The sequence below is a fragment of the Lepidochelys kempii genome, chromosome 1 (assembly GCF_965140285.1).
Source record: "Lepidochelys kempii isolate rLepKem1 chromosome 1, rLepKem1.hap1, whole genome shotgun sequence".
NCBI classification, from domain to species: Eukaryota; Metazoa; Chordata; order Testudines; family Cheloniidae; genus Lepidochelys; species Lepidochelys kempii.
Window position 1 is genome coordinate 303900998 of NC_136380.1, and position 72089 is coordinate 303973086.

Genomic DNA, 72089 nt, shown 5'->3' on the forward strand with positions numbered 1-72089 from the left:
AATGGGATTGAAACTGTGAAGGAAATATACAAAAAGCTAATAAACACGCATCAGTTAAAACAAAAGGCATTCTAATATTCTTCTACGTAGGCTATTTTTACAGTCTGGGCTCTGGCACAGACATTCCATTTTAAAATGTTGAATTTTAATAAATTCACATAAAAAACCTCTATGCTCAATTTACAAATCCAAAACCAAGGCTGGTTTTTTTCACTGACCACTTCGCCAACCCAGTGAGTTAAGTTTATTCCATTGCAAGTTGTATTCTTTCTGTCTTATACAGAACATTTGCACCAGCATTAATGACTTGGAAATCATCTATCCATATACCTCTACTGGCATTTTTAATGTGGCCGTCACGATAGTATCTAGATAGAGTATCTGATAGTTTTGTTAAAGATTCATGTTGCTGATAAGACACGGCTTGCTGTTCTACAGCTACATTGGTTCTACAGGGCTGACTAATAAAACCTTGTTTTTCTCACTACATTATGAGTCAGAAGGTACATCTTGCAGTAACAAGATGACATTTTTACTGAGTGAGCTTTCTGGACAATACTAAATGCAAAAATAATTTGTGGCCTAAAACTAACAATAAACGGACGTTCAAAATGAAAGCTCATACTCAGCTGCCATCTCCATGCCAACTCAGCTGTGACTTATTATGGATTCTGCAACAATTATGATGTGCAAGATCATAGTCGGTTTGAGGACCATTGTACAAACCATTCGAACCTCTGCCACTGACTGATATATCTTAATTGCTTTTTGCACAAATAAAGCACTTTACAAACCTTAGTTAGGGCTTGATTCTGATTTTTCTTACGCTGCTTTTTTTTACTAGTTACCATCATTGACATCAATAGAGTTACTCGTGATTTGCACTGGTGTGAGGTCCCAGGATCAAGTCTTTTCTGCTCAAGTGTCACTGGTCCATATTCTGGGCTCCCTTATAGCCCACACTAACCCATTTCTTCTTTCACATGGCTTGGGTAAGTATCAACAATGAAAAATTCATATCTAGATTTGATAGCCAGCACATTGCTGCAGCAGTGAGCTGGTGAATGTCCTTCAGGCTGTGAACCACTCATTCCAATGTGGCTGCATTGCATGTAAGCTATCACAACCAATATTTCCAAAAGCAGCTACTGAAAGGTACCTTTGCCTCGTCCTGCATTCACAAATATGAATTTTCAAATAAAACTGGCTATTTATTTTTTTTGTAAACATCTAGATAGTCTCACTAAAATGTCTAAATTTCACATCGTAAATGTCATTGAAATAGGAAAACTTTTTGAATATTTTACACTCCTGCATTTGGTGATTGTGTGGCTCAGTTATCTCTAGCGTCAAAGAAAACTAGAACCCATTTTGCTCAGTCCAGCAATATAAAACTTCAACAGGTATGAAGCATTTCTCATTGTGAATATATTTGAAAATAAGATATTATTCATCATGTCTAGTATGGTAATTCCTTAGGACCAATCTTTGTGCTAAGCACGGTAAATTTTGGTAGACAGTCTCTGTCCCAAAGAACTTACAATCTAAACAGACTAGTGTGACAGAGTCTTACATATTGTCTCTGCCCCATGCTGGAGGCATTGGCACCCTGACACCACTACTGCTTAAGAAAGGGCTACTAACAACACTTAGTCCTCCAGAGGCCTAGAAGGACCAGGAGACACTAACAATTGGGAGCCAGCAGGCCTTTTGAGAAGGCTTGCCTGCTTCCTCTCAGAGGCAATACTGAGTGAGACGGGGACAGCAGAGCTGTCCCGTAGTACTAGCCCAGAACTGGATCAGGCCCTTGGCTTAAAGCACTGTGACCAAGCAGTTGCCTTTTATGTTTGTTTGTTTAAAGGTGAAAACAGCCAAATTCTGAGTTTTATTATTTAACTCTTTAAAGACTAATGCTGAGAGTATGGCACAAGCTGCCACCTCTTGGAAACTTAGGCAGAGAATGCATGCAGTGTCATGTATGACCAGATGGGGGTGTGATGGGGCAGCCATAGCTGGGACAGGAAAATAGACACAGCACAGGGGAAAGAAAGTAAAACACATAACCAGAAAAATCAGTATGATGGTGGCAAGCATCCTGTCGTAGTTGTTTTGGGTGGGGTTTACCTGGCAGGGGATATGCTAAATGGAACGAAAAGGGAAAGGGAAAAGAGAACAGTAAGAGGGACAGGTGTGGTGTGAAGATGAGGTGAAAAGACTCTGAGGAAGGAGGCTGGAGAAGGGTAGAACAAACAGACAATCAGTGCAGCGCAGAGAATACCCAGTCAGAACTGTAGAAAATTCTCTGACCTCATCAGTGTCTTTGGGTCCCTGCTTTGACTGTTTCTGCAGCTGTTCCTGCCAGCTTGAGTCTCTGGCTGGCTCCTTCTCTGAAGTTTCTTTCCCTGACCCCACATGGCTGCAAGGAGCAAGGATACAACCTGGGTCTTAGTGTGCAGAGGGGTAGTCTCCCTGCACAGTTCTGGGTCTGGGGGATTTTGGAGTAGGGGGAAGGATGTCCTTGGTTGGGATCTATTTTATCCCTCCCCTCCCTCAGTGCAGCCGTCTCTGCTTTAGTTGCTTCTGCAGCTGCTCCTACTGGCTTGAGTCTCTGGTTAAGTTGTAACTGTCATTTATCCTTTGTGTGTTCAGATTGTTTATTCATTTTTCAAACAACACTGTAATGGAGTGTACCGGCCCTTTGAAGCCTGCAAAGGGAACTCTGCTGGGCCAGCCTCATCTCATTCTAGGTTATTCTTTAAAAATATGTGGGGCACAGTCACTGATGAGGAAGAAACAGTTTTAGGGTGGCAGACCGGAGTTTTTAAAGAAGCCCATGCTATTGGTCTCACTTTTAGGTTCAGAGTTCCACAAGTAGGATGGACGGTAACTTGCCTCATTGATGAGGGATCAAGAGGGCTCTTTGTGGATCCATTGCCAGTCCAGAAGAGTTTCGCGTTGTAGGGCTTGGATACTTTCCTACACAAATATTTCTTCTCTTCTCTTATGCCTCTCTATTCCATGTGGCACATAGGGCCTTCACCACTGCCTTCCATCTTTTCCAGTCTCCTGCTGCAGTCTTAGCTTCTTCCCATGTCATTTTGACAGCTCTACATTCTGCTTCTCCATGTTATTCTTGGTCTACCTCATCCCCTCTTGCCCTGGGAGTTCCAGTCCAACTCCTGCCTTGTTACATTATTCAGCTCTTTCTTCCGTGTCATGCTATAATTTCCAGTCTTTTCAGTTTTTGTTTCATTTTGCTCCAGAGTTTTTTGTTTGTGATTTCCCCCCCCCCACACCCGGCCATTTGATATTGAGGATTTGTCTAAGGCACCTGTTTATGAAAAATTGGGGTTTAAATAGTAGGGTCTTAAGTCTCCAAGTTTCAGTGCTATATAGTAAGCATGATTAAAAGTGTTAAATATTCACAGTTTTCTTTGAGGGGAAAAATTTCTGTTTCTGGACATCTTGTAGAGAAGAAATATCATTTATCACATTGGAAAACTATGTCAGACTAACAAAAGAAACAAAAAAAACAACAACTTTAGTTCTCCCTTAATGCTGTTTTAACCATAGTAGAATAAGCAATTTCAAGGTCATATTCAGTTTTTCTATGTCACACCCCCATGAAGCAGGAACCCAACAAGGAATTCTGATTCAGTCAGCATCTCTCCTGGCGCTCTGGCACAGGGCAAGCTGTAGCAGCAGCTCTGTTACCCCATGCCTGACTTCATGCCATCTCAGCTCAGCTCTTGTGGCACTGCCCTCAGCCTTCCCCTGCCTCAGCTCAGAGCTGCTGTTGTGTTTGATACAAAAATAAGGAAGAATCTCCTTTTTCCTTCACGCACTCGGCGCAACCTGGCACTCAATGGTCAAATACTCTGCAGTTCTTTCTTCAGTCAATGTGAGGTTTCCCCTGTACTAGACTGCAAGGTTGAGGTCAATATTTTGTTTAATGTTTAATCACTTTGTTCATTGATACAGTGCCAAATTTTCCAAAGTGGACACTTAAGAATTGGGTATTCAGAAGTGCTCCACATTGACCTATCTCTGCTCTCATTGAAGTTATCCACCATGAGAACAGAATTAAGTCGACGCTGGACACTACTGAAAATCTCACCCTTCATGTTGACTCCTTCAGTTTTTGGGTGCCCACCTAGATCCTGTCCTGTCTCAAATCAAGCACCCAAAATCAATGGGCACTTTTGCTGTTATGCCACATGTAATGCCTGTCACGTGCCACTCACACCTGAAGCCCCCCACTTTACTCATTCTCTCAGGCCAGCTTTAATGTCACACAGACTGCTGGACAAGCAGGAGATCTTGGGGTGCAGGTGATCCAGTCTGTCACTGGGGGCTGATTTGTACTTGCTGAGCAGGCAGGCAGGGGGCCTCTCTGCTTCCCATTCTGTCTGCTGTCTGATCCCCCTCCAGCCACAGGAGGAAAGGACCCAGTGGCAGCAGCAGCATCTCACTGGGCATGTGAGGGGTAATGGGAAGGAAAGAGGGACTAAAAGGGCTGCAGGAGCTAATGGAGGAAGGGAAATTAATGGAAGCAGAAGCTCAGGAGTGGAAAGGGGGCAATGGGGAATAATAGGGGAGCAAGAATGGAAGGGCTGTGGGGGTCAGGAGCTAATGGGAAAGCAGAAAGGGGACAAGGATTAACAAGAGAGGGTAATGCCACCCTGTAGCAACCCCCCCTCAAATGTTCACTCCAGTAACCCTCAGGTACCCCTCTGAGTGCCAAGCAGCTACACTTCCCACCCCCACCTCCCAAAAAGCTTTCCCCATCCGTAGGCCTGTTTCTGAGTGGTGCAAAGGGCTCTGTCAGCAAAATCTGTGACTTGTGAGTGCTGGTGTCAGTTAGATGCCATTTTGCCAGCACTACAACCCTACAATATTTTTTTAAAATTAAAGTTTATGGTTTTACGAACATTATTGGGGTTATGCAAATGATCTCATCACACAATTTCCATAAAATGTCACACGACAAGGCATCTATGATGTTTGAAAATGCATCTCTCTCTCTCTCAGGATTTTTCACTAGTGCCCATCACCACAGTATCTGAGTGGCAACAATGTTAATTAGCTTGGGATAGTGAGTTCCCTAGTGGAATTCATGACATATCACGTGCTATATGTGTCACTATCTGTGTTATAGGTATCACAAGCACCCTATTGATTTTCAGTATTTTAAACTACATTAATTACATATTGATGTGAAATGTGATAGACTGGAAATGTGATAGACCTCAGGCCAAAAATGTCCAATATATTCTCTAATTTGAAGAGCCTCAATTTTTAGCCAGAATCTACCCTAATGGATCCCTTCACCTATATGCTTGTTGCCCTATTTATATCTTGTCTCAAAGCATCCCCAAAACTAAGGGTGTCTCTACATAGCAAGTTACTGTGCTTGCAAGCTAGGCTGTGAATCTATAGTGCACCAACTGGCTGCACAATAACATCCCATCTGGACACTGCTGCAGCATGCTGCAAGTCCCCAAATGCGGGTTGGCATAAAGACATAAGAACATAAGAATGTCCATACTGGGTCAGACCAATGGTCTGTCTAGCCTAGTGTCCTGTCTTCCAACAGTGGCCAATGCCAGATGCTTCAAAGGGAATGAACACAACAAGTGGTCCATCCCCCGTCATCCAGTCCCAGCATGTGGCAGTGAGAGGCTTAGGGACACCCAGAGCATGGGGTTGCATCCATGACCATCCTGTTAATAGCCATTGATGGAGCTATCTTTCATGAACTTACCTAATTCCTTTTTTTAACCCAGTTATAGTTTTGGCCTTCACAACATCTCCTGGCATTGAGTTCCACAGTTGACTGTGCGTTGTGTGAAGAAATACTTTCTTAAGTTTATTTTAAACCAGCTGCCTATTAATTTCATCACGTGCCCCCAAGTTCTGGTGTAATGTGAAGGGGTAAATATCACTTCCTTATTCACTGTCTCCATATCATTCATTATTTTATGGACCTCTATCATCTCCCCCCTTAATCATCTCTTTTCAAAGCTGAACAGTCCCAGTCTTTTTAATCTTTCCTCATATGGAAGCTGTTCCATACCCCTAATCATTGCTGTTGCCTTTCTCTCTACCTTTTCCATTTCTAATATATCTTTTTTGAGATGGTGCACCCACAACTGCATATAATATTCAAGGTATGGGCGTACCATGGATTTATATAGTGAAATTATTATATTTACTGTCTTATTATCCATCTCTTTCCTTCTGGTTCCTAACATTCTATTAGCTTGTTTGTCTACTACTTCTGACTGTGAACCACTTCCATTACATTTTCAAGTAGTAGAAGTGGTTCACAGTCAGAAGAGCAACATTATGATTCATTAAAAGCCGGTACAGTCTCTCTTGTACAGTTAAAAGATATTTGGATAATTTTTATTAATCCTCATTAGCTCCATAAGGACAATCACTTAGGAGATCTGGTTCATTTTCCAGTTTTTCAGCTCTGTCACAGACTTGCTATGTAACCTTCATCAAGTCGCTTCATCCACCTGTGCCTCAGCTTCCCATTAATAAAATGGGGATAATAATACTTCCTTTCTCCCATCCTTAATGTGTGGTGTTGATATAGATTGTAAATTCTTAGTGGCAGGCGCAATCTCTTAGTATGTGTTTGTACGACACCTAGCACAATGGGGCCATCAATCTGTTGGGCACTCTAGTTGTTAGTTAATGTAAGACAAATAATAACAATAATTATACATTTGAAGGCCTTTAGCTCTGAACTGAGTCTTTACTGCAGTTATGCCATAAGATTGCTTTTTCTTGGCGTTTGCATTAAAAATACATAAGAAAATCTGGGCCAGATTCTCCCCTGGTGTAAATCAGCATAGTTCCATTAAAGCTCGATGAAGCTAGGCTGAGTTACACCAACTGAAGACCAGGCATCCCCATCCCCAACACTTTTTCCTTTGCATTGCAATTTTGATTCTTAAAAAACATCTAATTGGATAAGGATTGTGGGAATGACTTTTCCATGACAATACGATCATTGTACACATTTGAAAGGTATAATAAAAAATAATCTTCAAAGGATCAGATGAATGCCAACATTTTGATTGCCATCTATTAGTCAAAAGTACAGCCATATTCCCAGGCAATGCAACATGGTTAAACTGTGTTTTATTAAAATTAGAATTAATGACATTATAGTTTTCATTCACTGAATTTATAATTGGCATATACTGAATTTTTAGGATGTTGAGTTTTGTAGGATTAAAAGGAAGCTACAGTCATTACATGACAAGCCACAATACCACTGTATGCAGTATAAACAAGACACATTTGAAAAAATCATTCTGGTTGCTTCTTACATGGTATGTCTGCATTAAAAGTTGATGTACAGCTACAGGTGTAAGTTTGACCAGATCAGCTAGTCTTAAAGGTCATGGCAGCAGTTGCTAGTGTTGAGTTTCTTGCACTTTATGCCTTGTAATGTTTGATCATTTCAAGCTAATGTGCTGATTTATCTAAACATGCCTTTGCACCACAAACTTCCACATTACTGAAAGAATGAAACAGTATTCTACTATACTTGCAGTTTACTTTATATCTTATCATAGGATTTAAGGTAAAGGTCAGTGTTTCAGCACAAAAGTGGTAGACTGGTTAATAGGTGTCACATGAATTGCATATGTGAAGTGTGGAAGTAGTATCCCAATCTAAAGCTTTTAGCACAAAGTCCCATGGACTCTCTTGTGTTTACAGCAGTGCACTTGCCGTAGATGTTCTAGAGCAGAGGTTCTCAAACTGTGGTCCGTGGACCACCAGTGGTCCGCGAGCTCCATTCAGGTGCTCTAAGGTGCGTGCCTGGGCAGCTGCACACAAGAGAATGAAGGACCACCCACCTAATTAGTGGAGCTGTGCAGATATGGCACCACTAATTAGGTGCCTGGACCCTGGAGAAGACGCACATGTAAGGTGAGGCGGTGGCCTTGGGGGGAATAGGGGGTAGGTGGGAGGGGGCAGTGGGGTGAGAACAGGGGTGGGGTCAATTTGGATGTGCAGGGCTGCGGTGGCCTGAGAAAGAGACAATTTTCCCCAGCTCCAGGGCTGCGGCTGCCGGGGAGAGCCGGCCCTCCTTCCCAGCCTCGGCTCTGTGGCTGCTGTGGCGGGGGAGGGACCCCTCTCTTTTCCAGCCCCAGCTCGGGGGCTGTTGCAGTGAAAGAGAGAGACCCCGTTCCTTCCCAGCCCCAGCTCAGGGGCTGCCGCAGTGTGGGAGAGAGGGCACATCCATTGCATTAGAAAGGTAAGACGACTGATATTAAAATATGAGTTGTGTGCTTTTATTTGTAGAACAAAAAATAATAATTATTATTATTTTATATGGTGCTTTTATTCAAAGCACTTTACAATAGCTAGCTAATGGTACAAAGAACATTTGGAAAGATCATTAAGTGGTCCACCGAGACCCTCAGCAATTTTCAAGTGGTCCGCAAAAAAAAAGTTTGAGAACCACTGTTCTAGGGGCTTGTTTACACAGTGCCTTAGTCCACGCTAAAGGGGTGTAAATTCTAGTGCACACTAGCATATTGTGCTCTAGTTGGCCCCTTGTAGATCCTGCTGGCATGGACTAAAAGTTTCTTAGTGCATTTTCATGTAGCATTAATGCATGCCAGGGATCTTTTACACTAGGTAATTCTTCACTACATATTCCTTTCAGCAGCATGTAGAGTACATACATTCCATGCACCCCTAGCACAGGTATAAATAGCAGTGTAGGTGATGAGGCATTGCATAGGTGAGCAGACTAGAACCATGCCTGAACGCTGTGGGCATGTACCCCACACTGCTCTTTATTTGCCCAAGCAGTGCCTCCCCTGTCTACACAGCTATTTGTAATAACGTAGTGTCCCACTGCCTCCGCTTTGCTGTAGTCTTTTCCCACTGCAAGGAAAGGCTCCAGCAGCTCCCTGCTACCAGAGCCTTTCACTGATCATGTAACCACGCATCTCAGTGTAGATGCAGGCTACTTTTCACTGCAGTGTGTAGCTACACATGCCCTAGATGCTGCCAAAAGTGGCGGGCAGTGTAAATGTACCCTTAGTGCACGCCAGTAGGATCCATACAGGCCAGCTGCTGCACAACACACTACTACTGCAAACTAGCATTTACCCCCCCGTAGTGCAGACTAAAGCACATTGTAAACAAGCCCTAAGAGAAAGTGAAACATGTCTTTTACCCCAGAGACTGCAGTCCTTCATCATCTGCTTTCTGCAAATGGTGCTTTCATCGTTCTTAATATCACCCGTGGGGAAAAATATAAGTCTTGGTTGGTGTTGTGCCCTGTTCTGGATTGGGGTGTGTTTTAGAGAGCTGTGATGTGTTGACCACAAGATCAACCTGAATCTGGAGTAAGATAATACCCCCTTTTAGCCACTATTTAAGTTCTAACACACACATATACACACCCATGCTGCTCTTGATCTTCCTCCCTCTCTTTCTCTCTCTGCTTTAAGGGACTGTCTACAAATTCCGCTCAAATTCAACATAAACTCTGCACAATATAAACAGGATTCTGCACTAAAAATGCAGCACATCACTGTGTGATAGAGCATTTTGTATTTTAGAGGCTCCAGTCGTATTCTTTTATTAATCAGGACAGACATATACACTGGATAAAGCTTTATAAAGTGACAGACATATTAAATAACACCCATTAATCAAACTGTATGGTCTCCTAACTGAAACAGCTCATTAAACTCAAAGGGCCAGATCCTGACCCCCGTCCCATGAAACCAAGAGGTGTGTAAGCCACTTACTCCTGTGATTGTTGACTGGCTTCATAGAGGCATAGCAGAGAATGCCAAGCAGCTCCTTAGCCACACAATATAGTAGAGCCTCAGAGGAGGGGTGTGAAACTGAAACTCAGACAAATTAGCTCCCCGCCCTTTTCATTATTCCTCCACAGATCCTGACCCCCTCTGTCTCTCTCACATACAGACCCTGCATGCCTTGGAAAGCAACCTACAAGGGAAGACAGAAGCTCCTGGATGTGAGGGCTTAATTAACTCCCCCCCCAAAAAAAAGAAGTGTTTGTGGGTACCAGAGAATGGCTGTGTCTCTCTGCCTTGCCCTGATTACCCTGGGAGTGGGGCTATGTTTGTCCCTTAGCTGAGAAGTTCTCAGTCCCCCATGGCCAGATATAGCAGTGAGGGCCAGAGTATCTTATCCTGATCTTCCTCTGCATTAGGGTACTTCTAGCAGTGCAAAGTTGATGTAGAACCAGCCACAAAAGGAACTCCCCAGAGGAGAGGGAACCTTCAGGTGATACAGAGCCACCATAGTGTGTGTGCACTTTCTGACGCCATAATGCCCTCCTGCAGCCATTGACAGTTGGCACAAATTGAAGCAGCCCTCAGACTGCTCTAAGTGATTCGGGGGAACCAAATAACCCAGAATGACTTCAGAAAGTGCACACACACTAATCTACACCATGTTCTCCTTGGTTACAGCTGAGAATTATGGCCTGTGGTTTCATCTCCGTAGTCACAGGCCTGGATAGCCAGCCACTGAACCAAACTCATGGTCACTGGAGGATGGGGGCCTCTCAGGAATTTTGTAGTGTTCTGTGAATACTGGCTGGGCCAGAGTTGTTGCCAGGTTCCCTGCCTATAGAACATTAAGGTCAGGATGTCCACTGAGAAGATCTGTACAGTAATTCCACTAGCTGGAAACTGATAAAAGTGTTCAGGTGCATTAGTGTCTCTTTTAATTTCAGCTCTTTTAATCTATATACACAACCTTGTCTGAACCATTAAACTGTCATGTAATTAGATAAAGGTGTTCAGAAGTCTTGCAAATGACTATTTTTTGTGGGAAACATTTTCTTGGTACCAATATGCTCCTGCTATCACTCCTCCAGTCTAGCTCTCACACTGCCGCAACACATCACATACCACCAATTCACACACAACCTTCTTCATCAGTTGATTCCATGTCCCTCTTCACCCAGCCCATTCCATCCCCCTCTCAGCTCAGAACTCTTCCAATCCCCACAACTTCCAACCCAACCCCATTCACCAGACACACACATACTCGCTTGTGTCTTAGGCTGAAAATCCCCCATTTCCTATATAAACATCTTCTTTGCTCTGCACTAACTGCTTCAGCTCTGAAACTTCCCCCATGCAATACTTCAAAGCTCAGAACACCATCCTGACTCCCCTCCTTCCCTATTGCCACCTTTCACTTCTCCAGCCCCAATACTCCAGGCTCAACAAGCCATTGCTAAGCTTAGAACCCTCCCCTGGCCCTGACATACACCACAACCAAACTCAGAACCCTGCTGCCCACCCACCAATGCAGAAGCTCCCCACTTGTTGCTGGGTTTGGAAAAGCAAAGGCAGAGGCAGGAAGGTGCATCTTTAGGCACTCGTAGCTCTACCTCTAGTGATGAACAAAAAGAGCCCCTCAGAAGCCTGTCATCTCCGCTCTGTCCCTCCTTTCTCTGCTGCCTGTGGTCTGTATTCTGCACAGACAGAAGGCCAACAGTGGCAACCAGCAATACATCAGCCACACAGTACATGTTTGTGACATTATTGGTGGTTTTAAGCCTCACTGTCTTCTACTAACCAGCTGCCCAGACACAAACTTCCTTGAGTCTCTTCAGAATTTTAGTTGAAAGTTACATTTAGATAAGAGGAAATGCTGAAATGTGAAAACTCATTTATCCGTTAGACGTATAGTTCAGACAGCCGCCATGAGATATTCCCTAATTTGTACCCTTGATATAGTAAAGAAAGACTTTCTTTCAAATTAAATGTGATTTAGTCTCTGTTAGATCAGTACTGGGCTTCTCATAGTGACAAGCCTGCAAGCTGTATAGAACCATACCATCCATTTTGTTTAGTGTGCAACAGTGGCTATTATTGGCTAACCAGATTCATGCTGTTAGAACTACTAGACAGGTTAAATGTGATTTTTTAAATGCTTAAGCCAATAAACCATTTCTTCATGGAAATAAGTAAAAACACAAAGATGAATATTTTCCCAGTGTTATAAGGGTAGTGTTTTCAGACTACAAAGAAAGGTAAGAGGATTTTTAAAAGGTATATCAAATGTTAAACAAAAAAAAGATAGAATGAATAGCTTTGTTGTTTTAAGCACATAAGTAAAAGTTCAGGCACCTGTGTTCACAGATCAATCTAGAGCTATGTTTTGCAATCATAAGATATGATATGCTAACTAAACATCGTAAATATAGAATACAGAAATCCCATTCCAAATCTGAGAAATGCTAACAGTATTCCACTTGTATTTAGATTAAACTATGCTCACTCTAACATTCAAATATTTACTCTAAATTTCAACTCAGAATATTTGTACATGTTAAAATGGCAAAGTTTGAGATTCCTAACCTACTGGACACAGGGATGAATGGAACTCAGCTATCTGGAGCTAGCTTACCGTGTATATTTACTATATGAAGGGACAGAAAAAAATTATATAATTTAGATGATCTTCAGCTATTTGTTTAAACTACATTATAACACAGAACAGATTAGAAGGACACTGATTCTTTTTCTTTTGAATGCATATTCATAAAAAATGTATCATACCGGTGTAGCTCAAATACGTACATATTTATTCGGCTCATCTGTAGTTTGCATGTACTCTCCCATGGGCTTTCCCTAGTTTTGCCTGGCTATTGCTCAAAGACTGATCTAGATGAAGTGCACTGATGTTCTTCCACACTTAATTCTGGTCCCACCATTTATCCCTCCCTTCCTTTCTGACTGTGACAGGACAGATGAATCAAGACCAAGCGAAGAACACCAAACAAAGTCTGAGTTCAAATAAATGAAAGAAGCCACATGTGACCACTTCATTAAATACAGATGGCTTTCCACACCAAAGTGTCCCTATTCTTCTAGCATGGATCAGCTGCTAGTTCAATCCAACACAGAGCAAGAGAATCCTCCAGGTCTCATGCCTCTTGCAGTCCCTCAAAATTCAGGGATCACCTTACCTGAGCTAGCCACATTTCCTTTCATGACTGGATTCCCTGGCTGTCCTTCTAATAAGGACTGTGTTACTACAAGTTTCCCTGGCAACTGTTTGAAGCCTCTAGGCACCTACTAACATCACCCAGGTCAGGATTGCAGTGAACAGTAGTCCATATATTCAACCACCAGTACATACATCAGCAGTAGGTCATCAACACCGTTCCATACCCCACGGAATGGATCACTTCCATGATGCTCCAAAGGTTCACCCTCCTGGAGAACAGGAAAGTCAAGGTCACTCCTGTAGCAAGGTCTCCTAACATTCTGCTACAAGTAAGTGAGCTTTCAAAAATTTGTTTCAGTGCTTAACTAATGATTGAAACAAGTGATTAACCTGACCGTTATCTAGCTTCAGCCACATTTTGCACTTAAGCCTTTTGCAGCCTCCACAATGGCCCAGGTCTTCAGCTATGCAAAGCCACTTTTGCCCTTCTTCAATCTCTGGGGTCCCAGTAACATTATGCAGCCTCATGGCTACTCCACGGTATGCTTGGTTGCAATGATTCCCCGCAGGCTTTTCTGCAGCTAGAAATTGCTGGCGTGCTGCATGCTCTGGCCACTCCCTTTCCTCTTCTGGCATGCTCCTGGCATGCCTGTACACTGGAAAAGAGTGTCTTAGAAGCAGTGAACCTCCCAGCACGCCCCCTACGTTCGGAGTCCCCCAACTACCTTGTTAGGGGCTATTGTGTACCGCCACAGCAGCACAATGGAGCCTTTTTGGAGGCAAGGCTCATGTCCCATGTTTTCCTTCAGGGTTTATTTTACTGTGCTCTAATGAGACCTAGTTAGCTTATAAAAAAAGGCCACAAACCCAATTCTGAACACGCCACACACAATCAAACCATTCACTCTTTTTTTTTTTTTATTTAATGCTTTGAAGATACGAATGCCTTTCTTAAACAACACTGGTGAAAAACATCATTCAAAAGGTCTATCTGGAATAATTTTGAATTCAATTAAATTCTTCAGCTGTGTTACACAGTCTTCATTTACAAAAAATATATAAATATGATCTGAAGACAACCCATCTATAAATGTTTGTGCAAGTGAATGATAACAGGCTCATAGCTGTATCCTTCAGCTCGGTAGTATGAAAGTAGCTAATATATTCTGCTGAAGTATTACGTATTCAAAGTTACATAATGTCACTGGAGTCTAAGCTTGATATTTTCAGATATGAATATTATTATTGCACTAACTCAAAACAATGAAATAAAAAACGGAAAGAACTATTCAATCTACCAACAAATTTCACCTCTCAAAATGTATTGGTTAATTACAGTAGTAGATCACCATTTGCAAGATCAATATTAAAGTACTGACTTAGCCATAATGCCATTCCCCTGTTATCTACTGTATAAAACCTTAGAAAAACTCAGAAAAAACCATGAAGCTTTACTGCAAGAGAAATTAATGCAAGAAATGGTGTTTTTAAGTACTGCAGAGATATGAAGCATTGCAACCTCCCAGCCTGCTAAGGAGCAACATCTGTACTTAATTTTAACTTGACGTGCTTCAGATCTCATATTCATATAGGTATTTAATGATCCAAACATAATGGTCCTATATAGAATAATTACTTATATGAAGAAGCAAACTTCATATGTATTCCTTTTTGAAAGATGCTTCAAGAGAAAACTCGCTCTGGTTCTAAAAATGAATATTTCCTTTTAACAATTAAAATGCTTTAGGGTGGGGGGAAGTAATCAACCTCAAACCTTAAGTACAGTATGTAGACAATTAAACTTAATGTTATTCCTTTTTGACAGACTCCTTGCTTCTTCCTCCCTCCCAGTATAGCCAATACAAGGAAAATAGATAGAGTGCAAAGCAAACCATTAAATCATAGTGGTAGATTGTTACAACAAATACAACAAACAAGAGGAAATAAAAGATTCTGTAACTGATATGCTTTAAAACTAGAGACTCACTAGGTAAATTATGTGCTTCGCTTTTCTGGTCAGAAATATCTGAAGAATCAGAAATGTGCTGGTTTTCGTGCTCTGAGTCATCAGGCCAGTTTAATATTTTTCCCTCAGTTATTAAACCTTCAGATTCAGAGCTTGTCTCTTCTATTTCTTCAGTAGGCTCACTAATTAAAATCATTGGCCCTAATGACTCCTCTTGTCTGAACTCTGTTTGATGGAAACACTGGCCTGTATTCCTTTCTTTTCCATCACTTGAAGTCAACATGTCTGAAGTCTCAAGAACTTCTTTGTGTTCAACCTCAGCAGAGATGTTTTTATTAATACATGTCATTTCACTTGGTAGGCTGAAAGAACATCCTGACTCAGCAGAAATATTGGCAATGGATTTGAATGCAGGGGCTGTATATGGATGCTCCATATTTTCTACATCCGCAGTAACCACCTCAATAGACTCTTCAGAAGTTGTCGCTGGAGAGCTTTCATAATGACAACTGGGCACAATATTTGTATCAGAGGGTGGTGGTTTTGTTTCAGCTTTGGCACCTGAATGGGAAAGTGTTCCAAAAATGCTTTCTTCCTTATGAAGTTCTTCAGCTTCATCACTGTACAGACACTGCTCAGGATTCGGGGGAGCTTTCGGTGATTCTTCTGAATATAAATCCTGCTCCAAACCTGCTTTTCCTTCTACAGCAGAAGCCCGTAATGTTTCCTCTACAGGTGGATTATTTCGAGTGTCATGTTCTGCTTTGGAAACTTTTTCCTTGGTATTGCATACAGACATCATTTCTCCTTGCAGTGTTTCACGTACATGTGCATTATAAATATCTAAAACTGATTCCTTTTCAAATTCGGTGTCATATAATACACCCACTGTATTGCGTTGACAAAGAGTATAATGTGAACCATCATTTCTCCCTTCATGTGTATCAAACGCTGTTTCCTTTTCCTCTGTGGGCCTGTCACTTACTGCAGTCTCTTGAGGTAGCTTAGCAATTACTGCTTTTTCACTAGCAGACATTTTTTCTGAAGCACTTTCTGATGTTGTTTTAATTATATAAGCTGTACCTGCTTCTGCTTCCTCTATATTACCATGTTCAGCTACAGAAGACTTTTCACACCTCACTGTTTCTTGGCAGGTAAACAATTCTTCTGTGGGAGTAACATTCAAATACCTTGTCTTATCCCTCATTCCCAACGTGACTTCACCATCTGTTTGCTCTTTAATCTCTTCTGTTCTATTTTTCTCACTCTCTCTTTCTACTGGTTGACTTCCTAAAACACTCCACTTTTGATTTTCACACCTTGCCCTACTTTGATCATCTGTAACCACGCTGTCTGATTTCTCAATTTGAAGTTGACAAGGATCTGTCTCCAAAATATTTTTGTTTGTTGGGAAATTATCTTGGCTGTACATTCGATCCTCAAAAAGCTTATGATCATTCTCCTTAGTATCAAGCGTATCCTCTGGGTTCAATGACGCAGTACTTGTAGCTCTTGCTTTGCCAGTTGTCACTGCAAAGTCTGGGTAACCAGCGGGGAAAGTAGTCATTTTACTCTGAGTAGCATCAGGGTATCTACTGTCTGTTTTCCTCAAGTCATCACTTAACTCACTGTATTCCTCTTTCCCTGGTTTGCCTTCAACAGAGCTTGTGATTTCTTTTCCTTGACTTCTGTTGTCAGAGCTTCCCCTATCTTTTAGCCAAGTAAACTCTTTGAATTCATGACTGTCTTCAGCTCTTCTTTCATCAGCTACATGGGAAATCATCCGGTCTTCTGCTTGTGAAGGCTTGACTTCATGTTTATTAACTGAAGCTGATGGCAATGTTTTGGTTTTTGTTTCAGAAATATATTTTCCATGAAAACTGAAAAGTTTCGGAGCTATGGTGTCAACACTCTCCTGCTCTTTAATTAGTCCTAACTCATCTAACTTGATTTCCTCTTCCTCTTTTCCTATATCAGAGTTATAGTCTTTCTTTGATACTTCTGCCACAACTTCTTTTTCTGTATACGGGCTTTTCGAGGAATCTATTGAGATATCAGAATGTGCAAAAGCATCAGCACATGTATCTCCTCTTAAATGTACCTGATCTTTGCTTAAAATCATCTCGCCTTTCTCTTCATGTTTGTCACTGTCTGGCAATACCGAGGTTAGCATTAGGTGAGATGTTTGCAGAATGTGTCGTTCTGGAGCTGGATTAGCATTGTCATCCAGTGCTTTGGTTACGCATGTATTTAATTGCATTGATTCATCATGCTCTGAAGAAATTGTTTCTGGTCTCATTTCACAGGCCTCTTTGTAGATATCAGCATCTTCCCCGCTGATGAATAACCTCTCCATCATTTCGCTTCCTGAGGCACTATCTGTTTCACCTTTTGAAATATCTACATGGTTCATTCCTTGTCTGCTTAAGACAGTATCTTTAATATGGATAGTCACATTTTGCATTGTTCCAGACAAATAATCCTGTGATAAAAGCATTTCACTGGTACCAATGCATTCCAAAGGCTGCTCAGTATTGTTTACAGAGCCTGCAGTAAGTTCCTTTGCTAATGGCTGACTATAATCATATTTTATGGAATACTTTTTGTTATCATGTAATTCTTTTCCTAGCTCTTGTAAAGTATTTTCTGAAGGGGAACTGATAGGCACAGGCTCCCTGAGCAAGTCAGTGCCTGTTTCCATAAGTGTTAGCTTATTCTCCAGTCCTTGGGCTTCATTTGGAAAATTAACTGGCTCTGTTGTGCATAAATTCCTTTCATCTCTGGAAGAAGTACCTCTAGTTCTTGTGAACTGCCGACTTAGCTGAAAAAATAGAATAGAAAAGAATGATCAGAACGAGCTCTATAAAAATATTCAAAATGAATGAGGCAAGCTTTCATTATGGAAAGTTTTGTTTTCTGTTTCAAAGCTTTTATGGAAACATGTTCCGAACAATTTGCAAAATTTTCATTGTATGTATTTTTTAACATATGTAATGAGATTTATAGTGCATCTGAAAGAAAGACATCAATAGTATTCAGAATGCTGTTTCTTTATTCATGAATTCAGTAAGCTGCAAGTGCATTTTATACAAATGAAAACTAAAGAGAATATTCTCTAAATGGGAGGCTAACATTTCAGTTAGCTCGGCACATTCAGTTCTAGGGTTGTGAGTTTTTTGTTGGGTTTTTGTTTGTTTGTTTGTTTGGGTTGGTTTGTTTTGTTTTGTTTTTAGTGAGAGCATTGATACAGTACATCAAAGCCTGGTAACATTCAGTATTGTCCAGTAAAACAAAGACATGTTGCACACTGACAAGTACCGTTAGAATGATCTTTGCTTCATTTCTCTTAGGAACCATTTTGCAGACGTCAAACCAGAATGTTTTTAGACAATCTGGTAAGGCAGACATTGGGAATGAGATTAGTGAAGAAAAAGGCCAGAAACTAATCATTCTCCTTCCCTAGCTCCCAAATATCATATTGTATTATTCAGCTGTGCCTGCTTGTCATTGCACTCTCTCTTCACTTTAGGATACTCACACTGATAGCTCCATGCTGATCAATTAGAGGATAGCTTCTCAGGCACACCTTGTTACATTTACACTTGCTGTAGATATCCCCATTACAATTTCTCTTATTAATATGTTTTCTGCAAAGCCGCTGCAAACTATTAATAGTAAAACGTCACTCAAAGAAAAGTGAGGGAGCTAATGTCTCTGCAAATTCTGTTTTAATGACCCTCTCCCAACTGGTGCTCAAATGTATTTGAGCTCTTCGGTGATGCCAACTGTCAGGATTTAACAGTGAGATGCCTGTGGATTTTTTGCTTCTCATAACTGACATTTGCATGATCTCAATAATTATATGCAAATCTTACGATTTCCCCTTCTTCTCACATAAGGCTCATGTTACTTGTCAACTGCACAGCTGTCTTGTGAGCCAATGCCTGTGGGTTTCAAAGATTTGATTGTATTTCCATCTATTATAGATCTTCATTGTTTAATTCATTAAAGAATGCATAGTACAAATTAACATCTAAATTACAGCTTCCCTCTTCATTTACTGTATGGACAATCTCTGTAATTTATAAACAAACTGTTATATTTGAACCTGCTCATTGTAACAGGGTAAATCAAGAAAAAAGATGTGATTTTTAGGGCCTTTTTAAAAAATATATGTTTTGTTTAAAAAAAAAATGGAGATGTTGATTTTTCAGGCAGTAGGAGCTCCCACAATAGGTGACAACTTTGAACTTTCTTAAAGTTAGAGCTAAGAAAATTTCATACTTAAGTGTGAGGAAATAATTCTCCTCCCTATCAAAAAGACTGAGTGGCACTCCTCTTCCTCTCTGGTCTGATTCAGCATTCACATTTTCACAGACAGTAGCCATTTTAATCGATGATTATGAATCTATGTACCCAAAAGACATAAGCTCAGAACAGACACCGAGAATAATAGATGGCTGTATGTGTCTCATTACTGCCATTTCTTCCTTCATGGTGCAAAATGCAAGCCAAACCATAAAAATCCCCAAATAGATTGAATGTTCACTGAATGTGAAATTTATGATAACAAATTTAATGCTAAATACAGGTCTAGAAAAGTCTACTGTAGTAGTTATATAATTTTTCCTGTTAAAACTATAGACATTGGAATTTTGTTCATGTAGTGTATTACATAGTTAATCTCTGAAACATCTGTAAGGCTCACAGTACCATAAATACAGGAATTTTACCAAACGTTAAGTGTTTATGTTAAGTATATACTCATCACAGAGGCTAGGAAGAGAGATCTTTGAAAGGTCACTGTTCTAATTCTTTGAAACGATCACTTAGATCCTCTGATAAGGAAGTAACAGAGAAAAGCCATTAATTTAAGACCACAAGAACTTAATGAAATTTACTGAAATCACCTTCTATTGTTGATTCAGAGGGAGATACAATGAAAATACAGACTATGGTTTTACATTTGTAAATTAGTACATCCGTCAGTTCTGTTAAAAGGGGCTTTTTCACCACCTTTGATGTGTAAATGGATTCATATCATCTAACACTGTGGATATAATTGTATAACACTTACCAGAAACTCTAATTCTTTTTCATTATCTTCCTTATTATCTTCATTGCATTCAACATTTATATCTTTTACATTTTCATGATGCGATTCAATGTCTTTGTCCTTCTCATGTGAATAAACAATTTCGGGGATGTTTGCCACTGAAGAGTTAACAAAAATATACTTTAACATCCATTTGGACTGTTTGTTACATTATCTATTTTAATTAACATGTGCAGTAAGGAAGAACTAATTAAACTAGCTGTTGTACCTGAAGTCCTTGAATTATTCCATATGTCTTCATCAGATATTGCCAATATTTCTTCTTTGCTGTTAAATGCAAAAGAAACTTAATGTGTTATTCTGCAACAATTATTGTTCCAAATCCTTTTAGACCTAAACCTAAAGACAGCTGGTTAATGATGCACAATCTTTTATGTGATTTGAAATTTGGCAGAAATATAACCTTGCTGATCACAATTTTATAAAAGAAATTTTTTTGTAATGATGTGACATTAACCCTTGGTGAGAGAAGGAACTGATGGAGACATTCTAGTGAATGAAATTTACTGAAATCACCTTCTATTGTTGATTCAGAGAGAGATACAATGAAAACACCTGAAGATAAATGCTGAGTGCCCACTTCAATGGGAGTTGATGGCACTTAGGATCAAGCCCTTGCAAGGATGTAATCTCAAAAAAAAAAATAGAAAGGACAAATGTAAATTATAATATCAGTTGTGGATTCCATTTCCATGAGACAGAACATTTTTATGTTGGTCTCAGTGAATAAGTTTTGTGAATTGCAAGACCAGTTGTGGTACTGGAAATAGCTTTCTAATATTTTTCAATTAACTTTTTTTCTGTTCCATTTTACTCAAACTTCATTCAGTTGAACTGATATAACATTACTTCTGTCACCAAAAATTCCTTAATTCAGAAGGAGGATGTTAAAAGAATTTGGACATCTACTGTCATCACCTTTTCACAAAATCCTGCCTTTACTCCTCTGGGAACATAGGAATTAGCATCACAGAAATGTAGGATTGGAAGAGACCTTGATAGGTGATCTCGTCTAGTCCCCTGCACTGAGGGAGGACTAAGTAGCATCTAGACCATCCATGAGAGTTATCTGTGTTTAAAAACCTCCAGTGATGGATATTCCACAATCTCCCTAGGTAATCTGTTCCAGTGCTTAACTTCCTTTACTGTTAGAAAGTTTTTCCTAATGTCTAACCTAAATCTCCCATTCTGCAGTTTAAACCCATTGCTTCTTGTTCTCAGTGGTTAAGCCCATTACTTCCTGTCCTCAGTGGTTAAGAACAATTTATCACCCTCCTCTTTATAACAACCTTTTATGTACTTGAAGACTGTTATCATGTCTCTCCTCATTCTTCTCTTCTACAAACTAAACAAATCCATTTTTTCTGTCTTTCCTCAGAGATCGTGTTTTCTAGACCTTTAATAATTTTTATTGCTCTCTTCTGGACTTTCTCCAATTTGTCCACGTCTTTCCTGAAGTGTGGCACCAAGAATGGAACACAATACTCTAGTTGAGACCTAATCAGTGCTGAGTAGAATGGAAGAATTACTTCTCATGTCTTTTCTTACAACACTTCTGCTAATACATCCTGGAATGATGTTCCCTTTTTTTGCAACAGCATTACATTGTTGACTCATATTTCATCTGTGATCCACTATAATTCCAGATCCTTTTCTGCAGTACTCCTTCCCAGGCAGTCTTTTCCCATTTTGTATGTGTGCAACTGATTATTCCTTCCTAAGTGTAGTACTTTGCATTTGTCCTTATTGAATTTCATCCTATTTACTTCAAACCATTTCTTCAGCTTGTTCAGATAATTTTTAATTTTTTTAATACTATCCTCCAAAGCACTTACAACCCCCCTCTTCCCCCGCAGCTTGATATCATATGCAAGCTTTATAAGTATACTCTCTATGCCATTTTCTAAATAATTTATCAAGATATTAAACTGAACCAGACTCAGGACTGATCGCTGCAGGATCCCACTCAGTATGCACTTCCCTTGACTGTGAACCACTGATAGCTACTCTCTGAGTAATGTTTTCCAACCAGTTGTTCACCCACCTTACAGTAGGTTCATCTAGCTTATATTTTCCATTTGGTTTATGACAGGGATCAGCAACCTTTGGCACGCAGCCCATCAGGGAAATCCGCTGGCAGGCCGGGATGGTTTGTTTACCTGCAGGTCCGCAGGTTCAGCCAACCGCAGTTCCCACTGACCGTGGTATGCCATTCCAGGCCAATGGGGGCTGCGGATAGCAGCGTTGGCCGAGGGATGTGCTGGCCGCCACTTCCTGCAGCCCCCATTGGCCTGGAACAGCAAACAGCAGACAGGGGGAGCTGTGATCGGCTAAACCTGTGGACCTGCAGGTAAACAAACTGTCCCGGCCCACCAGCGGCTTTCTCTGACCGGCTGTGTGCCAAAGGTTGCCGATCCCTAGTTTATGAGGTCATGTGAGGCAAGTCAAGATATATCACATCTACAAGTTCCCCCCATTCACAAGGCTTGTTACACTGTCAAAGAAGAATATTAGGTTGGTTTGACATGATTTGTTCTTGACAAATCTATGTTGACTGTTATTTATCACCTTTTTTTCTTTAGGGTGCTTACAAATTGAGTGTTTGATTATTTGCTCCACTGTCTTTCCAGTTACTGAAAGTTCAAGATGACTGGTCTATAATTCCCCGGGTTGTCCTGATTCCCCATTTTATAGATAAGTACTATATTTGCCCTTTTCCAGTCCTCCAGGATCTTTTCCATCCTCCACAAGTTCTCAAAGATAATTGCTAATCATTTAGAGATCTTTTCAGTTAGTTCCTTAATTATTCTAGGATGTATTTCGTCAGGAGTTGCCAACCTGAAGACATCAAATGGTTAAAATAAAACACTTTGAGTCAAGAAATAGAAATGTTTCATTTTGAAATGGCAGAAACATTTCAACTTTTTCAAAATATGTTTCCTTTTTTGGGGCCAAAACTGTATGCTGAATTTGACCTAAATCTGCAAGTAGTTTTGGTGCTACAAAAAATTCATTTTTCAGCCAATGTACTGATATCTGTGACAAGCCTGAGAAAACAACCAAGATATTCTGTCTTCTTCTCCTATGCCTTATCCACAAGAACCAATCATACAAATGATACGTTTTTAAAACGTCAATTTTCCTAAGTCAGACAGCTGGGACAACCTGAATTCCGGCATTTCCTAACTTTTGAGTGCTTGACTTGCAACCTTAATGTTGAAGCAATGTTTTGAAGTAGTTTTGTATGTAATTTTCTAGGTTTGAAAACAATCTGAACAAAACAAAAATTCCATTGTGTGAGTATTATGACATGGGTCGTCAACTGGGTTTGAAACCAACCTCTTTATATTCACAACACAGACCTCTCCACTCGAGTGAAAAGAACAACCCATAGCAGTAACAGGCTGTTATACTCTTTGTGGCTATAAGGGACCAGAGGGAACATGACAAACACTTTGTTTACATGTTTAAAAGGACAAAACTACCTATTTTTCCTAACTTTCTTCTGAGAAATGGATGGATTGCTTTTGCGGAAATTTATTTTAAAAATTCAACCTAAGGCAGAGAGCAAACATGGAAATCTTCAGACAAAATGGTTAAAGATTGGCCAAGTTATAAGCAGCTGAAAACAGGAGCTTAAAATGGAACGTTTTAGGCAACATTAACTCTAGGATCACTACCAACTTCAGGCAACATTAACTCTAGGATCACTACCAACTTCACATATAGGATATATTCAAAAAATACTTTAAACTCTCCAGTTACTCACTGAATATATACAAATTTAAATGATAAATAAGTACATTGGAAAACTAAACTGTTTAAAATCCAAACTCTAGTCCTCCTTCTTTTACATGTGACAACTTGATTTGGGGTTCTGTTTTTCTCCTGTGATACATAAAAGGACTTCAGTTAATACCTAAAGCATATACATTATTACTTAGTCTGCCATGCCTCCAGCCTTCTTTCAAGTTCATCCTTAAACTATACTTCTTTTAAAAAGCCTACAAACATTAGTAATCTCCAGGGAGAAATGGTAATTAGATGGGAGAAAATGTCTATTACCATCAAGAGATATTAAACGTCACCATTCAGTGTCACTGCATTTCATTGCATCCATTTCCCCTTCCACTGTTTCTACATTGTTTATCTAGACTTTAAGCCCATCAGGCTATCAGCCAATACTTCATACTCACCTGGAAAGTGCCTAGCTCATTATTGGGGTTATATAAAATATAAATAAAATAATAAATAATTAATGCAGCTCCTGTTTTATGTATTAATGATCTCATTGGTATTGCAGGAGATTCACAGGACTCTACATGCATCTCCCCATGTTTTGGCAACCACAAAGCCTCTGTTCACTTTCAAAATAGACTCAAAGACTCTAAGGACAGAAGGGACCATCGTGATCATCTAGTCTGACTCCTGCACATTTTACGCCACAGACCCTCACCCACCCACTCCTGTAATAGACCCATAACCTCTGACTGAGTTCCTGAAGTCCTCAAATCACGATTTAAAGACTTCAAGTTACAGAACACCCACCATCTACACTAGTTTAAACCTGAAAATGACCTGTGTCCCATGATGCAGAGGAAGGCGGAAAAAAATGTAGGGTCTCTGGTAATCTGACCTGGGGGGGGGATTCCATCCTGATCCCAAATATGGCAGTAAGTTGGACCCTGAGCATTCCGGCAAGACACAACAGCCAGACTCCTGGGGAAGAATTAACTGTAGTAACTCAGAGCCTCCTCATCTAGTGTCCCATTACTGGCCATTGAGGATATTTGCTACCAGCAGATGCAGATTGGCTAAATGCCATTGTAGGTAGTTTCATCATACCATCCCCTCCATAAACTTAAAAAGCTCAGTCTTTAAGCCAGTTAGGTTTTTTGTGCCCACTATTCCCCTTGGAAAGCTAAACATGTTGATGGTCAGTTTATATCCATTTGTTCTTGTGTCAATATTTGTGCTTAACTTAAATAACTCCTCTCCCTCCCTGGTATTTATTCCTCCGATGTATTTATAGAAAATACTCATATCTCCCTTCAGCCTTCATTTGCTTAGGCTAAATAAGTGAATCTCTTTGAGTCTCCTCTCATAAGGGAGGTTTTCCATTCCTCTGATCATCCTCGTAGCCCTCTGCACATGCTCCAGTTTGAATTCATCTTTCTTAAACATGGGAGACCAGAACTGCACAATGGTATTCCAGATGAGGTCTCACTAGTGCCTTGTATAACGGTACTAACACCTCCCTATCTCAGCTGGAAATATCTTGCCTGATGCATCCTCAGAATGCATTAGCCTTTTTCATGGCCGCATCACACTGGCAGCTCATAACCATCCTGTGATCAACCAATACACCCAGATCTTTCTTCTCCTCTGTCACTTCCAACTGATAAGTCCCCAGTTTATAGCAAAAATTCTTGTTGTTAGTCCCTAAATGCATGACCTTGCACTTTGCACTATTAAATTTAATTCCATTCCTATTACTCCGGTTTTCAAGGTTGTCCAGATCTTCTTGTGTAATATTCCAGTCCTCCTCTGTATTGGTAATACCTCCCAACTTTGTGTCATCTGCAAATTTTATTAGCGCACTCCCACTTTTTTGCCAAGATCAGTAATAAAAATATTAAATAAGATTAGACTCAAGACTGATCCACTACTAACCTCCCTCCAGACTTTCAATATGACCCATTGTAGTCTCCCCTTTAACCAGTTCCTTATCTACCTTTCAATTCTCATATTAATCCCCATCTTCTCCAAGTTAACTATGTGGAACTGTATTAAATCCCTTACTGAAATCCAGTTAGATTTGATCTACTACATTTCCTTTATCTAAAAAAATCAGTTATCTTCTCAAAGGAGATTAGGTTGGTCTAGCACAATCTATCCTTTTTAAAACCACATTGTGTTTTATCCCAATTACTGTTTACTCAATGTCCTTAATTACTTTCTCTTTCAAAATTTTTTCTAAGACATTGCATGCACTTGAGGTCAAACTAACAGGCCTATAGTTTCCTATATAACATTTTTTCCCTGTCTTAAAAATAGGTACTATATTAGCAATTCTCCAGTCATAGGGTAAAACCCGCCAGTTTACAGATTCATTAAAAATCTTTGTAATTTGGGCTTGTACTTTCATGTGCCAGTTTATTTAATATTCTTTGATGGAGATTATACAGGTCCCTAATTTAGTCTCATTAAACTGTTTGATTAAGTTTGACCTCCACCTCGGATGTGGTAATTTTTACTTCCATATCCTCATTGCCATTAGCCAGGCTGCCACTACCCCTAAGGTCCTCATTACCCTTATTAAAAACTGAGGCAAAATATTTGTTTAGGTATTGGTCCACGCTTAGATTAGCTTTAATCTCCACTCCATCTTCAGTGCTTAGTGGTCCCACTTGTTCTTTTCTGGTTTTCTTCTTATTTACATGGTTATAGAACCTTTTACTGTTGTTTTTAATTTCCTTTGCAAGGTCTGACTCTGCATGCCTTTTGGCAGTTCTCTATTTTCCCCTACAGTTTCTGACCTCCAAGAGATAACTTTCCTTTCTGATCCATCCAATCTCCCATTCCTTGTAGGCTTTCTGCTTTCTCTTAACAACCTGTTTGAGATGCTTGCACATTCAGCTTGGTCTGCAACCCTTCCCTATGATTTTTCCCCTTGCTTGGGATACAGGCTTCAGATAGTTTCTGCAACTTTGACTTAAAGTAATTTCAAGCCTCCTCCACATTCAGATCCTTGAGTTCTTCGGTCCAGACCACTTCCCTAATTAATTGCCTTAATTTTATAAAGTTTGCCCTTTTGAAATCAAGGACCCTAGTTGCAGATCTATTTTTGTTTATCCTTCCATTTAGTTGAACCAAGATTGTCCCCTACAACCAGTTCTTCTATGAGTTCCTTATTACTCACCAATACCAAATCTAAAAGAGCATCACTTCTTGTAGGTTCAGTGACTATTTGGTATTCCTTTTAATCAACACATGTGTTTAGATATGGAGCCATAAAAGGCCAGGAGAATACCCATATGGAGTTTCCATTCAGATGGGAAGTCTTTGGGGCCACATGGATGGGTAGGTGTCTTGGGGTATATCTACACTGCATTTTAGAACATGCAGCAGTGAGTGTCAGAGCTCCATGGGATTTCACTATGGTGCTAAAAGCAGCTGAGTAGCTATTTAGGCTTGGGCTCTGAAACCTACCCTCCTCCCCAGGGCTTAAAGCCTGAGCTCCAGCCTGAACATCTACACAGCTGTTTTCATAGCCATAGCCTGAGCCCCACAAGCCTGAGTCAGTAGCCCTGGGCTCTAAGACTTACTGCCACAGGTTTTAAAAAGCAGTGTATCCTTAGCATCCCAACTCCACAGATCTTGGGGATCTATGTGGGTTGGTTGTCTCAGTCATGTGAATGCAGATGCATCCTGTGTTGGGGAGCGTATCCTACACAAGCTCCGAAAGGGTTGATGCGGGCCTGAGACACCAATTAGCCAGGCGGCCACCTGGACCAAGAGCCAGACTTAACTGAGGATGAAGCCCAGCTGGGGAGGGGCAGGGAGAGAACTACAAACAGAGGAAGTTGAGAGCAGAAGAGATCTGGAACTTCACAGGAGAGTGTCATTAGCCTAACCCTTTATAACAGCATCATAAATGACCTTTCAAAGACAATGAGCGCAGGAACAGGCATCACATTATTTGCTGATGATTCTGCTATATGGACCAAAAGCAGAAAGAATCAATAAGGCACTTCAGAGGAGTACACAATGAGAAAACAAGTGGGTCTGCAAGTTCCGCATTGACAAAACTAAGGGAATGATGTTCACGATATGGAAGATTAAAAAAAAGTAAAATTATAAATACAGCAGATAAATATAGTGAAAAAGAAACAAACTCGTAGGTGTGATATTTGATAACAAGCTGATCTGGAGGGGCCATATTGAAAATATTATAGATAAGTGAAAAGGAAGAATCAACTTATTTATAAGCAAATATGGAAGCTCCAGGGGAGCAGATAAGAAAATGGTGATAATACTGTTTGGAGGACTAATCAGATCTATTACTTAGTATGGCTGGCAGGCCTTTAGGTCAGCATAGAAAACAAATCTGAGAAAACTAGACTGTATCCAAGCACAGGCATTGCAGATAGCATGTGGTGCCTTCATTATTATGATTCTGTGTGTGATGCAGTTAGCCACCAGAGAAATGCTTATCACTCTTAGAATGAAGTGCCTAGACTTAACCTTTTGGGCCAGACCACTAGGTAACACTGAAGATGATAAAACTAAACTAATATATGCTGATTGTTGCATATTAAGTGGAAACCAAGTAGGACAGAAACTCAAAATTCCTCATGTAAGTAAGGTAAAGAAGTGGATAAAGGATCTCAGTGAAAAGAAAGGCTTAAAAGAAGCCAAAATCTATAGTTATGGGAAAATACTCTATCACTGGAAAACAAGACAGACATTGAATTATATAATAAACAAAAGCAAAAGAATGATAAATCAATATACCTGTGAGAAGTGGGGACACTATTGCCAAATGTATTCTGACAGCTCCAAAGAGGAAGGAATGGGTAGAGTGAGAACAGCTTTCTGTGTGCCCACATTTGGGGTCAACAAACCCATAAGACTAACTATCTTTATCTCTGTCTTTACAGCTGAGCTAACAGGGACATTGCTAGCACTAACTTGGCTTTTACATGTGCAGCCAGCTGCCATGGCCATCCTGTCTGATTCCTTATCAATGTTGCAGGTACTATACAATGGCAAGTCTGACAGCAGAAATGATATACTTAATGGGGGGGGGGGGGATAGCTCAGTGGTTTGAGCATTGGCCTGCTAAACCCAGGGTTGTGAGTTCAATCCTTGAGGGGGCCATTTAGGGATCTGGGGCAAAAAAGGGGGATTGGTCCTGCGTTGAGCAGGGGGTTGGACTAGATGGCCTCCTGAGGTCCCTTCCAACCCTTGTATTCTATGATTCTATGAATGAAATATTACTACTAACAACCGGATTTCCACAACTGGATATGAGCATAGCAATAGCATGGGTCCCTGCACATGTAGGGATAGCTGGCAACATTTTGGCAGACAAAGAGGCTAAAAATGCTAGTAAGCATGAACTTGATCTAGAAGAAAAGGACTACTAGTAACACCTTAGAGACTAACCAATAGTCCTCCTTTTCTTTTTGTGAATACAGACTAACACGGCTGCTACTCTGAAAGTTGACCTAGAGATCCCCTTAAGCAAACTGAAATTTAAACACTTAATCAAAAATGAGCTAAGGAAGGAATGGCAAGAACTGTGGGCACATGAAACAAAGGGGGGAAATTTCATGTAGTATGCCCAATAGTTGAAATAATTGATATAATCCAAGGCCCTGAGAGAAAGAGCAAACTGTCTCTATTCGGAATTTTAACAGATCATTGTAGATTAAATAGTAATCTATTTCTAATAAACAAACATAAGGATGGACTATGTGAAACATGAAAGGTCCAGGAAATGACAGATCATCTCTTACGGATTTGTAAAGACTGTACCAGTGAAAGGAGATACTTATATGGAAAACTCAGATGCCTGAGAGTAACAGAATTTTCTTTACAACACCTACCCAGAATATAAGAAAAATGGGGCACAATTAAAAATGCAATTCTTTAAGAATACTGCAAATGGTGACAGGTTATGACTTAACATCTATCTACAAAGTCCAGTGAATGGCAGTCACAGACTCAGAAATGGAGTCTGCTTTGCCACAAAACCCAGGAAAAAGAAGAAAGCGGGATGCAGGGAGAAAGTCTGCAGTTACTTTCTGGGATGACAGACAGACATCAAGAGGGACAAGGAGGAAGCCCAGAGGGGACACTAAACCCTGGGATTTTCTCCTGAGTACGGAAGCCTGAGAGGAGTCCAGAAGAGAGGTGAAACAGCCATTGGGTGCAAAGCAGGCTCCAGGGGTACACCCTGGAACAAGGGCATGGTCCAGACTTCCAGGGAGAGAGCTCTGGGAAGTGTTCAGTGGAAGAACAACAAGAGGAATTTAACAAGCATGAAAGGCCAAGCCCAAGGAAAATGGCTTGAGTTTGTACATTTTGTTTTGATAAGGAATTCAAGGGGAGGGCCCGGAGAGTCCCAGCCCTGAGAGAAGGGTGAGCCTAGAGAGGCTGTGGGGCAAAATGTTCTGAGAAAGACTGAGTAGGAAGAATCCTAGGGAGGCAGCAGTGAGGAGTTGGATGGGGCAGTCCGTGGCTGCTAGTTATATGGTCTCTGGACTGTAACCCAGTATAGAGGGAGGGCCCAGGTTCCCCTATCTGCTACTGGTATGGTGTGCAAGGCCAGAGAAGGGTACACGGATGATAGAGAGCTCTGAGAAAAGGATGGGAGGGCCACAGTGCCCAGAGTTGGGACTGAAGACCTGATACAAGGTCTTGGGCTTTGGTTTGTGGGACTTTTTGTTATCCAAAAAGGGGTGGACTTAAATAATTTCCTGCCTGGAGAGCCGAGTAGTGGGCAAAGGCAGACCACTGGAGGACCAGAGTGACTATTCGCAGGGTGCACCAGATGGGGAGAGCACCACTGTGCCACTCCTAGCCATGAGGAGTCGCTCTAGTGGTGAGTCCTCTCCTCTTCACATATCCACATGGAGGTCCCTCCATAATGCTCAGCTGACATCCTCCTCCCACCCCTTCTCCCATTTCACTTTAACAGCTTGGCTATTTGAAGAGACACACTGCCAATGGCTGACTAACTCCTTCCATGGCTGCTACTCTAAATAGCATTAAATCCTATTTGATTATAGGGTATAACGCAACAGAGAGCAGCTGCCCTCTACTCCTCTTCTCCTGCCCCTTGCCTACCCCCAAATTCCATGGAGTTCTGGCAGATGAGCTGTCCTGGGGTCATAGGAAAAATATGAATGATGCTGCAGAATCAGCACTCTCCCACAGACTACAGCTTGGTCCCCTCTGCTGGTAGAAGAGGAAGGGACAATCTAGCTCTTAAACAGCAAAACACAACTTAGTTTCCAATGCAGATACACATTTGGAATGCAAATCTGGGATTTTCAAAGAGTTTCATCCTGATTATCCTTGGGTTTTGAATTTTCAGTGAGAGCACTTAGCACTACCCAAATGGGAAACCCCCTGAATTCTTTGGCAGTATTACAGCCACTATGACAAACAGCTAAACATCTCAAGGGGTATGGGTTTCAGCAAATTCTGCCTTTGTGAGTTCAGCCTTTTTTCCTTCTTAAAATGAATGAAGTACATCTCTAATGAAGTATATCAGGATCTTAAGGCACACCACTGCATACACAAAAGATGGTTATGAGCATATGATTCATCCCAGTGATGAAACTCTTCATTGGCACTTCTAAAGTTGTGTTGAAAGGATTTTCAGGGGTACACACTCACTTAATTTACAATAAGATTAACAATAACAAAATATGACTATGCAAAATGTTAATGTTCCTGAAGGGAGATGACACCTGACAATATCTGAAAATTTACATGAGTTGCAATACCTGCAGGGAGATTACAGTGCAAAATTCTCTATTCTTTGTTTTTCATCTTGATTTCTGGATCACAGAATAATCCAGTACTTGATTTCTGATCACTGCTGCCATTTCCCAATATAGTTATATACATAGGCGCTGACTCTGTGGGTGCTCCGGGGCTGGAGCACCCACGGGGAAACATTAGTGGGTGCTTTGCACCCACTCTCAGCCAAACTCCCCGCTCCACTCCCCCACCTCACCACCTCCTCCGCCTCCACCTCCTCACAGCACACCGCGTTTCTGCTCCTCCCCTGCTCCCAGCGCTTGCCGCCGCCAAACAGCAGTAGCAAGCTCTGGGAGGGAGGGAGGAGGAGCGGGAATGTGGCACGCTCAGGGGAGGAGGCAGGGAAGAGGCGTGGCTGGGGCGGGAATTGGGGGAAGGAATCAAATAGGGGCAGAGAGGGGGCGGAGTTGGGGCAGGGATTTGGGGGAATGGGTTGGAATGGGGCAGGAGGGGGCAGGGCAGGGATGGAGTCGGGGCGGGGCTGGGCGCAGAGGTGGGTTGAGCACCCACCGGCACCAGAAGAAGTTGGTGCCTACGATTATGTATATATCTGAATGTATAGTTATGCTTTTTGTGTGTTCTAATGTAACTCCTTTAATACAATCTATTAGAGTTACCTTCAAAGACCACCCAGAAGATTCAGCTAGTGCAACATGTGGTTACCTGCCTCATAAATTGTGCAGGTCAATATGAACATATAATGCTTGTGCTTTGTTTTTTGCACTGTCACATATCTGCTTCCAGGTACAGTTCAAGGTACTAGTTAATATCTATAATATTCTGAATGTCTTAGGAACTGGATATTTCAGAGGCCCTCCCTTTACAGTCCTCTAATGGAAATTTTATTCTTCTAGGATGTTCTACTCCTAGGGTCTAGCGTTGACCCTCAGGACAGCTGGCAGGGTATTCTTTATAAATATGCCACTAGTAACTCCCAGGATAAATTTTCTCCAGTGCACAGTTCACCATGGCCCAACTCCTGAAAATTTTCGAAAGCAATGCAAGTTGAATTTGTTTGCTCTGACTTCTTAGATTTGGGCCTACAGCCAGAGGCTACTAATCTCTGCAATGGGTAGTGTTGGTAGAGGTTATAGTGGTTTTAATTTACACAAATTGTTGGCAGAAGTTTGTAGTGGTTTTAATGTATACAAATAGTTGGCAGAAGTTGTTTCTGTATGCTTGTATGCCCTGCACCCACCAATCACAATGATAGGTGTGATATTCATAAATGTTGTATCTTATACCTTTCTAAATTGAGATTTATTTTATGGAACTCAGGGGCCAGGCTCCAGTCTGAGCCCAGATATCTACAATGCAATTCTATAGCCCTGCAGCCTGAGCGCCACAAGCCCAAGTCATTGGCTAGAGGCCAGCTGCAGGTTTTTATTGCAGTGTAGACATATGCTTTGACACAAGCATTAGGAGAGTCCATTGAAAGACTCTATAGAGTAGCTGTTAATTTGTTTTAGTAAAGGTTTAATATTAATTAAAAAACCTACCTCTAATTACTAGGTAAAGTAAAAGAAGTGAAGAAAATCTTTATATTATACTACTTAAGGAAAAACCACAGTCTCAGATGGTATGTATACTCCTGAACAAAAATGGGAACCAGGAAGGCAAGAAGTAAACCAGCATAGCATTCTAGTCTTCAGGCTCATGGAGGGATACGGGTGTGGCTAGTGGGCCAATGAACTTCATGGATCACAAACATGGAAATATGGAACAGTGCATTTGACCATTCCATGTGGTATTGGACACACAGCAGAGGCAAGGAGGCTACTGCAGGATGGGGTTGTAGAGCCTATTCTGCAGTTCTACACATAAAATCCCCTTCCTCAGGCTATGTATTCTTTTCAAACTTTGCACCCAGTAAGGGGAAAGGTGGACATTCAGTATAAAGGTAAATAGGAAAATCATTGTTACTGCAGGAATCAATGTATATTTCTGATTTGCTTACCTCTAAATTTTGCCAAAAATAAAACTGAACACTGCTTGTATGAACTGTATGCTCCCATTGGGAGCTGACATTAATGAATGCAAAGCCCTTTTCTCTCTTTTTGTAACATCAAATTAATTAGCTCCATTCTGACATTGGTATATTTTTCCCATGCAGTTCAGGGCTTTAGCATTTTTCTTCCTTTTTCCAAAGGGCATCTTTAGTGCTTTTTATCTACCATAAGAAGCATGCATCACTTCTGTGTTTCAAGACTAAATACTATCTATTATAAAAACGGATTGTGATGTGATGACTTGGGCCTGTGCTGGCAAAATGCTTTTCAATTGTTATACTACATGGCAAATTGCCCAAACAATTGCTGTAAATGCATGAGCCATAAACTGTACTGCCAAGGACACTGGTAGGTTAGCTCCAACAAAAGAAACAATTAGAGTCTTGAGGTGAAAACAACAGAGATGAGGTGACAATTATCGAAAAGGCAGAATATCTAATTTAATTATGTAAATATAGGTTTGTGGATAACACTGATACTTTTAATGTGTTCAGGATTTATTAAGTGGAATAGAATATTTTGTAGTTTCAAAATGGGACCATATTTTTTTGTTTTTTTAGTATGATGTCTGATTAGGGTGACCATATTTCCCTATGCTGAATATGGGACACCTGGTAAAATTACTCATATTCAAGCGAGTTCAATGGCAATCTATCAGAATTATCAGTACAAACATTCAAATTAACATCAAGTTGACTGAGCCATTGTTAAAAAGAAATACTGCGTAATTGGATTCTTTTTATTTACCTTCTTATCTTTAAGGCTTTAGGGTTCACACGGGGAGGGTGACACAAACACCACTACCCCTCACACACACACAGGGAGAGATGACACACACACACTCCTATACCCCTCTCTCACATGGGGTGGGGGTGACCAACCAACCCCACCCTCCCTGCCAGCTGCTCTCAGCCCTCCATGCCTGACTGGTATACCCACCTCTCCTGGTATCCAGTGCCATGTCTTCCCAAGGCAACGAGTGGTCACATTCCCCGCTCCCCAGATTTCTGCCAGGGTTCAGACCAGCAGCAGCCTTTTGGCACTGTGTGGGAGGGAAGGGACAGGAGCTACTTCCAGCCACAGGGAAGGAAGGGGGGCTGGGAGGGAGGGATGACCTGGCCTGTGTCTTTGCAGAGCTCATCTCTTCTCTCCCTCCCTCCCCACCCCCTAGCCCTCCACCATGTGGCTGGAAGCAGCTGCCCACACAGTGCCCACACAGTGTCAAAAGGCAGCTAACACCTCCAGGCTGCTGCTGGCCACTGACATAACCCAGCCACCTCCGGCTACAGCGTGGGCAGAAAGGGGTTAAGCCCTAAGGATGCTTTGTGCACCAGGGCCCAGAGAACCTGACTTCAGGGGCTTCAGTGTACCCAGCCAGAGAGGTGGCTCAGCAAGGGAGAGTGCCTAGGGGACAAAGCAGCCCCACGCTCCCTGGGGCAGAACCCAGGGCAGGGCGGGGGATGGGTGAAGAGGGTGCTAAGCCTCCCCTGGGGCTGCTGTGGAGCCTGCAGGTTCGGGGCATTAACAGGCTGGAAATTGCCTCCACCCCCTCCCGCCACTCCAGAGCTTAGCTGAGAGGCGGAGAGACTTCCCAGGGCTTGGCTCCTCCTGGCCAGCATCCTGGGTCAGAGGGTCTTGGGCTTTCCCGGGGCACCGGCCCAGCCAGAGGCAGTGGGGGAAGGAAGGAGCCTGCCGGCCAGGTTGTTGGTGAGCTGGGTGCTCCAACCAGGGCCTGGTTCTCCACCCAGTGCTGGAAATGGGACGCGCCCTGCTGAAGTGGGGGGGGGGGCAAAGGGGCATGGAGTAGCAGTGGGCATGGGGGGCCAAGGGGCAAAGCAGGGAGAGGACAGCAAGAGGGGGAGCACATAGAGGGCCAATAGGTGGGCAGCAGAGGTGACACGTTACCGGCCACTGCCTGGCACCACCCACATTCACCAACCACTGCAGCGCACAGCCCGCACCGTCTGGAAATGGGATGGGGGCTGGGGCCCTGCTGGCTGAGAGCCGGCACACAGTAGGGGCTGCACTGATGAAGCAGCAGGGGGAGCGGCTAGCCCTACATGCTGAGTGTTCGCCCTGCCACCAGCCTTGCACATCCATCCCCATTGTTGGCAACTGGGTCCTCCCACTCACCACTGGTGGGCGGGTGGGTGGCGATCAGGTATCTGGCCAGCAGTAGGACTCGCTAGTACTGATGTGGGAGGGGGGTGAGAGACAGAAAATACAGGACAATTTGCCTGCTTTTTAGAAAAAGTCAGGGCACCTGCAGGAGGGCTTCAATACGGGACCGTCCCTTTAAAAACGGGACTCTGGTCACCCTATATCTGATGCATTTGTGAACAACTGTTGAAAACATGCTCCCATTTATACTAACTCTGCCCCAATTATTAGCCGCCTATTCATTTTTTTATGTTTTTTAGTGTTTTGTTGTTCTAGGTCTGATTTGACCAAAATATTTTCTTTTGAGAAGCTTGTAAATGCTTAGAGTATTACAGCAATCATTATTTCAGTTTCAGTCTACACACTTCGCTGCTTTATCATCATCATGAGAAAAGTTTCATCCTTCAGCAGCTCCTGCTGAGACAGTCTTAAACTCAGAGAAGGTAGCAGAGAAGAGACACTTTTCTTTATAGCAGACTGTATGTAATTTGCTAGAAATTAAGGGAGGACACCTTTCTTTGGAAATCACATCCAGACACAGAATGAGGCTTTATTCAATTGTCAGAAAGAATTCTGAGCCTTTAAAGCCACTTTTGCTGTATACAGTCATCAGGATGCAGACAAAACAACAACAACAAAATAAAACAGGAAGATGTTTTCGATGGTCTATACTGGATGTAAAGAATATAAGAAAAATTCACATTGCCATTTAAGTAAATAAGGAGAACAAAACCACCATTATCTCTTTAATTAATGACAGGGGGATAAAGTTCAGTGAAATCAAATTCAGCTACTAAATCCCACTGGAGAGTGCAAAAGAACTGAGTAAAAAATTGTGACTGGCTAAGAGGAAAAGTTGCTAGGCACGTAAACAAGACTAGAAGGTGTGCAGGGGAAAGAGAGAGATGAAGTGTACAACAGGGAAAAGGTAGAGGCAAGAAGGCAGTCAGCACTACAGCATATATGAGTTCTAGAGCAACAACTCCGTTAGAAGGAACAAAACATGACAGTGACTCTTGGACACAGGCAGAGGGAATTTTTATGAACTCATGCCCTTTTTCAGGGAAGTGTCCCAAATCATGCTCAGATTGCTGCAAACTATTAAGAGAAACAGTTATTAGTCATGCATTTCAACCAGAAGAGCCACAAATGGGTCAGAAGCTGGTTGTGGAGAAATTGGGGAGTGTTGGGGAAGAAAGGGATCTCATTGCCTGTTGAGGGATGAAAAGTTCATCCATTGGAGTTGACACCGGGGTTTCCTAATCCTGTTGAGTGGCCAAGGACATGTAACTATCAGCGGTAAGGCCAAAGCAGCAGCCTGGGGTCATGCAAATCTTTAACATGTAACTTGAAATTAAACCGTGGATTAGCCATCATTTGTGGTTTCATTGTCACTTCCCTTCTTTTCAGCCTTATGTAGGTTACAATTCAGATTAAAGAAGAATTCTAAGCAGAAATGTATGGCTCCTGTGATAATATATATCTTTAAGTTCTCCTCTATGGTCCGAAAACAATTTTTTTTTTTTTACACTTTTTCTAGTGGAAATGGATACATTACCTTTCTTTCAGTATCAGTATAGACTTTTTCTTTCTACATGAGCACTGTTGCTAGGAAGCAAAGTTCATGTTTTCTGTGTTTGTACCTTTTAAGATGCTATTAAATGTATTCCAGGTAAATATCTTTGGCTGGTGTTTATATACTTGTAATATTCTTTTTCGTATGACTCTAAGAAAAACGGAGAATTGGGAAACACAACAGCAGATTACCTTCAATATAGACAAGAACAAGGTAAGGCATATTTGTATATTGATAGGTTCTGCAATAGTTCTTACTTCTCAAGAAAAGATCTAGAAATTATAGTAGAAAGTTTCGTGAACCCACCTGCTTAATGTACAGCATCAGTAAAAATGGTTTTAGCTTTGTTAAAAGGTAAAAATTTTGTGCCATTAGTGGAGATTCTATGACACTGAAGTCATATGTAAAATTTGATACCTTATTGCAAATCTATACAAAATTGCTTTTCCAGAGACTTATTGTAGTACTAGGAGTTTATGTTTTATGTATTTTGTACAATTTAGAATGAAGGATAAAGAATAATAATGTAGCATGTATTAAATGTACTGATGTATGATATGATTTGACCATATTCTGCCAGCCACCCTTTCTGAAAGTGTCCTAATGTCCCACTGGTAAAGATGCATTAGCCAGAATCTTGTATCTGAAGCTGATTTCAAGGCAACAGTAACAGACCTTTAGGGTCACCACTTTGTTGTAGGTTTAGCATTTTGAAGTAAGTAAAAGAATGCAATGATTGTTTTCTCCTGCATTGCAATTTGCACTTCCTGTTCAAATGCTTTGTGTAAATCAATTTTGTTTTGTGTGTGAATGAGGAATGTGTGTGTTAGAAGATAAGTGTGAAGGCCATCACCGGACCAGATGTTCTAGGGAGGAATCGAGGATGGACATAAAGGCACCAGGAGATTGCAACTCACCCCTATTGAGATGTCAGAGGAGGGCAGATTGACGACTCTAAAAGATGTGGCAGGCACCCATCAATAGGGACAAGATAGCTGTGATCAAAATAAGCATGGGATAACTCCCTGAGAGACTGATGAAAGAACAAGATAAAGGATGAGAAGAACAATTTAAGAAAACAAGCACTCATCAAATGACAATTGATTACAGCATGACAGTGCAAAACTCATTGGTCCCAATGAAGGAAAATCACTATATAATAAACAGGATGCTTTACCATGAAACTTTGGGTTCATCCTGCCAAGACCTCCCCAGAAGCTTCGTGTCGCGACTGACAGAGCCTGGCTCCTCTCTACCCATGATCAACCTAGCTGGCCACTAGATTGATCCAAACTCTCAACTGGTAACTATAACATCGACCCCAACCCCTCCCAGAGCCTGCACCCCCCCTTTGGCCCCCAAACTCCCTCCCAGAGCCTGCACTTCCTCCCTCCGCCCCCCTCTGGCCCCAAACTCCCTCCCAGAGCCTGCACCCCCACCCACAGCCTGCACCCAAACTCAGTCCCAGAGCCTGCACTCCTCATCCCCTCCTGCACTCCCAGCCCGGAGCCTGCACACAGCATCCAAACTCCATCCCAGAGCTTGCATCCCCACCCACTTCCCACATATCCCCTCCTGCCCCCAAACTCCCTCCCAGAGCCTGCACCCCTCACCCGCTCCTGCACACCCACCCCCTGTCCTAGCCTGGAGCCTGCACACAGCATCCAAACTCCATCCCAGAGCCTGCACCCCCACTCCCTTCCCACACCCCTCTCCTGCCCCCAAACTCCCTCCCAGAGCCTGCACCCCCACCCCCAGCCCAGAGCCAGCACCCAAATTCTGTCCCAGAGCTGTACCCCAGACTCCCTCCCCCACCCTCCATCCCTCCCCCTCCTGCACCCCCAGAGCCTGCACCCAGCACCCAAACTCCATCCCAGAGCCCGCACCCCAGACTCCCTCCCCCACCCAAACTCCCTCCCAGAGCCCAACCTCTCACCTGTCCTGCACCCCAATCCCCTGCCCCAGCCCAGGGCCTGCACACCAGACCTCCTCCCCCCACCCAAACTCCCTCCCAGAGCCTTAGGCAGGTGGGGTCGGTGGATTTGAGGGGCGGGGGGCACGTTCTGAGCACCACCAAAATTTCTAAAAACCTGCCATCCCTGCGTGTGTGTGTGTGTGTGTGTGTGATTGACTGCATATGCTAATTGTTGTATTTCCAATAAATGCGGTGTATTGCCTTTTCCCCTGAAAAAGATCCCGTGTGCGTCTTATAAGCATAACATTATTACATAACCTTCTACTGCCAATCGTCTCAGACGGGCCTCAGTCTAATTCTTAGTGGGCAGATATCACCAAACAAACAACACAACTACCACTAATTAGCTTCCTTGTTGACAGTCATAGCATAGAGGACAAGGATTGAATGGGTATGGAGACTGAATGACTCTCTCATCATCAAAGGACTAAGTCAGGGTGGAGATATACTAGTAAGACAGTGAGAGGAAGCTTGCATTGGTTCCAGTTCCGTGAATAGAGGACTTCAGTACCCAGGACAGTCAATTCGGTTTAACATAAGAACATAAGAATGGCCATACTGGGTCAGACCAAAGGTCCATCCAGCTCACTATCCTGTCTACCGACAGTGGCCAATGCCAGGTGCCCCAGAGGGAGTGAACCGAACAGGTAATGATCAAGCGATCTCTTTCCTGCCATCCATCTCCAGCCTCTGACAAACAGAGGTTAGGGACACCACAGGCATTATATCTGCACAAAAATTAATCAATCAAACAAGATACACAGCCATAGGGAAATCTGACTGTTTCTACACATAGAGTGAGTAAATTATAAGGTTATATAAACCACTTTGAATATGTTTCCCACTTTTGGTTGCCTCATCTCTAACTAGGAGGTGAAAAAGGTCCATAAAAGGTCCATAAAAGGGCAACAATATTATTTGTGGTTTCAAACATGGAGAGATTAGAAAGAAAGTCTGGAAGCAAATGACTAGGTGGAGATAGTGTATGTAAGAGGAATATACAATAAGGATGAATAATATTATGAGAGCCAATTGATCCAGGGAGCAGCTGCGAGGGAATTGAATGTTTTTGCTAAATAGATAATATCCAATAGGGTTCAGGCAATGTTTGTAATAAACCTATTTTTGATTAAGATTATTTGGAATAGTGCTTCCTGGGGGATTATTGCTTCCAATTGCTAATATTTTCTTCTTTTTTTAAGTCTTAGTTTATGATTGAAATGGGAAGATAGATGGCACAGAACAAAGTGCCTGGCCAGGTCTGGGGATACAAATAATTATAGCCCCAAAGCAAACATAGACCCTAGAAATAAGGATTTATTTTCTAGCTCATTATAAAAGAGCTTGAATTTAAGTGGCAATCCTGTGGAATCTATAATGTATATCTATGAAGTCCAGCAGCTTTCTAAGTTGGAGACTTTGGTACCATCAAATCCAAACCTGAATCCTAGCCTGGAACTGGGCTCAGACCTAAATTTTTAACCTTAGCATGGTCCATCTCTAATTTTTATGGCTCATCTTAGAGTTATGATGCTTTTGAAAAGACGTAGGCAGTGTATTGCTCATATCTTGAATGAAGCTAGAGTAGCCATATATATGATCGCTGTGTATCTTATCAGATATCACTGTAGCACAGTCATAGAGCATTAAGATATGGAGCATTGTGGAGATAGTTGCACAAGAATAATATAAAGAACCTAATCCTGAAGACATGTTACATTGCTCTTTGGTACACAGAACTCTCAGAAACCAGCTTCAGTCACTCATAGCATGGGCTAACTTCTGCAGAGACAAGGTCTGCATGGTGGGCAAGGGGAATACTAAAAAAAGACAGGCATAACAAAGCTGAAGGGGGTAGGGTCTGTTAAGGAACCCTTGTAAATTAGCAATACTACTTCTTGTTACCTGTGTGTCCAACCCCAGTCCACCCTGCTGAAGCTGTGTGCTCTCCCCTTGTATAGCTGCAAAGAGGGAGAAGGATGAGTCAGTGGTTATTAGTTTTTTAAGCTGGGTATGAGAGTGAAAGGGGGGTCTCTTTTCCAGATCACTGAACCTCTGATTCCCATTGGACAAGGAGGGAGTACGGCCCAACCTCAAATTGCTGTTGTGGCAAGGGATTGGGGAGAGGTGTGAGGGTCCCATTCTCTTGTCCCTCCTGAATGCCATCGTGGGGTTTTCATCCTCTTATCCTCATCAGGCTCCTTTACCTCTATCATGTTAAATCTATTTTGGAGAAGTCAAACAGGGAGAAGGTTTCAGGCTACGTGACCTCCTTTAAAGCATTCCCTGCATTGTTAACTAGAAAAAAAACAACCCTCTGCTACCATACCAGGAGAGGTATTGAGAAAGTTTTTTGCTTTTTCCAGTCATTTCCAGAGCTCTGTGTGTGGCTCGAAAGCTTGTTTCTCTCTCACCAACAGAAGCTGGTCCAATAAAAGATATTACCTCACCCACCTTATCTCTGCAGCATACCAAGGCACTTCTGTAAGATGGCAACAGGTGCCATAGAGAAACCATAGATAGATATATGGCAGTCAGGTGAGACAGAGAGACAGATAGTGTTCTTGTGAAGGGGTCAGAATGGGTGACCATATAAAGCCCTACTCTGCTGCTTGTGAATGGGGACTACCTGAGGACAGTTCCCTGACTTTGGCGCATGGGAAGCTTAGAAAGCTTGCATGCAGTAGAAACTTGAAAGCAGGCATGGGTTGAATAGAGCTCTGAACGTGCATAAAATACCAAGATATGATCAATACCAAGGAGTGATTTTTATCTCTTTCTTGCATCACTAGAATTAAAAAGAGAAGGCAAGTATGAGATATCTATTAAAAAAGTGAGGAGACCAAGGAGATTTGTGCCAATTGTTCTCTTATGCTAACAGAAAATAAAAACAGCAGAGTTTAATACACTCATTTTCAGGAACTCTGCCACAAGGACAACCATTGTAAACTTTGATATTTTAAGTCCAAATATCTGCCTATGCACCCAACAGCCTGCATAGCAAAGGGGAGCGGAGTTTCTAACTCTTGTGTCTAATCCACAAGAAGTCCTAGTGTTGCAGGGCAGCATTGCATGCAGCAGTCTGGTACAGTACTCTTTGCTGTTGCTGTCAGCAGGGACCAGGGACAAATAATTGGTCATTAGAGTTGGAGGTTTTCAAGAAAAAGCTTTTCTTTTTTTCCCCATTGCAAAATGGTGATTTGTCAAAACTGAAACTCTTTATGGGAAAGTGCCAGTTTCAACAAACTTCTCATCTCAAAGAAATTTTGGAAAGAAAAGATTCAGAATTGTCAAAACATCCCATTATGACATTTTCAAAATGGAAAAAACAGTGTTGGGTTTTTTATTTTGTTTTGGTTCATGATGAGTATTCATTTTGCAATTTACCAAATACATAACACACACACACACACACACACATATGATCGAAATCAAAACAAAATGTTGACTTGCCCCCAATTTTTTTATTGGGCGGGGGGAAGGTTGTTGGTTCACTAACATTTTTGAGATTTTGCTTTGTTACCCCAATTCAAAAGAGGAAAGAACTTTCCAGGACAGGAAAACTGTTTCTTGCCCTGCTCTAGTCACAAAGTCAGCTGGTTCTTGCAGCTGAGGCCACACACCAGCTAGAGGTATCTAGAAAACCATGCCCTTATTGGGCATTGACATGTTAGCCAGCCACATCATCCAGCATTTTCTTGTGTGCCAGTGAAGGATTATGAACTAGATAGCCACTCCTAATACAGACATGGCTGCTTGTTTTCACTTTTGTAACTGTCTTTCCCCTTCCCTCATCCCAGAACATAGGCCGCATTTAGCCGTTAAAGTGCCTATTTTACTTCTTTTTCCCTTCTTCTATTTGGCAGGGGAGTCCAAGTTTTATGTTTAAAAATTATATGTGGTTAGCCTTCAGTAATTATTTCAAAGAAATTGAAATCTATTGTCTTCAGCTTCAGAGCCAGAAGGCTGTGGCTGGCTCATAACTTAAAATTCTTCATCAGAATAAACAGCTAGAGTGACTCTAATAACAAACCCGCTAATTAAATCTGTCTCTCATGCTGCCAGGCTGTGTTTCATGTAAACAAATTTTAGACACTTCCAATGTTTACTCATAGATACAGAAAAATATTACTTGTGATGTGGACACTTCCCAGCTGACAACTGGACTGACACCATCAAACAGTTCACTAAACAGCCATCAGGTTACTAATAATTTTTGATCACTACTGAACTAGGCTGGATTTGAAATAATGAAACTTTCCAGTTTTTTGAGACTGTATTTAAAGAGCATTTATGAACTGCACAAGAATGGTGGGTCGAAGACAATATTGAAATGTTCATTATCGTGTTAGTTCAGCAGGCAAACGGACTTTGACAGACAATAGAGACGCTGAACAATGGAGTACAACTGTTCATTTCAGCAGTATATTTCCATTTGTCCTAAAATCCTTAAGCAATGGCATGAACGATTGCAGAAACAGGCTCTACTTCTGCAAACACTTACACACGTGAGAAGTCCCATGAAGTTCAAAGGGACTACCCAGATGCATAAAGTTACTCGTGCATGTTGCAGGATCAGGCCCATAGTTATTATAAATGTCAAAGTAGTGATATCACCTAAAGAAGCCAATGAAACTATAGTGGCTGCAGAAGCGTCTCACGCACTTAAACAGTTTAGCATGCCTAAATGTAAAATTAAAAATGAATAATGGACAAAGATCTAAGTTAGGTGATTTGGCCATTTAAGTAATATAATCAGTATGGCTGAGAAAAGATAGTCAAACCTTTAAAATCAAGTTTCATACAAGCAAGCTTCGCCATGACCAATATTTCTCATACTTTACAGTACCAATTACCCAAACTTAAAAAGAAAGTCTACCTGATGGAGATGATGTTGTCATTACAGAAGGAGACCAAAAATAGGTTTTCAAATTCTATATGAAAATGAATAGCAGTCAGTACTGTAGCCGTTGGTTGTATGTTGTTTATTTTGTTGGTTCATTACATTTATTTTTCTGTCCCCTGACTTCAGTTTTGAATATGCTGCAAATTTTTGTAATGACAATGCCTAATTTCAAAAGAAAAGTTGTTGGGATGGACACAAGCAGCGAGTGATATGGGTCCGTGATGCCTGTGCTCCACCAATATTTAGGAACTTGGGCCCAGCTCTACCAATGTTTGGGCTTACCGCGCTTTGGGGGGCGCCACACTTCAGGGGGATGCCTGGGGAGTTAGCAGGGGGCCTGGCGCTGGCAGCAGCGAGTGACCCGACCCCAGCCCACCCCACTGTACTCCGCCTCGCCGGCTCCCAGCATTACTCAGGGGAGGGGGCAGAATCCAGAAAGAGGCAGGGCGGGGATGGGGTCTTGGGGGAAGGGGTGGAATGGGGGCAGGGAGGGGGCAGAGCAGGGGCAGGCTGGGACTGGCTGGCTTGCTGCTGCCAGCGCCAGGCCCCCTGCTAATGCCCCCAGCCGCCCTGGACCCCACGTCCTCGTGAAGCACGGGGTTCCCCAAAGCATGGGGCGCTGGGCAGTTGCTCCAGTCCATCTTATGGACAGGATGGCTCTGGGTCCAGGGCAGCCTAGGGAGTTAGTGGGAGGCCTGGCACTGGCAGCAGCAAGTGGCCCAGCCCCAGCCTACCCCCGCTCCGCCCTCTCACTGCCCCCATTCCAACCCTTCCCCCAAGACCTTGTCCCTGCCCCGCCTCTTTCTGGCTTCCGCCCCCTCCCCTGAGTGACGCCGGGAGCCAGCAGGGCGGGGCGGAGTAGAGTGGGGTGGGCTGGGGACAGGTCACTCACTGCTGCCGGCACCAGGCCCCCCTGCTAACCACCCAGGCCACCCTGGACCCAGCATTCCCCTGAAGCATGAGGCCCCCCAAAACGTGGGGCCCAGGGCATTTGCCTCGGTCCATCCTATGAACAGGACGGCTCTGCTTGGACCCATTCTGGGCACCACCAAAAATTATACAAACCTGGCACCCATGGGGGTGGAAGCTGCAAGTTTTGGCAGGTAGGTAGCAGGACATTGGTCATTTTGGTACTTGAGAAGGCTTAGGAACATATTTGGGACAGTGGAGTTAGGCTTATTAGCTAAAATGAACAGCTCTCAGATATAGTGTTTCATGCTGCTTGCAGACTCAGGAAGGCAGCACTGCAGTGTTTTGCAGTGTTTTGTTTCATATTTTCAAGGTTTGCTTCAAAACCATGAGAGCTAGAAACAGCATTTTGTAAAAAATGAAACCTTGGATTTATGAGCACAATTGTGTGGCAAGGAGTGAATTCCACAGCCAGGGCGTGATGGAACCACAGGCTCTATCATTGAGTTTAATGGGGGCGAGACTGGACTCCGTAAGCATGTTATCATCACTCTCACTGGAGGCAGGACCACTCTAGCTGTGAGAACTGCCCTCCACAGATTTTGACCTGGAGTGGTAGGAAGAATATAGAGAGCAAGCTGGGAATAACAGGGCTGGCTTGACAACAGCAGTAATGATGCTCTTTCAGCTGGCTCCTTGCAGAGGTGAAAGTAAGCCGGTTCACCCCAGTACGGCATACCAGCAAAAGCCAGTGCGCCGTACCAGGGTGGATCAGCTTCCCCAGGTGGCAATTTAAAGGGCCTGCGGCTCCCAGCAGCGGCTGGAGCCCCCATCCCTTTAAATTGCTGCCAGAGCCCCGCTGCCGGAGCCCTGAGGTAGCAGCAGCAGGGCTGGAGAGGAGATTTAAAGGGCCCAGGGCAGTAGCGACGGGCGAGCCCTGGGCCCTTTAAATCGTCCCTGGAGCCCCGCTGCCACTTCCCCAGGGCTCCGGCAGGCTCCGGGGATGATTTAAAGGTCCAGCACAGTAGTGGCGGCTGGAGCCCCATCCCCAGAGCCCTGGAACCCTGGGGAAGAGGCAGCGGGGCTCCGGGGACGATTTAAAGGGCCCAGGGCTCCGACCGCCGCTACTGCCCCTGGCCCTTTTAAACCGCTGCCAGAGCCCCCGGCTGCCGCTGTTGCCCCGGGAAGGGGGAAGGAGGCACTTGCTGGTCCTCCCCCAGCCCCGCCCCTTCCACCAGAGGCCCCACCCTTTCCGGGGGCCAGAGCCGGCCCCAGCCCAGCCCTGTACCGGTAAGTCCCTAGACTTACTTTCACCCAAGGCTCCTTGTGAATGGACAGCCTCTCTAACAGCAGTAGGGAACAGCTGCTCTCATGGTAAGAAATGTGAATATAGTCATTTCCTAATAATAGTAATAAGCTTTAGTCAAATCCCCATGTCTATATGTTGATCAAGGTGTACACTTACGACTTAAGATTCTCCATAACAACCTTGAGATTAAACAGCCGTACACAAAGCAGGAAGCTTGTGTTTTAATACCTTTTTCACTCACTTTTTCCCTCTTTCTGAATCTGAAGTACAATAAACAAAAGCAAAGATTAAAAAGGAAACAAATTTAAACCCCTTCTTTTATATATGCCATTTTGTCGTTGTACAGACACTCCTGGAGGTAGAGAATCCGGTATGCTGTTTGCAAACATGCTCTAGAGTAGTTCTCAGGTTCTTCCAGCCTTGATTCTCCACTCCATCCCAGCCGCACTCAGATGGGCAGGCAAAGACACAAGGAATTGGTTGCAGCTCATTGATTCAGGACCGTCTGACCCTGGCACAGGCTAGAGCTGCGAAGAAACAGCATTGGCCCTCAGGGACCTTATTCCAGCAGACAATTGGGCACCAGGGAGCTCTACCATGCTATGTCCCTAATATGCCTTCTTCTCTCACTTCTGCCAGGAGTGGGGAGCAGCTAGAGCAGAAGCCAGCAGAGCAGCTTATGCTAGCTGCCCACGAGCAGGCAGTTGTGCAGGAAGAATCTCCACCAGCTTTTTCCAGCAGCTTTAAGGCCACTCTGCACTTATGCAACTCAAAATGGCCAAAATGGACCAGAAAATCTGACCCTTTCAGCTTTCACCTATTCACTACATATAACATAGCCTTCACCCTAGACTTTGTCCTTATTTTTGTTTCTGTTTAAAACTTGCATGATTTCAGACAGTCCACAGAGAAAAGTCAATTGATGTATTAACCCTCGAAGAATGCTACAGTAAAACAATTAAGAATCTACTTCTAGGAAAGAAAGCACAAGACCAAGCAATCAGCTTATTGAACTGCACCATCAATTTAGGAAGTACCATTTTGGGCAAAGAGAGAGAGAGAGAGAAGCAAGTGGGTCATATCTCTAGCAGTTATGATAAAAATGACAGTATCCACTATCCATTTCAAAGAGGGTAGGGAGCCAAATGTGCACACATGAATTACACTGCACTCATGCTTCAATGTACTCCAACTTTTCCATATCTGTTTCTTGGTGTAATATTGATGCCAAATCAGCCACATCTCTCATATGCTTGCTACCATTGTTCCAATGACTTCAGGCAAATAAGGACTAAAGACAGTACTGGCATTAATCCACGACACAATCATGTACGAAACTCTAGGACCAAGGGCCATAGTTCAGATTCATTGTCTGTGCCTTGTTGAAATATAATACAAATTGTGCCTTACTGAAAGTGTTTCCACAGCTCATCAGATACTTGCTACTACTATGTATTACAGACATTTTTCTTAGGTACAGGCTAATGGAACTAGTAGGAAATCAACTTCTATTTAAGAAAAATGGAGTTAAGATACTTCAACTATTGCTTATACAATGCTATATTTGTTAAACTGTTAGGATTCATGTGATTCAAATCATATGCATTTTCGAACTATTCTCTTTTCTAAATGCTGACCTTCAAATTATTAAATTCTAGAATGTAATTAGTTTGAGTCTAATATTCTTTCCCCCCCTCCGTGACTTTGTATACTTATGGGACTTTGTAAGGCAAATGCACAATCTCAAACAGGCCAACAAATAAAAAGCAAATAGTGTGCATTATAAAAATTCTTTTGAATGAGTTTTTGAACTATTCAAAACTCCATTGAATATAAATGATTTTTGAGGCTTGCAAAAGCATCCTATTATAGCAAGACATTTTTCTACACATTATACTGTCAATTCCGATACAGTTTTTGAAAGGTGTTATAAATCAGATATTAAAATTCATGTTGGATTGAATCTCAGCATGGAAGGACATAGAGGAAGGCAAAAAGTTTAGAACAGATCTGTTTAGCCATGTTTACGTACAAAAGTTGGCGGGGGTGAGAGTGGGGGGATAGTATTGTGCCAGGATTTTCAAAAGCACTTGTGTGTTTCTGATAATCACACTCAGGTGCTTTTCAATTTTTATAAGTCAAGAGGTGCACTTTTCATTATGAAATCTGGTATGTGAGCCCATGTTGAGAGGTTCAGTTTCTTAAAAATAATGATGTTGTAGGGCCCATCCCTGCCCTGACTCAGACAGATAGTCTGACTTGTGACAAGATGGGCCATAAAGTGTATCCTCGTTTGACAAGATGGCCACTGTTGTGTATCCTCAGTAATTTATTTCTGACAGTGCATGTTATCTTTTTCTTTTTATTCTCATAAGTAGGCCACACTGAAGTCACTGCATTAGGCAAGCAGGGTTTGGCCCACAGCTGATAAACCTATCTGGTTAAAAATCCCTTTCTTAAAAAGTTCTTAAATACTTATGTATCTGAAAGATGCATGAGCCATCAGGCAAATTATTCATGTTTTGAGAAGAGATTTAAAGACTTTTAAAGTTTGTCCCTAACATTAGGCGTCTAAGTCCATATGTAGGTACCTGAGTAAGTGCCCTGATTTTTAAATATGTTGACCAGATGTTCTTATTGATTTGGCCTAAGTGTCTGTCTGATAGAAAAAACACTCTAATCACATTAGATGAGATTCAACATTTAAAACTCCCAGTTTGGATGACTGGGTAGCAATAACCCTTAGCTATGGACGTACTGCATGTACTGCAAGTAATAGTCCTTTTGGAGCCAGAGAGCCTGAATCTGATCTTGCACCAGTGAAAATTGTAATTCTCCTGAAGTCCATGGACTCACACTTATGTGACAGATTCAGGCCCACATAGTCTCTCAGGGACCATAGAGAATTTTTAAGATAGATTCTATAGATACTTTGAGAGTGCTTTTATTTACACTAAGGCCCCTTTACGCTGCTCTGACAGTGTAAAGGGTATTTAAAGTGGATGTCAGTGCAATTTGCTGATGTCATGCAAAGGGACCTTCATGTCACTGACGCACCAGGATTTTTATTTATTCTACTACAAAAACATACATCCCCTGTGGTTCCCTGTTGCATGGTATGGGAGGGAACAAATCCACAATGAAAGTCACATGGGGCATTTTGGAGGGGAAGGTGGCTAAATGGGATGCCACCCCCTTTCTTATTTTTCATTCTTCTGTCTGACCCCATGTCAGAAGTTAGCATATACAGGGATGGCAGGAAAAATCCATAGAGTGGCATGCTTCTTTCCCACACCCTCATTCTAGACAAGCCATAGGAGAACTCAGAGAATTAATGCCTGCAGCACTATTAAGCCCCATTGCATGCTCTTCCATTCAGTTATTGAGAACAACTGGAAATGGTAGATGCTGATCACAGCAGTTGGGTAACAGAGATAGAAGAGGTATTGCCCTTCAAGTCTTGCAGCAATCTTCAGGGTTAGGGCCCTCAACTGACTTCTTTCTCCCTGCACCTTCAGCCTCTGTTGCAGCTGGAGTACGGGTATCCTGCCCTTCACTTTTGCTCAGACGGGCAAGTATAGGCCATATGCATTTAAAACCACAAATGTAAAATAGCATTGTCCGACTGAGAAGTTACATAGAAAATTAAGGCTGAAAATTCATCATTAATTCACCTGTTGTGCCTTGATATTGCAGAGAGAGCTGTAGACAAAACATGGTCCTGATCCTGCCATCCTCGGTCAAGTAACATTCCCATCCCATGGGATCGTGCCTGAGCAAAACTGCAGGATTGGGGTCCATGGGTGTGATCATGAAATGGGAGTTTTGCCATTTTGCAGGGCCCATATATGTGCTGCTTTATTTATAACAGGTTGAGTTAAATAGAAAATAGGAATCCAGAAGTTCAGATTATTCCTGAATTTCCTTGAGTTTGTGGGTTTAAGTCATAATTTAACCATTAACTTTTTGTTTTCTAGTTACTATAGTACGTATCTGCAGGTAATTACTGCAGACATTGTTTTAAAATAAACCTACAGATTTGCATGATAAGCCTTATTTTAATGTGCCTGTGTTTGTCTATTTTTTTTATGTCACTGTTAGTCTCCTTTGTATCTCTCGCCTGTTTAGGATTTTTTTCAGTGCCCAGAGAAACATCCATCACTGCTGGGAAGCAGATCTCACTACAGGCTTCCTGTGGCATAGCCAAGCCAATGACAGAGAAGATTGTTCCAGTTGCTCTGAGTGAAACAAGTCCCTTCCCTGAGTTATTAGCTTCCTGAACCACCATTACTGGTTTTTCTTTTTAGTAATGACATTTAGAAATTTCCCATATGAATTCACAATACACACCTATTGTAACATATATCATAAAAAATCTGGGGGTATTTTTTTGCTTTGAAAAGAGTTTTGATATGGCAAAGAACTGAATTTAAACTTTTGGTACTGTAAGCACACCTTAGTGTGCAGCCAAATTCCCACTGATGTTAATTGGAGTTATGTGCTGTAGAGATTAAAATCAGTATTTACCCCTTAATTTTTATTACTTGATATAGCTGCAGAACCCACATTGACCTCCCCAACCAATAGGAAACGTGGCATTTTTAGTAATAATAACATTTGACCTCACAGCTTAACACAATTGTATTAAATAAGTATGTGCTTTACTGAAAACAGTTCTTGAGCAGAATGGTCTTACTAATCCTGGGCAACAAGTGGAAGCAAAGCTTAATTACAATGGTTGTAGTTAAAAAGTCAGCATTAACCAGCAGATACCACAAAGTTACCAATTATTTTCTTTTCTCAAATATGGAAAAACTGGTGTCAGATACAGCTGTGTGATTCTTGTTGACAAAATGCTGACTTTTAAATAGTGACTGTTGTATCTGAGGACTTTGAAAACTATTAAACAGTAAGAAGTAACCTCACCTGCTTGGCGTTGTCTTTAAGCAACCTTTGATGTATTTGTCAGTAGCCTCTTCGTGAGATACATCATCCACCTCCTGCACAGTTTCTTTCTTATGACAGAGTAGTATGTAATTTTTGTCATCATTGTTTGCCCAGAATGTACCAACAGATGTCTCGTAACGTATACAGAACTCAACTTTAGCTCCATTTCTCTGATAAGGAGGAACCAATGAAATCTTAAAGAAGAACTGGTCAGTTTCACCATCACAAGAATTAGGCACATAGTCTGCTAAGATGTCATAGTAAGTTAGCCAGTCATCTAGTGACATTCTCACATATATCAACTTTTCAAAAGATACATTTAGAACTCGAATAATGCCCTTCATACATGTTATCCCAGGTAGGAACTCAATTGACTCTAGAAGTACTTTCTGTACACGCACTTGTTGCAAAAGGTCTTCTTGTGAGGCAGGTAATATAAACAGTGGAGAGAGAAAATATTCCTCCGCAGTTAAAACTTTAACTTCTAAGTCATCGTTTTGTGATGTGGCTGGAACTTCCCAAGTATCAAACTCTTTAACAGACACAAGATCAAAGCCGAATGCATCAGCAAACGAAACTTTTCTTGCAATGGTAGATGGGGTTTCTGGTTCCAAGTCTTCTGAAGAAGCAGAATTCCGCCTTCGGGGAAGGGGGGAGAAACGAGGCTTAAGGGTATCTTTAATATCTTCATCTTCTGAAAGGGAATCATTTAAAGCAGAAACTTCTAATAAGTTATCCCTTCTAAACTGACTAGGTTCTTCAAAAGACTCCATTGGGCTCTCTGATATAAACTGAAAGAGAACTCTGCAACTAGTGGCAGCTGATATTTGAGACACTATGATTTAAAACAAGGATTAATGTTACAGTTGACATTGAAAGAAAAGTGAGTCAGGTCTATTAATATGTGCAGTGGTGTGTAAACTATGTTGGACTCTTCTCCAAAGGCCTTAAATCTGATAGCATTAGTGTTACAATTTCAGACATAAGTTTTAAATAATGCATTGACTTTTTCTTTTTTTTTAGGAAGCATCTGCAGGCAAAGCACCAAGGTAACATTTAAAAATCTGACTTCTTTGCATTGTCAAAATGTGAAAATATAGATATTTTTATACAATCAATTTATATTATAAAGCAAATGTATAACATAGCACAAATGTCAAGCCATAAATCTCCCATTGGATGTATGTTCTGTCAACACAATGTTTCTTTCCTGTGCATAATTTCTACTTTACTTCTCAAGGACATTATTTACATTGTGTCCAAATACAAAAATGCAAGGAACACAGAGAACCAAATTGTGTCCTGATTCTATACTATGCAAATTCACCAGATAGGGCCAGATTCGGGAGCTATGCCCATTTACACCAGGATCTTGTCATCAGAAACATTTGCCAATTTTAATACAGCCATAATAATATACATTCAAATGAACCCAGAATGCAATTAAAAGGTTTAGTGACTAAACTGAAGATCAAGTTATGAGGAATCACTACAATTATGTCTGTTTATTAACTGCTGGTTACGATAAGATCTTTTAGGGGTAAATTGTAGCTAGCCCGTATTCAGCTGCATGGATACGGAAACAAGGACCTCCTTATGCAGCCACCCAGAATCACAGCCCCCATGCAGGCCCTCCACCTTTTCTGCAGAATGCCTTCCAGTGCTCCCACTGGAGTTAAATGTCTCTGCATCACCCTCAGCATGGGACTGTGGATAAATGCCATAAATAAGCCATCAATCAGTCAGCATTTGGATATCACTTTCAAGGCACTCTGTACATAGAAACGTACAATGTTACACTGATCAGGAGGCAAAGGCCATGACCTGGCAACACCACTGTTTCCCTATCCATGTCTACTAACTGTCTTCCCCTACTGCCCCAATGTCACTCTCTTTCCCATGAGCCCTCTTTTCTGACAATACTGCCTCCCACACTGTGAGTGCATCTCTATTCCTGTTTGCTATTTCTCCATTATTCTCACCTCTGCCATTGCCTCATCCATTGCTGTTATGCCTCCCTACTCCCCTGTTGTCAATGTGTCTCCATTGATACTTCCTCTTGTGACAGGGCACATATAAGCTGTGCTTCCCTTTATTTAAAAAAAAAAAAGTAAAGTATTTTACCATAAATGCCTATCCTGCTTGAGTATCACTATGGTAAACTGGGCTATTGCTGTAGAATACTTTTTAATAAGGGGACTAACATACTTTGCAACAAGGAAGAAGATGCGGCTTAGAGAGGCTCTGCACACAGGACAGTAGATCTGTGCAGCATAGGCCTGCAGAGAATTGATGACCGCATGCTGAAGATAGAGAGGAGGGAGATCTCTGTTGGGAGCCTTCTGGAGTCCCAAAGGAGCAGCCACCATCTTCTCTCCCTAGGTAAGTTCTCATGTGACAGCAGTTTCTCTTCTGCCCTTGCTTATGAGGAGCAAAAGCAGTGCATAGCTGCAGCAACCTATATCCTGGCAGCTACATGCCCTTGACCATTTTGACTATGTGCAATTTGGGTCATGTGAGGCCTGTGGTAAATTGTGGCTGTCTTACATCCTCTTCGCCTAGATAACCTAAGAAAATATTCCAATAGCAATGATATAAACCATTGGAGCTTACTTACAGCAGTGCTACTGTAATGATTTGGTCCTTTTCTGTTGCATACTGCAATTTTCCCCTTTTATTTGTTATGAAAGCCTTTTTTTTAAAAGGTTTCAGAGACCCAGTAGCTTGCAGACAGGGATTAACTCCCAGATGAACTCTCTGGAAGGCCACACAGGTGGGAAGGGCTGGGCTAGGAGGGCAGTGAGGAAGACAATCAGGAGGTAAGGGCTTATCTTGTGCCAGGCAGCCCTTTTAAAATTGGTTCACTGTTAGACAAAAAGGGAAGGACAGGTGAGTAAGCAGAAGGTTACCAAAAGCTGCAATGGCAGAAACTCTTGCTAGACTATAGGGAAGCCTGAAGAGAGATGGGCTTCGGGGAGGGGGTGTTAAGCCTATTAATTCAGAAAAAATGCTCTGTCTGGGCCTGCTCCAACACCCAAGGAGTAAATGGGAATCCTTACATTGACTTCAGTGGGCACTGGATCAGACCCTCTGTTCGGCTGTCTTGGCCAACTCTGCCAGCGTAAAGAGTGCTACATCACATGACTAGTAACTGTACATTACACAAAGCTTTAAGTAGAAAGCATTATCCTCATGTCTGGATTTCTGTGCTCTTGTCACATAGGTCAGACTTTTATTTCCAATTACTATTTGTTCTCTTCTGTTCCTTCTGGAAAACAGAAATAGACAGTGGAGGGCAAAACATTTCCAAACCCAAATAACATCAGTTATGTCACAGTGTTTTAACTGAACAGGATTAGCCTGTGGTTCTGAAACGCTACCCTGCCGCTTGTGGAATTCATCCCCTAGTTGTTTCTAAACAATCCTGGCTTGATTTAGACTTTTAGTCTTGATTTAAAGAGAGACAGCACTTCTGAACTAAGGAGCAGTTTATTTCCCCTCTGGATCGCACCAAAGGTATTTTCAACCCATTTTCCTGGCACAACTTGCCTGGGCCTCCTTCTCTAGGGCTTTAGCTTCCCTTTTTTTATCTACCTTTGTATATTATTAAATTCAAATGCTGAATTAAGATTTAACCAGTTTCTGTATATTCTTAAATGCCATTTAAGTAATAGTCTAACCACTAAAAGCAATTGGGCCAGGAATAAGATCACTGTAAAATTTAACAAGTCCCAGCAAAGCTTTCACAGCAGTACAGGGACCAGCTTCTCCGCACAACAAACTGCAGTGAGCATTCCAGGAGGGGCTTCATGGAAGCATCTTTATTAAAGCCACAAGAGAGGACTTCAGGCCAACTGACGATGAGCAGCAGGAACCCTGGTCAAACAGTATGTTCCCCAGTGCGCTAGAAAAATTGCGTTCACCTCAGTCCAGTTCAACTCAGAGTATGAAGCCAAAATAATAGGTGGAGTAGGGTGAGACTATAGAAATGGTTTCCCCATGAAGAACAGACTACCTCAGACAGTTGCTGGATGGTCATAAAAGCTGGAGGAGAGATGGTTAAAAGGCCAAAAGGGTTTAGAAAACAGGGTCTTGGCATACCCTGAGGAATATCCTGAAATCATTGTTTTTTTAAGTCTGTGGTCTTAAGAAAGAATGCACACATCATGTTCATCTGTGTTCTGCCAAGATATTCTGGCCTCGTAAACAGTGATTTTAAGAGCAACACAAGTTAATAAAGGCTGTAACAGCAAATTTGTATCTGTGCAACTCTTGCTATCTTTATATTCTACCCTCAGTTACAGACTCTGAGTATCTCAGTGGAGCTGCAGAGAATTTGGACCTCCAGTGGCCAATTGGTTATCAGTTCTGTTGATCTCTGTGAGCCAGCATAGAAACCAGTCCATTCTATGAAACCTGTGCTGGTTTTACAGTGCTAACAGAAATAGTAAAAATATTTTAATAATAAAAGTAGTACATACACTGAATACACACAACACATTGCAATCAATAACAAAACTCCCATTGACTGCAGTGATACCAGGTTTTTGTCGCAAGGAGCAAAGCAACTGTGTGAGAGAGCCCCATTCTTACACAAAAACAACGAGGAGTCCTTGTGGCACCTCAGAGTCTAACACGTTTATTTGGGCATAAGCTACCCAGTGAAGTGGGTTCTAGCCCACGAAAGCTCATTCTTACACAGTCACTTGTCAGGGTAGAATTGCCCATTCCTGTCCCAGTATTCATCAAGGCTATCTTTTCAAGAAAACTCCATTTATAGCAAATTATAACAAAATCCAATTCAGCTAATCCACCTCATGCCCATTACAAATTGTATGATATCTTTCTTCTTGCCATACCTATTAGTCTTTGACTAAAGCATTATCTGAGTTAGCCTGAGATTTTCCTCCTCTTGGACAGAATGTGTTGACGCAATGATGGCAGCTTCCAATGTTCTATCAGCACTTTAGACAATGCATTACTAAATGCATTGATAACAATAATATGTTATCATAATAATAATAACAATATGCCCGCATGTGTGCTTGAGGAGTAACCTGCTGCTAGCTACAGATTGGAAAAAATCAGTACTGTCACAGAAGATTCTTATTTATTTGTATTACAATATCACCAAGTAGCCCTAATTATGGATCAGGACTGCACTGTGCTATTCAAACACAGAACGAAAAGGTGGTCCCTCTCCCAAAGAGCTTACAACATCCTTTCTCTCTCCTTGGTTCATGGCCTCAGACAATGGGCCAAATATGAAGAATGAAGGCTGTGATAGCAGTTTCTCACACGTTGACCCTGATTTATGCACTACTTCAACCTAGTGGTGAAGAAGTTTGTCCAAGATAACGAGCAGGTGAAGACTATTCTCACCATTGCCTGAGAGTGTTGCAGCCATTTCTGCTACATGTTGACTTCTCAAATGAGGCATCAACATCTCTGCCATAGCATGAAGCAGGAGATGGTGACACAGTGGAATTCCATCTGCCACATAATTAGCTAATACTGAACTATGAACAGCACATAGTCATCCAGAATTTCTACCTGCACAACTCCACTCCGGCCCAGAAAACAGCAGCCTGCACTTGGCACAGAGTGACCGCTAACAGAGACTCTGTGTAACATCTGTGACACCTCCTCATCAATTATTGGGAGTGGACTACATCCACCCTGACTAAATTGGCCTTCAGCATTGGTTCTCCACTTGTAACTCCCTTCTCTTCATGTGCCAATATCTATTTATGTCTGTATCTGTAATTTTCACTCCATGCATCTGAAGAACTGGGTTTTTTACCCACAAAACCTTATGCCCAAATAAATCTTTTAATCTTTAAGGTGCCAATGGACTCCTTGTTGTTTTTGTGTAACATCTTGAGGCTTTTCCATTAACTTACAAGGTTCATCAATAGAGATGATGCCAGACTGACCCAAGTCATTCCAATGATCTGTGAAGACACAGCTCTATGATTGAGCGGGACAAGAAAGAAGCTGACATTGCACCATTGGCACAAAAAATTCTGGATGCACTGAGACCTATGCAATATAGCAGTGGTGCCCAACCTTGTTACACAGGAGGGCCACATAAACCTAAGCACAAACTTGTGTGGGCCAAACAGATTCTACATATTTTAATAATATCTAAAGTCACCTGTATTGATTTATATTTTAAGTTCAGCTTGTTTCAGATGTATTTAGATAGATTGTTTCTATGTACAGTATGGTCTATTTACACATTTGTACAAACTAAAATGATGTAAACATGATGATAAAACACTAATCAATCCCCTGTTAATATATTGGGTTGAAGCCAGCCATAAGCATTATGAAATGCTATGGTGGGCTGTGTAAGGCCCATGGGTGGTAGGTTGAGCACCACTGAACTTCAGCATTGTATTCTGGTAATGTACATGGACATCTGATTTAAAAACATTGGGTTCCAATGACTAATTGAGATAAAGGCTGGTGCATTCAGAAGACCCATAATCCACCAATGTTGTGCCACTCTGAGGGACTATAGCATCAGCAGCAGAGTAAATGTGTCAGATCAGATTGTCTGGGTTGATCCTTGTGGTACTTTGGCTTTGTCAACGCGGTCCTGAGTTCCTCGACAATGATGAAGTGATGTATCTAAGTTATGTTTGTTGTGTTTGCCAATACAGACCCTTTATTGTATTGGATGCTCAAAAAGCATCTGTGGCCACTTCTGTTTCCCATAGTTGTACAACACCTAAACTGTCCTCCTTCAAGTATATATCATGACTCATGAGTAGCATTTTAGGCAAGAAGGGAATAAGCTGCATCCAGAAAATGACCTGCAAGAGCTCTTGAGGGGCAATGTGACTCTGCACTGCTGCTTAGAATGGGCTGAAACTAAATGGCATGATCTTACCCACACACTGTACTTGGCTCCTTTTTCCCTAGTGACTGTTTGACTTCAGTTAGTTTATAAGTGATTGGGGTGGGTAGGAGGGTGATCCAGTGATACTTACAATTTAAGTTAATTCATGCACAAATTGATTCTGAGCCAGGGCCTGCCCACATCCCTTTCACCCAAACAGTCCTAATCTGGGTGTTTTTACAGCTGCCCACAAGTTTGAGCTGCTAATGCTAACAACCCAGAAAAACCTAAAAATGTCAAATGAGGGTTATTCATTGTAGGTTGGGAACAGTGTCACAGCCTGGGTAGCCAGTGGGATTGCACAGGGTCTGAGTGTTAGCACCAGCAGCCTTAATATGCTGAGGACTCTCTTTGTCATTGGTTGCCAGAGTTATTACCTGGAGGAAGCAACTTGCAGGGTTTTTCAGAGCCCACAGAACACTCAAAATGCCAGGAGCTCCAGCCTCACAGGAATGATCCTCACAGCTGTCCCCATAGAATCATTGTTTTCTATCAGAAACACATATCTGAGCAAAGGAAATGCCCAAACAGAGGACAAACCTTTTGAATGCTTAAAAGTAACCACAGGGACTTGTTCCTTTGAAGATCAAGTTTCTTCAAACTCTTGTAATGCTTCACCTGCTTTTTTTTATTATTATAAAACATGCTGGAGAATATGTAGTGAACTTCCCCAGCCACTCATATTAGATGAAGTGACATTCATAAGCCTGTCCTTACTGGTATCAGATCTCAGAATTCCCTAAATTGGCTCTTAATGTAATGATGCAGTTCACGCTGTACTGTATGTTCTGCCAGCCCTACAGTGCAATGCCTACTTACTCTGAGTGGTACTTACTCACACAAGTAGTTCCTGGGATCAGTGGGACCAATCACATGAGTAAGTACTACTCAGCTTGAGGAACAGTTGCACAATTGGGCGCAGAGAATTAAGAATAAAGAGTTGTGCTTTAATTCAATTTCATGTACAGTAGGTAATGTGCAGCTATAGAATATGACATCATGTTTCATTTCATACAGTACTTTCTTTTAGTGTGCAAAACAAACATTTATTGTACTAAATACAACATATTTGACTAGTGTAGAACACAGAACCCAATGTCTTGATTTCAATTTGTTCTGCATATCAGTGAAGGGTTCAATCTTTTCACAATGCTATCTAACCACAATCATTTTTTCATTAATCATTAGGTTTCAATGGGGAACACTGAAGGGTGTTTTCCCAGATTGTAATGAAGTGAAAGGCTAATGCCATGGTCTATTTATCTTCATACTTAACATATTATAATTATTTTGCTTTTTTTTCAGTCAGCTACGATTTGTACCTTGATTTTGTAAATATAGGCAGTTCTGTTTTAATTGTTTAGGATGTTGACTTAACACAGTATAAAATAGGAATCTGAACAAGTTACATCAGCGCATATAGTGTCTAACATTTACTTCTGCTGCAGTTTTGCTTCAACGAACAAATTCTCTCATTAAGTTCTTATGGTAAAATACCAGGAACCTTAAATTAACCATCACACTGCTATAATGACTGACGGTAGTCTTGAAAACAATGACGGAATTAAAGACACCTGTAAAATGGGAGGAGAAGAAGAATTACAACTGGTTCCTGGATTTCCATCCAACCCTTCCAGTTCTGAATTGTGGACTGACAGTTGTCTTTCCACTAGCAGGAATGAAAAAGGCTTTCTGGAAAAACCACCTTTATCTTACGTAGCCTTAATTGCAAAGGCAATTCTCTCCTCCCCTACAAATAAGCTGAATTTAGCTGCAATTTACAAGTATATTGAGGATAATTTTCCTTACTACAAGAACAAAGATCAAGGTTGGAGAAACAGTGTGAGACATAACCTTTCACTAAATGATTGTTTTATCAAAGTGGGAAGATGTGAGGATGGGAAAGGAAATTACTGGAGCATCCACCCAGCAAACGTAAATGATTTTGTTCAGGGGGACTTTAGGCAACATCGAAGAACACGAAAGCGAGGGCATCAAAAGGATTTGGAGCCTTATCTCTCTCTGAGTTACTTCGTGCCATGGCAAAATTGTTCCTGTTTAGCACCAAGTTCACTTTACCAAACACATTCCTATTTTCTGGACCCTGTTTGGAAAATGCTTTATGCTGACGGGCTGTATTTTGCACATGAATATCAAAAGTGGAATGTTAATTATGGCTTCAATATAGGAAAGTTTTCACCTCTGATACAGTCTGATGAACCAAAGGGGAATTATATGGACTGGTTCTATGGACTACATACTTCGTCAGCTGCACAGCAGAATATTTTTCTAAATGTTCAACAGTCATTCCCTAATTCTATTTTTTTCTCCTCTGACAGTCAGCAGAAAAGTTAAGCATTCATGCACATTGTGAGTACCAGAAAGAATGTCACTTGCACTTGAAGGGCAGTAATTTCAAAGGCAGCTGTATTAATGAACATGGATAGAGATACAACACCATAATATATAATGTGTGTGTGTGTGGAGAGAGAAGGAATCTTACCTAGTTACGTAAGGCAATGATTAGCAATGATTATGAACTAGAGTATTAACTTTTGAAATTATAACAATGCGCTTTTTAAAAAAATTTTACTTGTACATCATTGGTGTTTTATAGCCTATAAAGCATAAGAGTAAATCAAATATGGCTGATCACTCAACAGAACTAAACTAGAATCGCCCTATACCAGTAATACTGTTATATAAGGCCATGCTTTTTTAAACTGATGCCAATATGCATACGTGTATATAATATGCTTACATTTACTAAAAAAATCATGTATAGTAATAAATATCACAATATATTCCCTTCTCCATTGCTGACATTTTTGAAATGCTATAATTATCACATACTTTTTAAAATACTACATGAACTATGCTTCTGATAATTGTATTTGATATTATTAGGCAAGACTCGCTTTATATTATTTATGGTCAGGCAGATTATGTTTGACAGGCACCATACATTTATATAGGTCTTTATTACTGGAATTTCTACTTGCTTCTCTTTTTATAAATATCCAGATGAATAAACTTTTCACAATCAAAACATTCTTTCAATTTAATTTTTATTTGAAAAAACCTTTACATTTTAATTTTGGTTCTCAAACCCACAACTGCATATTGTGTAACCTATTTAAGTAATTAATAGCTTAGCCATTAATTGTGTGTAACCTGTCTAAATTACAAAAATTACACTTTTTTATAATGTCACCTGAATAATAATATTGTTTACCAAAATAAGAAGCAGTTTTGCATGGGATTGTGTGAATATTTTTTCTCAGTTTATTTCTGAAATATTTTAATGACCAACTAAACTGCTCATTTACTTTTACTTGATAAATTATTTACATCTACCTTGCAATGTGTATTGTAAAATAGTTACAACATATTCCAGCAATATACCTTAAACCACCATGTATTTAATGTATCTGAAATAGTTTCTAAGTATAGAAACTGAAATTAATCAACCTACATTATACAGAGATGGCAGCACTGCTTGTTATCTAGGTTGCTTGACACTTCCAATGATAAGTGTTTTCCTTGCTTATAACTTTGCCATACTTTACTTGTTCAAGCTGAAATTTTCCAAGCTGGTGTCTGTTTCAGGATGAATTTATATGGAAAATTTCAGCCAGACTGGTTTCAGCTCTTTCTGAGAATGATGCTAGGAAAAATGCATTGTCTTGTCCATGTTAAAGAATTTTGGCAACTTTTTTTAAAAAAAATTCTAGCAATCCCATGCTTTGGAGCAGGGACTTAAAATTTGGCAGAGAGAAGCCTTTTTTGTCAATGATGTGCCTTTTGCCATCTTGTGAAAATCTGCCCATATTTGATGAAGTTATAAACCTTTGAAAAATCAGTTTGCACATACTCAATAGAGAGTTAGATCTTAGCCCCGAGATTTCCCAAAGATTCCTTGTGAACTGAGCATGCTCCAGCCTAGGGATGATCAGGGGTTTATCTTCAATTGTACCTCTGGGCCGCTGCAGGTCATGGTAGGCCTAGGTCTAGGCATCTGAATTGAAAGCAGGAGGACTGTCTCTCCTGCACTCTCCATGACCCTCCTGCTGAGCCCAGGTAGCATGAGAAGGAAGCTGTCAGAATCAATTGCAGAGGGAACAAAAGCCAGACTGGTTGCAGGGAGGGGAGAATTGGGGTGTAGATAGGGACTAGGAACCTGGTGTGGTGGATGGAAACTGGGACTGGAGGCTTGCCAGGTTGGGGAGAGGGAAACTGAAATTGAGAATTAGGGTGGAAGAGGAGACTGTGACTGGATGGACAAGTAGCCTGGGACTGGAGCAGAGATTTAGATTGAATGTGGAGGGCAGAGACTGGGACTGGGAATGGCTCGGCAAGGAAACTGGGACTGGGAGTGGGGTCATACACCGGGATAAGAGTTTGGAGAGGTAATCCTAGAATGTGCTGGGCAAGAGGACTGAGAATGAGACGGCTGAGATGAGCAGATTGGGACTGGCTAGGTGAGGAGAATGAGGCTGGAATGAGGAGTCATAGGGTAGGGAAGAGACAGGACTTGGATAAGGGCAGATTTGAGGGGATGGGGCAGAAGGAATGGAAATTCCTTGGGGGAACTGACAGAAGAGTCTGTGCCCAGTAGAACACACTCCCTTCCAGAGCCTAGCATGGAACCCAAGATTTCTGAGTCTTACCATTCCTCTGCTATCAGCAACCATCAGTTAAACCCACTGACAAAGTGTCATATGCCCCTCTATTGCTGGTCCACATAGAGAATGACAACCTACTACTGCTATGAATTACTCCATTAGCTCAAATGACAGATGTCTGTGTGGTGGATCTAAAAGTTCTAAGTCTGATGATGACCCAGACAGGCGTCAATGTGATGGCACATGATGGAATTTCTGTTTTTTTCAGTTTCCTTTTTAAAAAAAACCTAGGAAATTATACACAAAAAACTAAGTTAGAAGAATACTATTAAGATTGCAAAGTCAAGTTAGGAAATGCCAAAATTAAGATTTCTTATACATCTTAATTTGGCATCCTTGTGCATAGGCATTGTGATAGTCATTATATATCATCATATATTATTTTTTTCTACATGTCTCCTGCCTCATTCAGTGCACAGAATGGATGCTGCTTGCTAATAAACAGCTATTTGATATTTTGCTTTCTCTTAATTGTTCAATAGGTGGCCCCAGACTGTTTTTACTGCATACTTTTCAAACTCTGCTCTGAAAACAGAATAATTAATTTCCTCTTTGGATTTTTTATGGTGCTCACCACTACCTTAGCTGAGAGCTTCACAAACATCAGTTAGTTAATTTTCACAATGCTATGATATTATCTCCATTTTACAGATGGAGAACTGAAGCACAGAAAACCTGTATCCTCTATTATCCACTAGTTTAGGGGGCCCAATTTATGACACCTTGGACCTGATTTTTTAGAGTAATTAGTGTTATATAACACATTAAATGTTCAAAGCACCGCTCACATTGACTTCAGCTGCAACAGCGAATACTTAGTAATTCTGCAAAACAGACCTCAGGATCTCAAGTCAGGCACCCGGAAGGTGAGGAATACACAATTAGTGACCACATGTCCAAAGTTGGTTTGAGTTACTTCCCTAGAATCATATGGAACGCTGTGGCATGGGCTTGGGTAGAAACCAGTTTTCCAGGTCAGCATTCAATTGCCTTAACAATGAGACCACCTTTCTGTTCCTACAATCCCCTGCCTCCTTCACTACACACTTCCAACATCTGTAACAGATGAGGCCAGGGGTCCTCTAGGCAATGGCCTCTTTCACTATACAACTCTGATTCATCCCCATAGCAGCTCAACTCTGTGTATTCAATGAGGCAAGGGTCCTTTGGAAAAAAATATGTAGTCATGTAATTAAAAACTGCATCATTATGCATATACACAAGAGGGCAAATTAAGATTGCATGGGCAACCTTTATTCTGGCATTTCCTAACTTCTGAGTGCTTGACTTTTCAAAATTAATCATGTTATTTTAATACGGGGGTGTGGGTGCATAATATTATATTGGGACCACCAGAGGTGAAGTTCACAACTAAAATCAAATTTAAAGATCTGAGAAAAGTCCATACTTTAACTGAATTTCAAAAAAACAAAATCCATCCAGTATATGAAAACATATAATTTTCTGATTTTAAAATCCTCTCCTATAATTAGAGAGGACACCAGATTCTTGATACAGACAATTTTCATTTGATGTGAAGCCACAAATGCTCCTGAAAATTAGGCAGCTGCTGACATGTATGCTTGTATGGAGTGTCTGAGGCAGTGCATGTGATGTAAGAGGCTCTCTTGGAAGTGACAACTATCACAGGTACAAACTCCAAATTACACCAGATGTGACAGTAATACAATATTCAAAACCTGCATATTGACAACCTTAATATTTTCCAGCTGAAATGCATTAATGAGGTTGGTACAAACGAGAGGAAGCGAGAGAGAATCTCAGCATTTTGACTGAGCCTCTTCTGTTCTGCCCATAAATAAGACAGAGGTCATCTTTTTACAGCAGATCTACTTCTGTGGAGTACACAGATGAAATGCCAGTGTATGACATAAATAGCTAGAACTGAGGTCATGTATGCACTTATAAATAAATACTGTCAATTGCTCTTTTCTTTTTGCACCAAGTAAAACTTCCCAGGCATAATGAAATGGTGTATCCAATAATCACATATTGGACATCATCTGACATCCTATAAGTAAAATTTCTTTCAATAATTATAACTTAGCTGTATATTAAAAGAATTAGACCTGAAAGTGAAAACCTGTTATTGGCACTATTTACATTTAGTCATTTTTAAGCCATGTAAATAAAATTCATTTTCAGTTGACCTTCCCCAGTTTATGCAAACATTGATTTCTAAGTACTATGCAATACCTAATTTATGCAAAGCAATTTAGCTGATAAATACAATAATAACAAGTTTACAGTTTTCAGGGATAAAAAAATATCTTTCCAAGAGCATGAGTGAAGTTTTTCCTTGGAAAAAGAAGCCCCTAACTTTTATATATATTTCTCTTCACAAGGCAAACATCCAAATCGTGCCTACTGCATCACTGCATGCAGGAAATCTCTCCCCTTCTGCAAAGAAGCAAAGCTCAGACACCTCTTCTGGTTCTGCTAAGGCTTCTCCACGTGGATTCCTGAGGATCTGCCAAGTTTGGCCTGTACTGACACCATGACAGAAAATAAAACCTAATGTGTCTTTAAAAATCAGTAGATAGGACTACAAACACTCAAATGCCTTAATCATAATCACATGGTTATTGCATGGAATCACCAGAGGCCAGAGTTAAGTTTGTTTAGGTGCCTTAACAGTACTTTCCTATATTTCAACTTGTCTGGATTTCTTTTAAGTGTGACTTTAACTCAGAATTGCCTGAGTTTTATAATGCTTTGTTCGGAGCTAATTGCAACATCCCTGTGATTCATTTTAGTCTAATTTATGATACATACTCTTAAACTCAGTTCCATTTTGCATTTTGACATAGTTTGTGTGAGTATATGTTTGTGTGTATATATGGATTATATAACCAGATTTTCCACCATGTTATGACCTCTTTGAGCCACTCTGCTGGTACAAGAGGCTGATATCCAGGCCATCTGAGGAGTCCCCTGGCATGGGGCATCCTTGGGCAGTTTTGGGCCACTGTGAAACACCTCCTGTGCTATTCTGTCTCACCACAACTTCAGAATAGGGAGTATGGCTGGGAGAAAGAGGGTGTGGTCAGAGCATTGCTGTTCTCCAGTGATCCCTGAGGCTACACTAGACTATGTTCTGGACTGGTTTAGCAGATAAACCAGGATCCATAAATGAGCCTTTGTGTCTCCCACATCTCAGCTGTGCCCAGTGCTTATTGGATGCAACTGAGAATGTGGCCCATTATTATTTCATTACATTCTCTTCTCTTCCTCCTCCCCATCTCTGCTCCTATTACACAGTCTCTACTTGTTTTTCACTTTGCTAGCTCTCTGCGCCAGTTTCACCCTGCTTTTTTTTAATGAGCGTTTTTCTCTTGGCCCTATGCTGTTCCTTTTCTTTCCACAGGTGCCTTGATGAGAAACAAAAAGCCATAAAGATTCAAGTCTAACTTCAGAAACCAGGCCACCTGAGTGCATTAGGATTGAGAAAAAGTTCATGAACCCTTGTTGTAATCATATTTTCAATAGCTGGACCCAAGAACAATGCAAAAAGAAGATATGGGGCTGATTCTGAGCACAGTTACAACTGTACAGATGGATTAATTCCACTAAAGACAACTGAATTACACCAGCATGAGAATGGAGTGACTGAGATCAAGACAGTGGTGCCAATTCAGATATTGGGGGGGGGTGGAGCAGGTTGGGAGTGAAGGGGAGAAAATTCTGGTCCCCATCCTGCTCTTGCCCCAGTAGAGACCCCATCTCTGTCTCTGCCTGTCCACCCACTGACACCTCTTGCAGGGATTCCAGGTCTTCCTCTGCTGGGAAGTCTCCCTTCTTTCCCCACTAGGGGGTATGCCCACTTTTTTGGCAAAACTGGGCCTGTGTCCCATTTGCGCTTGCCAACTGATGATCAGTTTTTTCCCCAAAATTGGGCCCTCCAGGGCAGGGTTTAAAAAGGGGAGTGTCCTCGCCAAAACAGGACATATGATCACTCTAACATGGAGTCAAGTTCTCAGCAGACTGCCCTGCACTGTAATGTACAGGAACAGACTTCCCTCCGCACCAGGTCACAACATCACTCACTGATTTTTGGCCTGGCCACTCTCTGTCTGTACGGAGGGGTGACTGGGTCATATTTTGGTGGCATTGGGACCACGCAGCTGGAATGACACTCCAGACTGTTCTGGCAGCAGCTGTACTGATTTAATACAGAACCACCACTTAAAAGTAGTCAGACCCTGACCCCCTAACCTCCTCCTCCCCTCCCACCCCACCCCCAGCCGCTCTGTGGCCTCTAGAACTTTGAGCAAGTACAAAAACCTGTGGGACCGAGGGAACATTGACTGCTCCCCTCAAACACCTACTAATTGGCGCCACTGGATCAGGCCCATGAAGTTTATTCTTATCAAGAGACATGAAGTACTAATTCTCCGATGTCTCTTTGTAGGGCAGTACTGTGGTTAGCCTCAGTCAACATAAAAGTTCAGCAAATATATGCCTTTGGTCAAAACACATTTGTTTCTGGGAACTTCAAGTCTGGTCCCTAGACAGAACTGCAAACCCTACAACAAACTTTGGAGCTTTCAGTAATTTCTGTAGAATTTTTGTTTTGATGTAATAACATGATTTTTAGTGATTTGTTTTCAACTGTCAGATCCCTTTAAGGGGATGGCCTGGCCCATGCTACTGTTATGAGGTATTGGCCTCTTTAAGGCTTGGCCTTCAAAGTGTTTGTAATCCTGAGAGGGAACATCTAGCTTAGTAAGAGCATGTGATTGAAAGCCAGGCCTGCTGGGATATAGAAAAGGCAGCTTTTCCTCAAGGTGAAAGAGTAGCTGGTTGGTTCCTGGGTGTGAAGGTAATAAGGAGTTGTGGAAGATTTTTCTTAGGGTCTGGGCTTGTGGAAGAGCTAGGGTAGGACATAGCCTTGGAGTGAAGAAAGGATCAGTATATTGAGGCAGGAGCAGATGGCTACTCCTGTGAACAAGGTGTGCAGTTAGGGCCTGGGACAGAGATAAAGATTGAGCTTCCCTACACTTCAGCTATGCCACCTGGAGGTAATGAGAGGAGACCCCTGTAGCCGAAGGATGAAGGGACTGTTTGGAACTCCAGCAGCCAGTGAGTGAAAGTACTTATTTTATTTAAGAGTCTTTGTTTATCCCTTGAAAGTGAGGACTTGTCCTTTGACAGCAGGGTGAAAAACACCAGTGCAGCCGACCAACCCTGGAGGCTGTTATTGGTAGGGAAACTGAGGAATGATGCTGGATATTGGAGATGTACATCCATGTCTTCACAGTATCTAAATAACCATAAAGTCAAAAAAAGTAAGTACAAAGAACTCTAAGAAGTAATTAAAGCATTAATATAGAGCACATTGCCCTGCACAAATCCACAGTAAAACAAACCTTGCTGGGGAACAAATATATAGAGGTTGGGAGGGATGGAACTGGCTTCACAACCTGTGGCTAGAGCATGGAATAGGGGCCACTTTGGCTATATTAGGGGACACAGCCCCTGTGCATCCTGCAGGTCTTTGAGATTGAAGAGGTATTGGTCAGACTTCTCTCTCTCCCTGCCTTCCCCTGCACCTGTCCTCTATGCTGATTTCTGTGGAGTTGGCAGGGACTTCAATTCTGCATACACAGGGCTGCTCAGTTCCCCTGTGTAAGTGTCCTGTAACTACTCAGTTGACACATAAGAACCATGGATATAAAAATCCCACTGTGCTGCTAAGTAAATTTCTCCCGACATTAACTGAATGGACAAGTGGTTTGAGTGCTTTCCCATATCTGACTCCAATTCCTCAGGAAAGTCTCCATTACAACAAAAGGAGGTAGCTGTACAAAACAACCATTCCACTCCTTGCTAATCCAAATTGGCCAGTCCTTGAAATATTGAGGCCCAAGAAACATTTAATATAGTATATATTTCTGTACTATAAAGAGATTGTAATGTTGTATATACATTCAGAGCAGGCTTAATAAGAATAATACATTACAATGGAATTAATTACTTACAATTACACAATAAAAATCGAAGTCTAAAACAATATAATTGTGCTGAGCCAAACACCCTACAAAATATAAAGGGTCTAGGCACCATTTCAATAAGGTATCCATACCATAAAGTTGTAGAGAGGGTATTCTATTGCCCCAGGAGAATTATGGGAATCCTTCTATGATGGAGAACTAGGGTAGTGGTAAATGAAGCCGTCACCTCTCAGTTAATCAAGCAGTTATAACCACATTAATATGCTTCCATGTGTTATAGTTGTAGGGGTTGTTATTTATATACAGTCTTGTAGCTGAGATCACAGTTGCCAATTTTCACGTGGTAAATAATCACCCAGACTTTCACAATAAACCAAAAATCAAGCTAATCCCATTTCAAAACAAGGCCAAAACAAGCCAATCCCTAAGAATCCCAACACTCTATGTGACTAGATCCCCTCAGCCTGCAGTCTCGGACTGTGGTGGGCCTGCTGTGCACCCCTGACTCTCTCCCCCCTTTACCCCTGTTTGCCCCTTGCCCCTGCTTGAAGGGAGCCGATCGAAAAAAAGAAGCAATAAGCTACAACAAGCAACAAGCTACAACCCAAACAAGCAACAAGCTACAAGCCAAAAACTAGCCAACAAGCTACTCACAAGCCAATTAAGCCAAAAACAAGCCCAATTTCTGCATTTTTTTCACGGGTTTGGAATGTCTGGCTGGGATCCTTTCAACTAGATAGATAGTCCCTAAACCCGAAGGCTGAGAAGGAGTCCAAGAAAAGCATACAGGTGCTTTGGAGCAGATATTTTGTCTGAAAATAACCTTCAGAGAAGACCAAAAGAGTATCACCTTGAAAGCATGCACACATCAAGCTTCACAATGTGTTAAGAAAACAAAATTCATTGATTAAACTATTGTCATTTCAATACAAGGTGAGTTTTGGCAGTTGAGTAATAAGCAATTCACAGGGGTGATTTTAATACGGAAATACCTACAGACCTTTAAGGTCCACATATAAGGATGCTCAAAATCTTGACGTATGCTTGAGCTATTGATCATTCTGCATAAAATTCTGCAACTTAATATCAGAAGAGTAGCAGTTATAAAGGGGAAATCAATGATGCACCCAGCATTAACGGCTGAGATATTTGCTGTCTTAATTTCTTCACTAACAGAGAAGCTAGAAATGCAGAGATGATTATCCCATTATGTGAGTAGTAACTGAGTAGCATCATTTTGAAGATGAGATTACAAACTATAATTCTGATTAATCCCTGTAGCCTGTGACACAACAAACGAGTAAGAGTTAACAAGAACAGAGACTGCAAATCAGAAAGAATAAAAATAGTGTCATGACGCGTATGCAGACAGTGAAAACCTCTACATGGATGTCGCACTGCTGCATATTCAGATTATTTCATAAAATATCAGACTCTCAAGTATTGGGTTTGGAGAACAATTCTGCAATGCAAGCAATCCAACCAATTATACAGCACATAGCAAGAGTAATAATCAATCAGGACAGAATTTATGTTGTGTCTGAAAGCCTTACTCGAATTCATGTAGCAATGCTTCAGTTGGTAGATCTTTTGTTAATTGAGACGCAACAATACATTCCAAAATGCAGTAAGAAATGGCAGATGTGCTACTGGCTGATAATTTCTCTGGAAATCAGAATCAAATAATAGCTTTTTAACAATTAGAGTAATCATAGTAATTTTAAGGGTGGATAGAACAAGAATGATATTAACATCAAGTTTGTGATACAAAAAATTTGAATTAATACTTGGATAAGCTCCATCATTAATCAAGGAATAAATCCATCTTGTAAGTAGATTTCTTGAGAGCAGTTAATAACTGCCATCACACTTTTCTGAGCCTATAAATCAAATATAGCTAGAAGAGTGACTGATAGTTGTCTGAAAGTGACAATTCCCCTCTGAATATCACCAGAACAATGTGACCTGTATAGTATCAAGATTTGAAGTTAAATGATCTTATCAGGAAATAATTCAGGAGTCAGCTTGATCAGTACCCAGCATAACGGAAACAGAGAGATCTGAGACGCGTCTGCTTTATTTCAAAACTGAGTGAACATTCAAATTTTTTCTCCAAATATTCATTTGAATTCAACAGTAAATTTCGATTTGACCCTGTTCACAGCTCTTTAACCTTCTGTGTTTAAACACTGCACTTTTACTGAAACAAATACTTTCCAAAGCACATTTTTAACTCAAATGCCTGAGAATTCACTAAAAGCAAATCTGGAACTCATATCTGATTGTCAAATTTTCAGTTCCTGTGTGTCAGTTACCTGAATCCTGTAGTGTTGTTTCTGTTCCCTGATTGCACAATTTATGTAACTAATCAGCGTGAACTAATGTGAAAATACGTCACTTGAATTTGAAATTCATGCTGTAAACCAACTTTGACACTTTGGAAGGAAACATTCCCTAACTGACTCCCTTATTTCAACCAAGTTTCCCCAGATGGCTTCCTTGAATCAGCACCCATACACATGAAAGGCACTCCAGGGACTATAATCATTGCATGTTACCCTGGGAAACCAGCAACAACTAATTGGGCAAGAGCCAGTTTAGTTATTTTTAAAAAACCTTAAAAGTAAAAATGTACAACCGTGTTACAGCTGGTGAACTCCCCACCTGCTAGTATTTGTACCTTGCTGTCCTAATACCTGGTACCATGGAGGCTTCTGGTGTCTGCCTCTCCACCAAATTCAAAGCCAATAGATGAGGGCTTTCTAAGACCCATATTACTCATGCTCATTGCAGGACCTTGAACCTAGTACTGAGAGTTGGTATTAGTTTCCTAGGATGATCAGAGTTCCTAGGATGATCAGTTTCCTAGGATGATCCAGATTAAGATTAAATGTGCCCCAGATTTACCAGCCCTTCAAAGATGACTCTCTGTGTCCAAATGGATAGGAGAAGGACTGACCACTCCAAACAGCCACCAAATCTTTATTCTGAGCTCACTCATGGCTGGCAGTTAGCTTTCTCATCTCCATCAGAAGAAGCCAAGCACTGACCAATTCACTCCGCATGAATGGAGACAGGACTGATATGTGAGCTGATCTTTACACAC

At 41.5% G+C, this 72089-nt stretch overlaps 1 protein-coding gene across 1 annotated transcript; it reads right to left on the reverse strand.

Annotated features, from left to right (window-relative positions):
• Positions 1-14792: 14792 nt before the first annotated feature.
• Positions 14793-52189, reverse strand: PPP1R3A (protein phosphatase 1 regulatory subunit 3A). The gene is made up of 5 exons (XM_073340920.2): positions 51396-52189; positions 20275-20333; positions 20028-20164; positions 16862-17771; positions 14793-16780 (listed from the first exon to the last, which is right to left on the reverse strand). The coding sequence occupies exons 1-5, from the start codon at positions 52187-52189 to the stop codon at positions 14793-14795; spliced, it is 3888 nt and encodes a 1295-aa protein (XP_073197021.2).
• Positions 52190-72089: the final 19900 nt, after the last annotated feature.

Coding starts and splice junctions, on each gene's coding strand:
- PPP1R3A (XM_073340920.2), bottom strand. CDS start 52,189: ATGGAGTCTTTTGAAGAACCTAGTCAGTTTAGAAGGGATAACTTATTA. Junction 20,334..51,395: donor TTAAAGACAACGCCAAGCAG/GTGAGGTTACTT, acceptor TGCATTTAACAG/CAAAGAAGAAATATTGGCAA. Junction 16,781..16,861: donor ACTAATTAAAGAGCAGGAGA/GTGTTGACACCA, acceptor CATTGCCATCAG/CTTCAGTTAATAAACATGAA.